Below are 62682 nucleotides of genomic sequence, written 5' to 3' on the forward strand. Positions count from 1 at the left end.
TGTGTCTGTTGCAGACCTTTGGTTCCTCCATTTCCCCCAGTGCCTTCCTGCTGGCAGGAACACGCCTCTGGTAAGGAGGAAACCCACAAATAACCATTTCCATCCCAAACAGACCCCAAGTTCTCCCTTCCCAGCACAGCTCTGTCCTGTTCAGCTCTCACAGGGGCACTGCAGCTCCTGTTTTTTCAGCCCTGCACGTTGCTGGTGATTTTTATTTCTCTCTTGCTGTAAACCATGAGAGTGACTAAATGGGCAAAGCACTAAAGCCTCACAGCTCTGAGTTGTGTTTGGTTTTGTTATTTTAATCCCAGCACATTTATTCCCACTGCATAGTCCAAAGTGATTTTTTTTTCAAATGATTTAACATGTGATTTGGGGATCAGCTGGAATTATCCCCCACAATCAAATGAAAGGAATTGTGAATGCTGAAACACTGTTTACAGGGGTGGTCACCAAAATTTACCATTGCAGAGGCTTTATTGACTGTATCTGTAACCAACTTTACATAATTTTTCTTTATAATCTGAGTGCAGGTGTCCAGAGTGCAATTCTGAAGAGTGAATGTTGGATTTGTAAGTACTGGAAACTCTCTGTCAATAAAAGAGATAAAAGGACCTGAGCAGCCTTGGCTGCCTGTTGTAGGCTCAGAAAGTGTGACCAGTTTGAGGTGGGGAGATGGAGCTGCTGCTCCTTCTGGGGGTGAATTCCTCCTGCCAGGGGTGAGGGATGAGCCCAGGGCCGGCTCAGCAGGATTTGTGTTCACAACTGGTCCCATTTTTACGGGAGGAGGGGATGCCTCAGTCTGCCCCTGCCATCCCTGGCAGGTGAGCTGTGCCGTGTCCCCTGGTGCCACCACCATCCCCTGGGGCTCTGGGGCAGAGCCTGAGCCCCTTCCCCGGCGGGAGGACCCTGCACCCTGGGCACAGTGCAGCCACAGCTGCGCCCAGCCCTTCTCACCCTCCTTCCACACCCTCCCTGCCAAACAGCAGCAGCGTGAGGCACCTGCAGCCTGTGCTGGGGAGCCCCAGGTTCCTGCCCCACAGTCTGGGAAGTCCCCAGCAGCACCTCCTTCCTCCCCCGGGGGGAACTGGGGTGCCCATATCTGCCCCGCGCCCCAGCAGCCGCTGTCCGTGCTGGGGATGGTGCCCACCTTCACCCTCTGCCTGCTGGGCAGCGCTGCCCTGCTGCTCAGCACCCCGCCCGGGGCTCAAGGTAAGGCAGAGCAGCCGCTCTGCTCCCCTGGGACCTTCCTCCCACCGCCCTCCTCTTCCTCACTGCTGCTCCTCTCCTCGCTGAGCCCCGGGCTTTTCCCTGGAGGGAAATGGGAGCCCTGCACTGGTCCTGGGCATCACAGAGCCTGCGAGCTCCTCTGCTGCTGGCAGAGACCCTCATCAGAGCCAGGCTGGCACCCCCAGCCCGGGCTGGCACCCCCGCCCAGCCCCCGGCAGCACAGACCCCCGGGGTGCTGCTGGACCCCTGCACTGCCCTGGGTGTCCCTGGGCTGGGCTGGGGCCTTAGGAGGGGCTTCAGAGCCTGCAGAACGGCCAGGAAAGGCTCCTGACCTCGCTGGGGGGTTGACATGAGATGCTGGACACCCAGATTTTTCAGCTGAGGTTGCAGCTGAGGAGCGCAGGGAGGGTCCCGCAGCCCCAGGGACCCGCCCCAGCTGCAGCCCGCGGTGCATGCCCTGCTCGAGGGCACCAGGCTGCACAGACCCTTCCACACGGCAGGAGCCCTGCGAGCTGTGCGGTTGAACATCTCCCTTCTCTCATTCCCCTTTTCCTTTCCCAGCTGCCTATTGCCCCTTCCCAAGGGTCCAGTACGGGTCGGTGCTCCCTTACCGCCATCACTACAGGACATGGGAAACTGTGACCTTCAACTGCCACCCGGGGTACACCCTGCGGGGTCCCCACGGCAGCACCTGCGGGGCCGGCTCCAGGTGGGACCCTCCCCCGCCAGAGTGCAGAAAGGGTGAGTGAGTGTCCCCTCTTGTGTCCTCTCAGATTCAGCGGAAAGGCAAAGCCGGGATGGGTCTGTCCTGCCTTCCCTTCTCCAAGCACAGACACAGAAACGCTGCGGTGGGCACGGGGATGTCTGTGCCCTGTCGGGGCTCCGGCAGGGATGGGGAGAAGTTAACCCCGTGGGATGGCAGGATCCGAATCGCGGGGGGATTCCTGACACTGCTTCTGGGCAGAGCTGGGCTCGCCTTCATTGTGGGCTGGAAATTATTCACAACCTGCCAGACCGGGATGTCCCTTCAGTCCTGTCCGGACTGTCATCACTGCCAGTAATTTCCTCCAGGTGCAGCTGCACCGGTAGTGAGCTAAAGCCTTGATCCAGCGAATAGAGCAGAACTCAGGGAATCACCCTGACATCACCCGGGCTGTCCCAGCAGCACACAAAGCACAAAGAGCAGAGCCGCAGGATGATTTCCCTCCCTCCGCAGAGGTGACATGTCCCCGGGCACCGAGCATCGCCAACGGGCGGCACAGCGGGCACCCCTCGGCCAGGGTGTCCCGGGGAGTGACCGTGTCCTACAGCTGCCGGGAGGGCTTCCAGCTGCTGGGCAGCGTGTCCATCACCTGCACGGACTCCGGGCTCTGGAGCCGGCCCCTGCCCCGCTGTGAAGGTGTGTGGGTGCCCCGCTCCTGGGCTGGGGAGGCGGGAGGGGGGCTGCGTGTCCTGCGGGGTCCTGGCAGTGAGGAGAGGGGAGGGAGGGCTCTGTGCGTGCAGGACCCGCTCATGCACTGAAGTCTAAAGGACGCTGTCCCTGTCCCACAGCGATCGGCTGCCGGGTACCCGAGGTGCAGAACGGCAAGGTCCACAACCTGCAGAGCACCTACAGAGCTGGGGAGACTCTGCACTTTTCCTGTGATGCTGGTTACGCCACGGAGGGCCCCGGTGAGGCTCGGTGCCAGCCCGGGGGCACCTGGGACCCGCCGGTGCTCGTGTGCCAGAGAGGTGAGTGTGGCTGCTGCCAGGAACAGGGGTGCAGGCAGGAACAGGGGTTCAGGCACGGATTTAACCCATCCGTGCAGCATCACTCTGGCTGCCTTCCCCTTGTTCCCTGCTCTCTCACTGAGTTTAATTTCTCATCTCCCTCTCGCAGTCCGGCCGTGCCCGATGCCTCCGGAGGTCGCCAATGGAAATCACAACGGGCAGAACAAAGCGGTTTTTAGCGCTGGGATGTCTGTGAGGTACACCTGCAATCCCGGCTATTACCTGGTTGGAAATGCCGCTGTGTTCTGCAGAGCATCGGGGAACTGGAGCCAGCCCCGCCCTCGCTGTGAAGGTAAGCCCGGGCTCTGTCCCCGCTGGGGACAACTCCCCGTGTGGCTCTGAGCACAGGGGACACCCTCTCCAAATCCACTGAGACCTTCAGTAGAGACTAAATTCCATTTTAATGAAATATACGGGTTTCTGATACGTAAAGGACAAGCTAAGGCCCAGGAATCCCGAGGCAGCATCCTCCTCCCTGTTCTGCAGCCACAGCCTGGCTCCAGCACAGCCAGGATGTGACAGTGCTGGGACCAGCACGGGCACGGAGGGGACACAGCTTTTAGGGGGAGACCAGCTGCGTTTAAATGGATCATTTCAATACTCTTCGTCCAGAAAAATCAGAGGATAGGCGGGACACCCAAAGGCTGCAGCTGCCAGTACCTGGGGCTCGAGCCCTCTGTCCTCCCAAAGTCAGACGTGCTGCAGGGTGGGGCTGAGCAGGCTCCCCAAAATCACCTCTCCCAAAGTCTCAGGGGGTTTTCCCTCCTCAGAGGTGACATGTCCCCGGGCACCGAGCATCGCCAACGGGCGGCACAGTGGGCACCCCTCGGCCAGGGTGTCCCGGGGAGTGACCGTGACCTACAGCTGCCGGGAGGGCTTCCAGCTGCTGGGCAACGTGTCCATCACCTGCACGGACTCCGGGCTCTGGAGCCGGCCCCTGCCCCGCTGTGAAGGTGTGTGGGTGCCCCGCTCCTGGGCTGGGGAGGCGGGAGGGGGGCTGCGTGTCCTGCGGGGTCCTGGCAGTGAGGAGAGGGGAGGGAGGGCTCTGTGCGTGCAGGACCCGCTCATGCACTGCAGTCTAAAGGACGCTGTCGCTGTCCCACAGCGATCGGCTGCCGGGTACCCGAGGTGCAGAACGGCAAGGTCCACAACCTGCAGAGCACCTACAGAGCTGGGGAGACTCTGCACTTTGCCTGTGATGCTGGTTACACCACGGAGGGCCCCGGTGAGGCTCGGTGCCAGCCCGGGGGCACCTGGGACCCGCCGGTGCTCGTGTGCCAGAGAGGTGAGTGTGGCTGCTGCCAGGAACAGGGGTGCAGGCAGGAACAGGGGTTCGGGCACGGATTTAACCCATCCGTGCAGCATCACTCTGGCTGCCTTCCCCTTGTTCCCTGCTCTCTCACTGAGTTTAATTTCTCATCTCCCTCTCGCAGTCCGGCCGTGCCCGATGCCTCCGGAGGTCGCCAATGGAAATCACAACGGGCAGAACAAAGCGGTTTTTAGCGCTGGGATGTCTGTGAGGTACACCTGCAATCCCGGCTATTACCTGGTTGGAAATGCCGCTGTGTTCTGCAGAGCATCGGGGAACTGGAGCCAGCCCCGCCCTCGCTGTGAAGGTGAGCCCGGGCTCTGTCCCCGCTGGGGACAGCTCCCCGTGTGGCTCTGAGCACAGGGGACACCCTCACCAGTGCAAACAAATCCTCCAAGAGGGTTAGTTCCATGTAAAGTGTCTCGTGGAATCAGTTAATGTCAAGCCTTCCCACGGCTGGGGAGGTTTTGGACATCCCGCCGGTTCTGCTGCTGCAGCACGAGCAGCCTGTGCTTTTGTGTTTGCTCTTGCTCCAACTCCTGCACACCCTCATTCCCAGGGACTGTCTGCATCAACCCAACTGTGGCCAATGGAAGGCAGGTTGGTGGCCACGGAGCTCTGTCTGCACCCGGGCAGTCGGTGACATTTCGGTGCCAGGACGGGTTCAGCCTGCGGGGCAGCGCCAGCGTGTCCTGCCAGGAGGATGGCAGCTGGCAGCCCCCTGCTCCCGAGTGTGACAGAGCCCTGCCTGACCAGAACTCCTCCAGCAGGCCTCCAGGTATGTGACAGAACTGCCTCGGAGCACACTGCTGTTTTATGTCCCCTAATCCTGTTTAAAACATGTTGTCAAACCCTTTGAGGGGAAGTTTTAAGCCTACCCTGGGAATAAGAACCTAATCCTCTGCAAGCCTTTGGGAAAATGTGTTAATTAATGGCTATATTAATCCAAATATACATTTTTCAAGGCAAACCAAATCCCTTTACTCGTAACAGTGCCCTTTTTGTGCCTGCCCCTGATGTTCCTGTCCTGCCTGCTTCTCACCTCTCTTTTCTCTCTCACTAGGTGCTTGTGATCCTCCCACAAGGTTACAGTTTGCTGAGCTAAATGAGGAGCATAGAAATGCCATTGGTTTTTCTGTTGGGAAGACTGTGCAATACACTTGCCGCCCTGGATATGCTAAAGTCCCAGGAATGTCACCTACTATTACATGCCTTGAGAGTGGAGTGTGGTCAGAAGCACTAGAGTTCTGTAAAAGTGAATAGTTCCTTGCTTTGGTGTCCATTGTTGCAGGAGGATCAGGTCTCAGGCTCTGTCCAAGCTGCCAAAACCTTGATGTTATTCTGAATATGTGACTAGTAAAGCCATGTAACTCTTTGTTGTTGGGAATGTGGGCAGGGGACTGGAGGAATAATTGCATATTTTGTACTGGGGTGTAGAGAGACAGGAGCCTCAAATCAGGGTGTTTTCCTTCCCCAGGGAAACAGTGCAGTCACCCTGGGGAGCCTATGAATGGCAAGATTATTTCCCTGACAAACCTCCAGCTTGGGTCTACAGTGGTTTACGGCTGTGAGGAAGGGTAAGTCCTGGTTTGGAGATGGATTAGGTGAGTGTCCCCTTTTTTAATCCCTTTTCATACACTCCCAGTAAATGGATTCTGTACAGAAGCCCCTTTAGGGTTCTGTACCTATAGAGCACATGAGGTGCTCACTATTGTGCCTATACACAAATATTGAGAAAAGGGCCAGGAGAGCAAGGAAGGAGCCTCCCCTTCAGGGCCACAGCTCTGCTGCCAGCAGGGCAGATCCCACATCCCAGTGCTGGGGAGGAGCACTAACTCCATCTGAAATGGCTTGGGGTGAATGACTGATCCTTTTAACTGCAGGCACAGGTTAATTGGAAAAGCCAGCAGACGCTGTGAGGTCTCTGGGGGACGTGTTGCATGGAGTGGGGACGTTCCCCTCTGTCAGCGTAAGTAGCTCATGGCTCTGGGAAATCCTTTCCAGCAGAGACTGCCACATCTTTCCAATCAAAGCTTTCACAGGCAACTGCTCTGCTCTGTGGGCAGGACAATTATCAGGTTTGGAAGTCATAAGAAAGCAGTCTGGGAAAAGGTACAAGATCCCAAAGCTTAGGGGATTCTGGAAAGCAGCACCTCAGCTGGAGCTTTTCCAGCAGGGCTTGAGTGTCCTGCTGCTGACTGACACCACGAGCCCACTGCAGGAGAGGAGGGGAAACATGCCCAGCTTGGGGTTGCTGTGTCAGACCCAGAGAGGACAGTCCCAGGGAGAGACAGAGCACTGAGCCAGGCCAGCAGTGAGCCCCAAATCCCACCCTGGGATTGCTCCCTCCCTGCAAGCCCTGGCGACTGCCCAGGAGCTGCTGTGCTGCTCCTCAGCAATTCCACCTCTGCTGATCAAGTGGTGTGGCTGAGCAGGGGGTTCATATGAAGAATAAAACATTTTCTGGTACATTCTTAAAGCATTTCCCAGATTCTCCAGGTAGGTGTGAAGCACAGCTGACACACAGACTGGGCCTGTTGCAATCCTGGCATCAGGATTTGGCATCAGGTGGTGCAAAATAAGTATTTGATTTATTATTTCTTAAAAAGTAAAAAATGCAAAGGGTGCAGGTATTTCCTCCACAGAGCTTTGAATGCTGCTGTGCTTTCTACCTGCCAGGGAGGTTCCATCCTGCTCACTTCAATCCATCCTTAGAACAAGTGTTTGTGCCCCACAGACCGGGGGATTCCAGGTGTTTGGTGCTGTAGAACTGACACGCCTTGTTCTGCACTCTGCAGGCATCCCCTGCGAGCCGCCCCCGGACATCCCCCACGGGAGACACTCGGGGAGGCTGCAGGACGAGTTCCACTACGGCACCTCGGTGACCTACAGCTGCAGCCCCGGCCTGGCCCTGCTCGGGGAGCCCTCCGTGCACTGCACCACCCGTGACGGCCACAACGGCGTGTGGAGCGAGCCCCTGCCCGCCTGCGGAGGTGCGGCGGGGCTGCCTGAGCCGCACGGACCCCAGAAATCCTCCCAGCACTGCTGCTCCCTGCTGGGAAGCGCCGGGAAAATCCAGCCAGCCGGAATTCTTGCCCTGGCATTTTTAAGGGTTGAGGTGCAGGCAGAGCAGGGGAGGCTGGAGAGCCACCCTGCTGCCCCAGGATCCCCTATCCCCTTGGAGATGTTTGATACTGCAGGGTGCAGGCACAGCATCATCTCTAGGAAAATGATTTTCGGGCTTGTCTTAAAATTGCAGCCCTTGGTGTCTCCACAGCTGCTCTGCTCTGCCTGAGGGCCTGTTTTGATCTCCTGCACCTCTTTTTTTTTTTTTCTTTCCAGCGGCGAATTGTCCTGTCCCACGGATCCAGAACGGGAGGATCGTGGCTCGCAGGTCTGCCTACGCACACGGGGACACGGTGACCTTCGAATGCGACCCAGGCTATGCCATTCGCGGCCACAGAGAGACCCAGTGCCAACCAAACAACACCTGGGAGCCGCCTGTGCCTGTCTGCCAGCAGGGCAAGTGTCCCAGCAGGGCAGTGACCCTCCCCTGCTCTCCCAAACCCCTTTTCTGGCTCTCTGACACCGTGTGTCTCTCCCGGCAGCTGGCTGCAGAGCCCCGGCCAGGCTGGGCTTTGCCGAGCTGAAGGAGCCCTACAGGAACCGGACGGTGTTTCCCGAGGGGAGCAGGGTGGAATACGAGTGCCAGCCCGGCTACACCCCGCTCCCGGGCGTGTCACCGGCCGTCACCTGCCTCGGCAACCAGAGCTGGTCTGCGGCGCTGCACTTCTGTACAAGTGCGTCCTGCAAGGGCTGAACACCCGCAGTTTTTGCTCCCAGTGGTGACAGCCCCGGCAGGGATGGGCTGACACAGGCTGGAATTCCCTTCCAGGGAAGCAGTGTCCCAGCCCAGGGAACCCAGCGAATGGCAGGGCTGTTGTCGTGACAGATCTCCTCTTCGGATCCAGAATCAATTACACTTGTGACAAGGGGTGAGTCCCGCCCTAGTGAGAGGGAAGTGGATTTTCAGCTTTACACAAAATTACACTTGTGTCAAGGGTGAGTCCCGCCCTGGTGAGAGTGAAGTGAATTTTGAGCTTTACACAAAATTACACTTGTGACAAGGGGTGAGTCCTGCCCTGGTGAGAGTGAAGTGGATTTTCAGCTTTACACAACCCAGCTCCCAAGTCAGAACTCTTGGCTGCTACTTGCAAAGGTCATAAAGAAATCCCAAGAAATCTCACTGTTAATTAATTAACCCTTCTGTGTGGTCCAGGTACAAGCTGGTGGGAGGCTCCCACAGAATTTGCGAGGTCTCTGGCACGCGTGTCTCGTGGAGTGGGGATCCTCCTGTCTGCCAGCGTAAGTAGGGCACACAACAGGTTCTTGGAGATGCTTTCCATGATAAAGTGGGGCTTCTTTCAAGCCAAAGGTTTTGTTGTCACTGAATGTGTAAAATATTTCCTTTTTCTTTCATTTTGTTTTGGATATGCTTCTGAAAATAGTTTAAAAGGTCTTTTAATTGTTCTGGTCCAAACTGGGAAGAAGCATTCATGTTTCAAACTGCCTGTTAGTGGGTATTTCTCACAGGCCAGTCTCTCTTTGTGCCACCGATGGTTATGGAAAAGGAGGTGACAATTGTCGCAGACACGGGCAGAAGGAAGTGACTCACAGGAGGGGGTAGATTTTCCTACCTACGTGTGATTTTTTTTCACGCAAAGTTTCTTCCTGGAGAATTTGGGTCACTGTGTGACTGCTGAGGAGGTTTCCTGTCCATCAGTGACCTTGTCCTGCCCTCAGGTATCACCTGCGCTGCCCCTCCGGCCATCCCGCAGGGCACACACAGCGGCGGCTCCAGGGACACTTTCTCCTTCGGGGACGTGGTCACCTACAGCTGCGCCTCGGGGCTGGCCCCGGCTGGAAACACCTCCCTGTCCTGCACCTCCCTGGATGGGGAGCACGGCACCTGGAGCGGGGCAGTGCCGCGGTGCCAAGGTACAGCTCGGGCAGTGCCCACGGCCAGCTCTGTCCCTGGCACAAGGGACGTGGGGCAGCTCACAATCCTCTGATTCTATTTATTTATTTATTTATTTACTTATTGATTTTAAAATCATTATATATTTATTTATATATTTATATTTATTTATATATTTCTATTTCTATTTATATTTAATTTCTATATTAATACTCACTTTTACTTATATTTACTTATATTCACTTATATTGATTTATATTTACTTATATTTATTTTATTTACTTACATTTATTTTTATTTACTTATATTTATTTATTTTTATTTATTTTTATTTATTTTTATTTATTTTTATTTATTTTTATTCATTCTTATTTATTCTTATTTATTTATTCAGAGCGGTTAATGTCAGTGTTCAAAACAACCCGGAGGATTTACAATTTTCTTAATCGGTTTTCTACGCATCAAATGCTTATTTGAGCAGCGTTTTGGTGTAACAGCTTTTTGTTTCTGTTGCTGATGGAGATGTTTTCATTACACCTAAATTTGATGCATTATTTCCGAAAAAGCCCTAAAAAGCAGGATGCTGGTCCATGATGGAGAGCAGAGCTCCTGAGTGACTGCACTGGTGTTTCCTCCCTCCTCTGCTGGCACAAGGTTGATGGTTGGCGGTTTTCTCGCCCTGCCCGTTTCTCACCCGCCCCTCCTGTCCCGGCAGAGGTGACGTGTCCCGCGCCCCCCGGCATCGCCAACGGGCGGCACAGCGCCAGCGCCGGGGCCCGGCACCGCCCGGGCTCGCTGGTTCTCTACTCCTGCGCCGAGGGCTATTCCCTGCTGGGCAACGCCTCCGTCCGCTGCACGGCCAGGGGGACCTGGAGCCGGCCCCAGCCCCGCTGCCAAGGTGTGCTCCTGTCCCCTCTCTGCTGCCCCTGGGCTCTTCCCCCTTCTTGCCTCTTGGTTTAATCTCTGCCACCAAAGCCCCAGGGGAGGCAGAGACCAGAGGTGCCACGGGCAGGTGCAGCCCCGTGTGCCCCTCTGGGTTTCCCTTTCTGTGCCCGCTGGGTACAAACGCCCAGGAACAGCTAATAATGATGTTTTGTGTAAGAGCAAGAGTCAGTAGTGTTGAAATGCCCGTGGCAGTGATCCAAGGCTCAGCAGCAGGTGCTGTCCCTGCCCAGTGCCCCTCCACACCCCCAGCTCCTCACACCCTCCTGCTCCTCCCTTCCAGCAACCGGCTGCACCAGGCCAGAGATCGAGAATGGGAAAGTCAGTGGGCTGGAGACCACCTACATGCTGGAGGACACCATTTTCTTCGAGTGCAACTTTGGTTATGCCTTGAACGGCTCTCAGGAGTCTCGGTGCCAGTTTGGGGGCAAGTGGCACCCTCCAGTCCCCACCTGTGAGAAGTGTAAGTGCAGATGAGGGGCAGGGTGGTAGCAGATTCCTGAACCTCTGTGTGGAGGTAAAGGGGCTGGGAAGGAAAAACGTGCACGTGTTTGTTCTGCCATCCTCATGATCCTCATTCAAAGTTAAGAGGCTGCCTTACCCTCCAGGGGGGTTGTGTTACGAGCTCTTGTCCAGCTGGGACTTTTCCCTCTCCTTGCAGTGCCGCCGTGTCCTTCCCCTCCGGTTATCAGGAACGGCCATCACGACAGCCAGGGTGTGAGCGAGTTCATCCCTGGCATGTCAGTGAAGTACCACTGTGACCCTGGGTACGTCCTCACCGGGAAAACCACGGTTTCCTGCTTGCCCACGGGAGTCTGGAGCATCCCTTACCCGCACTGTGAAGGTGAGCTGGCAATGCTGTTCCCCGCAGAGGGAAGGGAGAGCACTGTGCTCACACAGCTCCCAAAACCAGGGAGGATCCCTCAGCTCTGGCAGCTGCTCCCCAACCCCGAGCTCTGCCGCTTTTCCCTCCCAGCCGTCACCTGCAGCAGCCCCAGCGTCAAGGACGGGGAGGTGGCAGAGGGCCGGAGGGCTGTGTACCACCCTGGGGACAACGTCACCTTCCAGTGCCACCCGGGCTTCGTGCTGAGGGGCAGCCGAGGGGCCGAGTGCCAGCCCGACAGCCGCTGGGTGCCCGCTGTCCCCACCTGCCAGCCAGGTGAGCCGCTGGGAGGGGCTTTGCTGCAGCTCTGGGTGCAGGGCTAGAGCTCTGCTCTCCCTCCTGCCAGCCCGGCTTCTCCCTGCTCGGGGAGCCCTCGCTGCTGTGCACGGCCGGGGGCAGCTGGAGCCGGCCCTACCCACGCTGTGCAGGTGGGGCTGGCTCGGTGCCCATCGGGTGCCAGGCCCAGCACCCATCCCGTGCCAGGCTCAGCATCCATCCCGTGCCAGGCCCAGCACCCATCCTGTGCCAGGCTCAGCACCCACCCCCTGCCAGGCTCAGCATCCATCCCGTGCCAGGCTCAGCATCCATCCCGTGCCAGGCTCAGCACCCATCCCGTGCCAGGCTCAGCATCCATCCCCTGCCAGGCTCAGCACCCATCCCGTGCCAGGCTCAGCATCCATCCCCTGCCAGGCTCAGCATCCATCCCGTGCCAGGCTCAGCACCCATCCCGTGCCAGGCTCAGCATCCATCCCGTGCCAGGCTCAGCACCCACCCCCTGCCAGGCTCAGCATCCATCCCGTGCCAGGCTCAGCACCCATCCCGTGCCAGGCTCAGCACCCACCCCCTGCCAGGCTCAGCATCCATCCCCTGCCAGGCTCAGCATCCATCCCGTGCCAGGCTCAGCATCCATCCCGTGCCAGGCTCAGCACCCATCCCGTGCCAGGCTCAGCCTTCAACCAATACCAGGCTCAGCATTCATCCCGTGCCAGGCTCACCCTGGATCAGGCAAACCTGCCACCCACCTGGGAGAACTCACTGGGCTCACCACTGGGATTAAGCTGCTGGCACTGCCCAAGTTTCCCAAAAGGAGACAGGCTTGGATGTCCTAAATACTGAAATTAAAGATTTCTGTACCCTACAGCCCAGAGCTGAGTGAAGGCAACTTTTTTTTAAGACCACAAAAACGAGGTGCCTGTGTCCTTACATGCTGAGTGTTAATTTGCAGCAGACAAATGTCAGACTACATAGAACACACATTAATAACTTGGGGTTTAACAGTGCCCATCAATGCACCTGTTTCTCTTTAGCTGCATTTCACAGCCAAGGACATTTTCCTCATGCCCATTTTGTTTCTTGGCAGCTGGTTGTGGCACACCAACACCTCTGCTGTTTGCTGAGCTAAGCGAGGAATATGAAAATCAGACTGAGTTTCCTGTTGGGATGACTGTGAACTACACTTGTCGGCCTGGATACGTGGGACAGCCACAGATATCACCAACTATCACATGTCTTGACAATCTAACGTGGTCTGAAGCTCAGGAGTTTTGCAAAAGTAAGTTTTTTGCAGCTGCTTCTAATTTGTTTAAATTGTTGTGTGCTGAAGCTTTGTCATTTCTCCTTTACCATTCCCTCCTCTGGAGGGTTTGGACAGACTCCTGAAAATAGCGATTCTTTTCCTATGACACTGAGTTAAAGAAGCTTAAAACCAGCTCATCTCACCCCCTGCCATGAGCAGGGACACCTTCCCAGGGTGCTCCAAGTGCTGTCCAGCCTGGCCCTGGACACTTCCAGGGATCCAGGGCATCCCCACCCTCACAGGGAGGAATTCCTTCCCAACATCCCATCCATCCCCACCCTCTGGCACTGGGAAGCCACTCCTGTCACTCCATCCCTCGTCCCAAGTCTCTCTCCAGTTCTCTTGGAGCCCCTTTAGGCACCAGAAGGGGCTCTAAAGTCTCCCTGGAGCCTTTTCTTCAGGCTGAACAACCCCAACCTCCCCAGCCTGTCCCGGTGTCATGGCCCTGCCCTTTGCCCAGTTTTGTTTTGTCCTCTCTCTTTAGTGCTGCAATGCCCTTCACCTCCAAATATTGACAAAGGAAACCACGACAGCCAGGACCTGGAGGTTTTTCCCACTGGGATGGTTGTGAACTACAGCTGTGACCCTGGCTACAGCCTCCAGGGACAGGCATCCATCTACTGCACCGACTCTGGCAACTGGAGCCTCCCCCTCCCTCAGTGTGCAGGTACACAGTTCTAGGCTTGGGGTTATGGAGCCTGGGAGTTCCTGCCTGTAGGACTCATCCTCACTCTTCCCAAAATCCTGAATCCTTTACCCTCCCCTTCTTTTTACACATTTTGCACAATGATTTTTAAGCTGTACACACTCAAAACACATTTTAAAACAACTTTTGTGCTGACATTCCCGTTCCTCCCTATTTTTTTTTCCCCTGACAGGTGGCTGTGGTGCACCTCCAAACCTCAGCTTTGCTGAGCTAACCAGGGAATACAAGAACCAGCAGGAATTTGCAGTTGGGGACACCGTGCGCTACAGCTGCCGGCCGGGACACTCGAGGCGTCCTGGAATGCCCCAAACTCTGACTTGCCTCCAGAACCACACGTGGTCTGAAGCCCTAGAGTTCTGTAAAAGTGAATAGCTCCATCCCTTTGGTGTTGATTGTCAGAAATTGTCTCTTTTGTGGGTTTCTCAGAGGAATTTTTGAAGGAAAGATTCTTACATGGCTTTACTAGTCACATGGTCAGGGCCGATTTGGGCCTTTTTGAAATTTCATCTTTATTGGTGTCAGAACTTGGACAGAGCCTTCAGATACCTTCTCATAGTGTGTGACACAGCCTCAAGAGAGGAGTTTAAACTCAGCCTTGTTCTTTCCCAGGGAAGCAATGTAAACAGCCAGACCCCCCCAGGAATGGCAGAGCTGTTCTCACAGATCTCCTTTTTGGGTCGACCGTGAACTATACGTGTGATGAAGGGTGAGTCCCACGCTGCCTTTGCTGACTCTGTGTCTGAGTTTGGTCTTGGGTGAAGGATCAGAGCCCACTCCTCTGCACAGCTGTTCTCCCACAGCAGACCTGAATTGGAATTTTGGTTCCAATTTTGCTGTAGCTGCCTGCTCCAGAAAGGGAGAGTTGTCTCATTTTTCCTCCTGTGCTCAATAGATTAATTTGCAAACCAGTTCCAGTTTCCCTTCTCAGATGTCCTCGAGCAGGAGCTGAGAGGGGGAGCAAGCCTGTGATGCAAGGAGGCTCCAGCCCTCTGGAAATCAGTTGGATCCTGATTTAGCACCTGACCAGTCTAACCCAGAGTTTTTGGGGTCAGTGTTGCTTCTTTTGCTTCTGGGAAGAAGGAACTTGGTGTTCTTCATTCCCACGTGTCAAACCAGCAGAGAGACCTCAGTGATCAGCTGGAATCAGGAAATCTCTGGGGAGGGCAAAATCCAAGCTGAAGGACTTGGTATGAGCTGATAATTCTCTGTACCCCCAGGTACAGACTGGTTGGCCAGCCCCACAGGAGATGTGAGATTTTGGGACGAGATGTTGCCTGGACTGGTCTGCCTCCCATCTGTCAGAGTAAGTAGGTCACCACTAGATCAGGGCCAGAACTGCCATATTAAGTCCTTAAAATTAAAAAGCATTTCTTTTAAATATATAGAATGAAAGGAATAAGACTATTAAAAGCATAATATTCCTCTGGGATAGGGTTTTTTTTACACTTGCATGTTTGGTTTCTTCTAAAAATCTTTCAGTTGTAAATCTTTGATCTGTCACAGCAATGCAGACTGAAGAGCTGTGAGATGCCTGCAGGGACTTGTCACTTTTGTTTCACAACCATAAATAAGAAATCAAGTAAAAAACGTGTTCTTGCAGTAGAAGAGTGGTATTTTGAGTATGATCAAAATGGAATTTTCCAAATCCTGTACTGTTATCCAAAGCACAAGCATGTTTTGCAGGGGTTGATCATTGCAATTATTCTTTTCTTCAGGTGGAATTGCTTTGGGAGGCACGAGGTTGGGATAGTAAAACATTCATGAGAATGACAGTACTGACAGATTTCTACCCCATTTCATATATTTATTAGAACATATTCACACTCTTCTGTTTAAGGGCACAAAACTGTGTTTATATATTTAATACCCTTCTAAAAGAACTAAAACCCCTGAGTTCTTGGAATTATTCTCGCCTGAGTCTCGAAATCCTACCTGTGAAACTCCTCTGAGCACACTGAGCATGGGATGTGCTCACTGCAGCACAGACATGGAACAAACAGGATTTTCTCTTTCAGGGGTGGTGTGCCCAGCCCCACAGATCCAGAATGGGAGGGTGGCTGTCCCCAAGCCCCGCTACACCCACAGGGACTCTGTCACCTTCAAGTGCCGCAGAGGCTTCACCCTGCAAGGCCACCCCAGCTCCCAGTGCCGAGGGGACAGGAGGTGGCACCCACCCCCACCTGTCTGTGAGCAGGGTAAGGAGCAGCTCTGGGCCTTGCTGGGATTGCACATTCCTCCTGATTTCTCCTGCCAGCCCACCAAACTCCAAGCTGGTTTTATTTTTCCTGTTTGCTCCAATTACTTTAAGGAGAACGCAGAATTTTTTCCTTTCATTTATGCCTCTCTTCACACACAGGAGGTGAGCCAGGGCTTGGGTAAAGCTGTAAGTATTGGCATGGTTTGCACTTTCTCACACTGCTTGTTGCAATCCATAATCCACATTCTCTTCATTCCCTGGAAGTGAGGGATTTGGTAGCTGCAGGACACTGACTGTCAGAGAGCAGTGAATTTTTTTCTCGGAAATGTAACACCAGGATGATGGGAAATGAAGGTAAATTTGTGCATTTTATTTGCTCAACCATGTTTCTAAACTCTTAATGCTGCATTTAGATGGAGTGGCAGAACGTTTTCACCACCCTGATACCACAACAAAGCCAGGTAAGTCTCTTACCTGAAGAGGCAAGATTTAATTTAGTAATCACTAACTCCTCCTCCCAACCTGTCCTGCTTTTTTGAGGGAATTTTGCAGAGGGTTGGGCAGGGCTGATGGAGTCAGTGCTGTGGGGAGTGTTCACCCTTCCCCAGCTGCTCAGAAGTTTTCCCTCTTGCCTCTCTGAGCTCTGTTTTGATCTGTGTGGGGGTTGTGTTGTTGGTTGGACGGTCGCTGGACAGACTCAGGAGCTCTTTTCACTATTTTCTGTTCTTCAGGTTTGTAGTTTATTATAGGGTGTGGGTGTAAGAGAGAGGGTAGGGCATGGAGAGTAAGAGAGTAAGAAGTAAGAGATAAGAGCAAGGGGGTAAGAGAGGTTAGAGAGATTTCCTGTTTACAATACAATAAGTATTGTTCTATGATGAATATTCTAATTTCCATTAACCAATTTAATACAATACACTAATTGCCTAATATTTGCATGCAACCTATAGAAACTACTAAATTACCATGTTTTCTGGCTTTCTTATCTGTAACCCTTATCTTCAGACCTTTCCTGCCAGGCTTGGGACAGGATGTCTGTTGGTTCTTTGGTATTTGTGGCATTTGGTATCATCTAAACAAAGGAAGAGGCCTCAAGCCTTCACTTGTATGTTTTCAGCATCTATGTCAAAGTATGCCAGCATCTCTATTTCATCTATTGTTTCAGAACTACTTGCTAGGCACTCATAAGATTTTTCTGTTCCCTCCCCAACATCTCTGCACGTCTCTGTTTTCAGTGCTGCACTGCTCCAAGCCTGCAAATATCACCCACGGCTCTTTCAGTGGCCCAGCAAAAGCAGTTTTTGCTCCGGGAACATCTGTGAACTATATCTGTGAGCCCGGCTTCTCTCTCCTGGGGACAGCATCCATTTATTGCACAGCATCGGGAGCCTGGAGCCATCCCCCTCCCGTCTGCCGAGGTGTGTTCTGCTGCAGACTGCGAAGAACAAAGGACATTTAACAAGTCTTGCCTTAGGGGAAGGTTTGTAGAAGGTGTAAATCTGAGCACAGAATGAGAGATAAGAGCAAGCTCATGTTTTTAGCCTTTTCGATGCCTGCTGGAGTTACAGGGGTCTGGGCTGTTGAGTTCAGGGGAAGAAATTCCAAGGGAACGGTGGAGGCTGCAGAGGGGCAGCGCCTCAGTCACCCCTGGCCACCCTTCAGCATCCTGTTGTTTCTCTCCCTGCCTGTCCAGCTGTGAAGTGTCTGCAGCCTCCAAACATCCCCAATGGGAAGGTGAGAGGCAACACCTCAGCCCCCTTTCCGTCCGGAGCCGCGGTCTCCTACAGCTGCGATCCTGGTTACTCACTGCTCGGGAGCGCTGTCATCAACTGCACGGGGTCAGGAACCTGGAGCCAGCCCCTCCCGCAGTGCGAAGGTGAGTCCGGGATCCCTCGGAATCCCGTGTGTGACTGGATCCAGCCCCACCTGCACTGCAAAGGTGAGTCTGTGACCCCTCGGAATCCCGTGTGTGACTGGATCCAGCCCCTCCCGCAGTGCGAAGGTGAGTCTGTGACCCCTCGGAATCCCATGTGTGACTGGATCCAGCCCCTCCCGCACTGCACAGGTGAGTCTGTGACCCCTCGGAATCCCGTGTGTGACTGGATCCAGCCCCACCTGCACTGCAAAGGTGAGTCCGGGATCCCTCGGAATCCCGTGTGTGACTGGATCCAGCCCCTCTCGCACTGCAAAGGTGAGTCCGGGATCCCTCGGAATCCCATGTGCGGCTGGATCCAGCCCCTCCCGCAGTGCGAAGGTGAGTCTGTGATTCCTCGGAATCCCGTGTGTGACTGGATCCAGCCCCTCCCGCACTGCAAAGGTGAGTCCGGGATCCCTCGGAATCCCATGTGCGGCTGGATCCAGCCCCTCCCGCAGTGCGAAGGTGAGTCTGTGACCCCTCGGAATCCCATGTGCGGCTGAGGCACTGCCCCAGTTCTGCAGCACAAAGAAAGGAATTATCCTATTAATGAGAATTAATTCCTGGCTACACGCAGAAGGAATTCAAGAGCAACATCCTAAATAATCCACAGCTGTGTTTCTCAGATTTTGTGTTTCCTCTTTTTACTCTTTCCAACTTCAGAGATTCGATGTGAATTCCCGGATGTCCAAGGTGTTAAAAAGGCCATTAAAGGAAATAGTTATCGCTCTGGCACTAACATCACTCTTGAATGTGACGATGGTTACATGCTGGAAGGCATCAGTCACACCCAGTGCCAAGAGGATTTCAGCTGGGACCCTCCCGTGCCAGCCTGTAAACTGAGTGAGTGGAATGTAAACAAAGCAAAGAACAAACAGAAGCATGCAAATGCATTTCGAACATGCAAATATCTGCTTGGATTGTTAGGAAAAGGAAGTATACAAGGGTGTGGTTCTGAGAAATGTGGTGCTGTAGGTCTCAGCAGGGAGACACTGGCATGGGGAAGCTGTGGCTGCCCCTGGGTCCCTGAAGTGCCCGAGGCCAGGCTGGACAGGGCTTGGAGCAGCCCTGGGTAGGGGAAGGTGTCCTGTCCATGGCAGGGGTGTCAAACTGGATGAACTTTAAGATCCCTTCAACCCAAGCCATCCTGTGATTCTAAAAGGTTTACTGGTATTGATTAAGGACAGTTGAGAAACGCTGGATTTTGGTAGAACAGTTTGCTGATTTTCCATTTTTTCCCTTCCCTGCAGTGTCCCCCAAGTCCAGGTCAGTCGGCCTAGGTAAGCAGCTTACAGACATTTTTGTCCCCAGCTCAGTGGCACAGCCTCCCTTGGCAGATACACTCTGCTGTGCATTTGGTGTTCTTGGCAACAGCCAGTGAGAATAACCCGTGTTCTTCTCCCTCAGGAGTGGCAGCAGCAGCAGTTCTGCTGCTCCTGGGGGCTGGCGTTGCCTGGAAAATAATTTCCAAGCAGAAGGAAGGGTAAGGCAGCTCTGGCTTTTGTTCCTGCCCCTTGGGGCCAAGTCCCAAGCTTTATACACTGAATACACTTGAAGTATTTGCCCCAGTGTCTTGTAATTTTGTACTTTCAACTTGCAAATGATACAACTTGGAATCCATGGTGTGGTTATGTAATTTTATTTCAAAACTCTCTTTCTTAAAAGAAACCAAACTAAGTGTTCTTTTACAAGGCAACTCATTGTTTTCTTCTTTTTCATATAGCTATTATCATACCTATGAAAACTATAATTACAGAACCCCCCTGACCCCAGCAACTGAACACAAAGGCTCCTGTCTGCCATAGGAGGTATGGCTTTATATTCCTCAGCACAAAATATCAGTTAGAGCTGCAATAACTATACTGTCATTTGTTTATATTGCTGACTGCATTGTCTCCTTGAATGACTATTTTCTTAACACAATCATTCAAGTAAAAACTTCTTTCTATTAATTTTCTGATAGAATATTTTCTTTTGCTGAACAGAAGATGTTTTAAATATATTGGGGTTTTAAAACATTCCATTTTTCTTTCTGATACAACATTCAGCTCTTTCCTTTCCCACAATCTGGATGGTCGGTGTGCACAGCTCAGACTTCCAGACCAGTCCTTGCTTCTGACTTAAAGCTGCTTTTAATTTGTACAGATCATGAAAAAAAAACCTGCCTCACCCACAGCAGAGTCAGAAAAGGACACTGAACTTGGTCTCTGGGGTTTTTTATTGCTTTCACACTTGCTATAATGGTATTTTTACTTACAAGTGGATTTCCTTTCTATGCTGGATCTACTGCAGTCAACAGCGAATTTTTACTGTCAGCAGCACATATAAACACTATCAGTTTTGGTGATTTATCTGAAACAAAGCATTTCCCAGAAACTCCCTCCTCCCTCTCCGGGTGGTGATGGAATCTCCACACATCAGTACAAAAGCAGGAAAGCTCTAATTTCAACAGCAGGACATCACCTCCTCCCCAGGCTGCTGCAGAGTAGGCACCCGCAGCGAGGAAGGGCTGCTCGTGTGGAGACTGGAATTCTGTGGCCAAAAAAAAAGGGACTTTTACTGTAAATCATGAATGCTCTTCTGCTCTCAGTAGTTACTGTAAGGATCTCAGACTGCACACAGTGTGGGTGTTGCCTTGGAGGGAATTCTCTGTGCTGCTCCTGATGAAGAGTATTTCCTTTATCCCCCCAAAAAATGGATAAACAAGTGGACAACCCCAAGCTTTGGCAGGGAGAAACAATGAATAATGCACTGGCCATGACCCCCATTCCCTGTCTCACTGCCCACCACAACATACCTGCACAAGGGTGGGAGGAATCATGTGTTAATTAATGTCTTAATTACAGCCAAATTTACATCTTTATTTCCTTCCAGCAACGCTCATGTGCAGTGTTCCTCTACCAATGCTTAACCTAATAAAAGCTGATGATGACAATTCCGTGTCTTCTTTTAGGTCTACCTAGACTCTGAGTATTTCCTCGTTTTTTTTTTTTTTTTTTGTTTTTTTTTTTTTTTTTAATTATTATTTTTGGGCTGTTCTATTTTAATGCTGCTCCACCACGCATGGGATTTAACTTCCTGCACAGGGGGGTCCATCTGAGCTGGCTGTTATTTTTAATTAATCACTGCCAGTGTTCAAAGTGCAGCAGCTGCACAACTAAATAAACTTTGATTTTTTCCTCTTTCCTTGAGCTGCTCAGGAAAGGGATCCATCTCCTCAGCGCTGTAATGTTCCAAAATTTGGAGTATGTCAAGATTACTCTATATCAGGGTGTTCTTTGGTGGAAGATCTTTGTATACATTCAATCCTAATCTATAAAAAAGGATGAGTGGAGCTAGCAGGAGCATCCCTCAGCCAAGGGCATCTCTGAATGAACGTGCTTTAAGGATTAAATAAATCAAGGTGCATTTGGCAGAACACCCACCCGTGTATTCCTCAGCCGAACACCGATTCTCACCCTGTTAAAATCCACATTTTGGGGTCAAACAGGGCGTTCCCTGAGCATGCGTTGAACTGAGCGGGGATTGCGTCATTACCGTGGAGATCACCACAACACAGCGGCCGTGCCCGGCAAAACCGAGCTAACCCCGCAGTGCCGCGCGTGGCGCCGGCGGTGCGTGGAACAGCGGCACTGCCGGGGTGACCAAGCGCCCGAGCTGTCCGCGGAGTGTCGCTGAGTGTCCCCAAGTGTCCCCAAGCTGTCCCCAGAGCGTCCCCCGCCGCTGAGGGCGGGGCGGACATGGCGGCGCCGCGCTGAGGGCGGGGCGGGCCGCGCATGCGCAGCCGGCCCCGCGCTGCGTCTGCGGTGCCGGCGGGAGGGAGCGGAGCGGCCGCGGCCGCGGCCCCGCTGCGGGGATGGGGCAGCTCCCGGTGCCGCCGCTGCTGCTGTCGGTGTCGGTGCTGCTGCTGTGGCAGCTCGGCGGAGCCCGCGCTCAGGGTGAGCAGCGGCCGCTTGTTCTTCGCTGCGGGCGGGCGGTGCTGGTGGGGAAGGGGCGCTCAGGGCCGCGGCCGGGAGGAGGGATCGGGATGGGGATGGTGCCGGTGCCGGTGCCCTGCTCCCCGCCGTGCTGAGGGCGCCCGGGGCCTGCCCGGAGCCGTGAGGGGGAGGCAGGAAGGAAATGGCTCCAGGGCGGTGCTGGTTCGAATCACGGAGCGCTGGCACTGCTGGGCTTGGGAGGGAGCTCAGGGCCCGTCCCTGGCACGGGCACTGCGCTGACCCAGGACTGGAACCTGTGTCCAGCCTGGCCTGCAGCCGCTTCTGCACTGCGCCTTCTGTCCCTCAGCCCCGCTTTCCTGTTCATTAAGAAAGGACAAGGAGCTCTGAGTGGGGCCGGCTTGCTTGTTTTAAGTCGTGTCTTCAAAAAAAGACAAACAGACCAAAACTAAGATCTGGAAGGAAGTGCATTGTCTGGGTAGAATGACTAAAGAACTTGAGGAAACACTGACTAACGTGCCCTATACACATGTAGAGCTGGGCGCAGCTAAAACCTAAATTAAAAATGGAAAATCCTTAAATATATCCTCAAAACCTCTCGAATTCCTGTGTGTCCCGTGCTGTTACACCTCAGAGTGTCTCTCTGCTCGTTCCCTGCTCTGCCAGGTGAGTGTCCCAGGCCGGAGCGGCTGCAGTACGCAGAGCTCGACGCCAGCTCCAGGGAAATGCAGAATTTTCCCGTCGGGAGCCGAGTCTCCTTCACCTGCCGGCCGGGGTACATGAGAGTGCCGGGGATGTCGCTGACCTGGACGTGTGGAGATGACTTGCAGTGGTCACCCAAAGGCGTCTTCTGTAAAGGTAATTTCTTTTTTGTACCCTTTCTTTAATAGTTTAATTGATTTGCAAGTGGGAATTTGGGGTTTGTTTTGAACAAAGCTGGGAAAACGCCGGTGTGGGTAAGAGCCGTAAGTGCCAAAGAGTTTGTGTTTTTATATAACTACAAAAAAAATATAGATCTTTTTTAATTTTCTTTTTTTCCCTCCCCTTTCCCCAGCAAGAAAATGTACGTACCCAGGAGACTTGGAAAATGGTTATTTTGATCCAACAGATCTTTCATTTGGTTCAAAGCTGACATTTTCTTGTAGGGAAGGGTAAGTGTTTTGCTGAAGTTAATAAATCCTTTTTCTTTTTTTCTTTTAATGTTTACATCAGATTTGACCCAAACTCAAGTTTTCTATTCCAGTTCTGACCTAAAATCTGAATTCTACCTGTAGCAAATGAAATTACAGCTAAGTTTAATTTGATTTCCTGGTTTAATTACACTTTGCATCAACCCTAAGCTTTTTAGTGAGATTCTTCAGAACTGGAGTGTTACCTCTAGTGACTTCTTTTAATGCTCCTGTGGCAGAGGGAGTAAATATATATTCATCATCTTTCATTATTGAATAATTAAGTCAAAAACACCAAGGAGGTTTTTTCTCCTTTTCCTTGAGTATTAGTAATTTTAGGACTTTAATATTAGAGGGTATTTCTGAAAATGGTGAGACTTGCACAGTTCTTTAGTGATCTCTCTTTTGCTTCTGTTTTGCTTTCAAAGTGAGACTGTCAGCAAAATAAACAAGATTCTGTTCTTGTTACAATAAAACCTTGGTGTGTTATGTCCCCATAATGAGAACAGAATTAATTATAAATTATTAATTATAAGAACCAATTTTTTGGTGCTTGTTGGAGAAATGAGAAATTTAAGTTTTACTTCTTCAAACTTTTAACCTGTCTAGATACAGGCTACGGGGTAAGGAAGAAATTTCCTGTATTATCAAAGGTGGAGGTGTTGACTGGAGTGGACTTCTGCCTTACTGTGAAAGTGAGTAAATTACTTTAATTACTGCTGTGTCTCATTTTCCATTCAGAGTGGGATATTTCATTTACAGACAGCTCTGCTACCAAGTTCCCAGTGTTAAAAAAATGGGGAAAACAGCAATGATTTTTTTTTTTCCTTGACTACTTGGGTTGTGCCTGAGGAATGACCACTGAGAAATGCTTTTGTGGTAATTACCTGATATTAAAATATCCTCTTGTTGAAGTGGAGATTCTTAGCGTGACTTTGAGTAGCTGTGTCAGGTTTTCAATGAAATGATTTGAAAATCAAGGCTTGCTCTTTGAACACAGCAAAACCAATCTGACCAATTTTTGGGCTTTCTTTACAGAGATTCCTTGTGAGCCACCTCCCAAAATAGCCAATGGGGTGTATGAGGAGAGAGAGAGCTACGTGTACCAGAGCTCAGTGACCTACAGGTGCCTGGATGTGCCCAGTGGCAGTGATCCCTTCTCCCTCATTGGCCCAAGCACCATTCACTGCACAGCTGATGCACACTCAAATGGAGTTTGGAGTGGGCCACCTCCAGAATGTCGAGGTTATTTGAGTTTTCCTTCTTTATTGCAGTGTCTGGATCTTTTTTTGGAAGCAGGGTGGGGTTAATGGGCTTTGCCTCTAGGAAAGAAGGAGCAAATGCTCTGGTACAAAGTTCCAGTGGAGATCACATCAGCATGGTGGATATTGATGGATTATGACACAGAATATGACTGAAATTTAAGTTAAAACTTGAAAAATACCTGTGTGAGTGTGTTGTTGGTAGAAGTGACAACACCAAAGTGAAGGAACTGGGAAATCACAAATCCTGCAGAAGATTTGTGCCAAGGGCAAGGATGTGGGGGCTGGATTAGGAATTGTGAAAAGCTAAGAAAGAATTAAAAACACAGCCCCTATGGAAGTGCAGGAATCAATGTTTTTACAAAGTTTTTCCAAAACAACTTGTGGAAATTGGCACATAGGGAAAGATGTTGTGTTAACAAATGTTTCCAAGCTTTGGTTTTGTTCATTAACAAATATTTGTGTAACCAATGCTTTGCCTCTTTCAGTGGTCAAATGTGAAGACCCCAGAGTTGAGAATGGGAGAAAAACATCTGGATTTGGATATTCCTACACTTACAAGAACTCAGTTGTGTTTGAGTGTCTTCCAGGCTATTTTCTGGTTGGAGCAGAGGTAATTACCTGTGAAGAAAATAGCATCTGGGTTCCTCCAATACCAACTTGTGAGAAAAGTAAGACTTCCTGTAAAATTCCCTTTTCTCTTGTGTGTTGAAAGAGTTTTAGCTAAAATCATGGTGTTCTAGTGATTTCATGGGGTGAAGGCAGGAGAAAAGGTGTGGAATGCAGGAAAAATACTTGGTACAGAAAATTAGGAGTATACAAGGAGGAAAGCTATAATATCCTTCTGGAGTAGTTGAACTTTGTGTGTGTTTTTTATGCAGCTCTTCAGCTCCTACTTTCTAGAAATTATTCTAGAACTCAGAGAAATAATGAACCAGTGTGGATTTCTGAGTAGCCACATCATAGGATTGCATTGCCTTAATGAATACCTACAGTGATGTTTGAGTTGTCTAGAGGGAATATTTGTACTTAAAATAAGGTTTAAACTTTTGATATGTGCTGAGCTATTTTTCTTACATGAAGGTTTCTTGTATTTGTGGATTGAGTTACTGAGTTATGAAGCAAACTTGATTCTCACTAAACTTGTTTTAAATTCCATTATTAGTTACTGCAGATATTTGTCCTGCCCCAAAGATCCCCAATGGGGTCCTGGTTCCAAGCAAACCTTCCTATGGGAAGGGAGAGTCTGTGCTGCTCAGGTGCAATGCTGGCTGCTCCTTCCCTGGTGGCTCTGCAGAGGTGACAGTGACCTGTCAGGGACAGGGCTCCTGGACTGCTTTACAATCCTGCACCTGTGAGTAAAATTGCTGAAATCAGGAGCACACTGACAAGTTTTAAATACCTGATGTAATAACACATTTTTTTTTTCTTCCCCCATTTTTTTTCCAGGTGAGTCTGAAGGTTCTGGTTCCACACCAGTCATAAGTCATGGGATGGTGACAACTGGACAAAAACCCTCCTACTCTGTGGGGGATTTCATCACCATTGAGTGCTACTCAGGGTACACCTTGCATGGGCAGGCTCAGATCCAGTACATTGGGAACAACCAGTGGGAGCCTGCAGTGCCAACCTGCCAGCTCAGTAAGTGTGGACTGCAAAAATACACCCAGGAAAACAATCCTTTATATTCAGGAGAAATCATTTCATGCAGCTTCCTTCTTTATGTTAATGTAAAAATAGGGTTTGATAAAATTACTTAAAATATTAATGTTCTAAGTTAAATAAATATTTAAATTAGGCTGCTTCAAAGATTGTGTTGATAGAAGTAGTTGAAATAGCTCTATGAATATTTTTATGATAATGTTTGAATAAGATGCACCTGTGTTCCTGTTCTGATCCTGATTTTCTGTTTTTAGGTGGATATGTTATAGCCATCATCTGTTGTAAGTATTTTCTAAAACCTTAAAAAATACAATACAAGCTATATTTTTTTATGTGAAAACCCATTTTTTATTCCAATCACCTGGGATTGCAGCAGGGTGATTTTGGAGTTTTAAAGCTGCATGATTCAAAAAAAGATTGCTTATCTATTACAGCTGAATTTAGTGTGAAATGTGTATTTTCTCACGTGGTGAGGTCACATTTCAAAAGCTGTTTGCATCAACTTGGCTACTTTGATAAAGTTCAGAGTTTGGGTTTGCTGGGGGTGTGAGTAAATAACTCTGCCAGTGAACAGGAGTGTTCAGTCCCTCCTCTCTCCTTGCTTTTGTTATCCAGATTTGTATAAACTTGGAAAAAGTAATTAGTATAAACTTGGGAATAGTAATTAGTATGAACTTGGGAATAGTAATTAGTATAAACTTGGGAAAAGTAATTAGTATAAACTTGGGAAAAGTAATTAGTATAAACTTGGGAAAAGTAATTTGTATAAACTTGGAAAAAGTAACATTAGGGCTTTGTTGTTCCTTTTTAAGTGTTTCTGAGCTGGTGGGGTTCTGCCATCTTGGTGGTCACTGGTTCTGAGCTGAACTGTCTTGCAGAGTGAAGAATCAAATATTTTATTTACATGGCTCATTCCATAAATAATTTGGGGTTTTTTGGGGGTAAAGGTGGGATAGACCTGTAGATGAAAGCAAGGCTATTTCTGCAAAATTTTTTGATGCTTTTTTTGTGAGCTGGAGATGATCTTTATCACTCTAAGGCTTTTTTTTTTTTTTTTTCCATTTTAATTCTTCCTAAAGTGATTGTGATAATTGTGATGCTCCTGGCAGCCTTCTGGATCTACAAGAAATTCTTCTCACAGAATGGGTGAGTAAACTTCCTTTTTCTTAATACTCCAAATTTCCAAATGACTGAGCCAAAGCTGTGCTGATGTTTGAGTTTCCTGAGCTTTGTGTGCCCTTCCTATGTCTGATTTTGTGTGAGCTCCTCCCAGCAGCTGATGGAAATTAAAGCCTAACCATGAATTTGATTTTGGTTTTGGATCTGCTGTTCAGCTAAGCTGCTAACTAACACTTGCACTCATTTCAAGGAAGGAAATCCCTGTTCTTAAGCTGGTGTTTGGCAGTGTCCACTTGCCAAGGAAAGCATTTTGTCCATCTGCTTCAGACATGTCAGTTCATCTCCTGAAGCCAGGGGGAGTCTTGTTGTGTGGGCTTGTGCTGCCAGGATATTTTCAGGTTTTTCTGCTCCTCCTGCAGCCCCAATGTTGGTGTCCCTGTGTTAAAGACTTGCAAAATCAACTGTAAAATATTATAAGCAATTAGTGTTCTGTTTTTAATGGGCTATGTGGGGTGTTTTAAACCTTCAAAACAACTGAGGTTTATGTATGGTTTTTCATGGAGGGGCAGGAGACTGAAATTCCTCTTTGTGCATTGCTTTTTGCTGTGATGTCTGATTTTATCTTCTGGAAAAAAACCTTTTTGTCAGAGAAATATTTTATAAAATGCAAAACACTTTGGCAGTCCAGAGCAGATTAGGTGGTACCCAGGGAATGTCAGGATAAGCATCTCATCAGAACCATGTTGTCTTTTTCCAAAATCTGTTGGGATTTACCTGGAGTAGGTGGAACAAAGGAAGGGATGCTTTAAATGAAGCAAACCAGAGGGAACATTGCATTTGTAATACACAGAGGACTTGTGGGAGGTGGTTTATAACCAGGGAGGTTGTGCCTTAGACTTTTAAACAGGCAGTGCAGTATCACCCCAAGGGCCAGAGTGTGCTGCTGGGCAGCCTGGAGCTTTCAGCCCCTGCTTTTACCCAGTGTTGGATATTCTGCAGCCTGAGGGGTCAGAGAAGAGCTCTGGCAGTTCCATGGAGAGACTTCTCAGGGGGTAGGGATCTAAAGCAGCATCATCAAAAATGAAAGAATGGGACATTGCTGAATATGTGACAGCATGAAAAGCCTTGTTGTGCCCAGTGCTTCCCTTCATCTTCCTCTCTCTGGGAGCATCTGACTCTTCCAGCTCTCTCTTGTCTCAAAAGCCTGATCTAATCTCCTTTTATTAAAGCCTCCATCTCCTGTTCAGTGTTCTGAGTTCCTGGTGCAGCTGAGCCTTTGTGAGCTGTTGTGCTTCCCTGATCCTTGCTGCTTTGTAGCCTCCAAATGAGAGCAAATCTTTCCTTGGCCTCTCTCTCTTGTGTGTTTAAAATGCACTTGGATGGATTCAATTAGACCTTTCTCCCCTTCTGCTGTTCAGCACGTACACAGTTGATGAGAGTTGCAAGGAAATTTGTATTTTAAAAACTAATGTCCCAGCTGAGATGGAAGAGACTGCAGAAATGAATTAATGAAAAGGTATAACTTTCCACTTCATTTGGACTTTTTGCAATGCAGCTTAAGTGTCTTTTTTATTGTGGTTTGCTTGGAATTTCAGGAGTGTGGAATCCATCTAGCTGGGAGCCTTGGCTTCCTCTAGGAAAGAATTTTCTAACCTTTCATTCATTCTGAGAGAACAGGAATATATATATATTCTTATGAATTATATAAATATATATATTTATTTATATACTCATTTATATCCTATGAATTATATATATATATATATAATAAATATATAAGGAATTATCATTTAGCAGTGTCAGTAAGAGCTGCCAGTGGTTGTAAATCACATTTCTTGGTGTTGTGTTTGAAGAATGAGTATTGCCTGCAATACTCAGAAGAATGTCTGCACCCATCCCAGTGGTGAGTTACTTTTCTTAGCTAATTAATAATAATTGGAAGCTGGAAACCACCTTTGGACACTAAAACTTTAAAGGCAACTGTGCATCCCTTCAGAGAAAACCAGATCACATCTGAAGTATTGATTCATCTGCATTTTTGCTTTCTAGAAGAGAATAAATGAAGGGACTAACAAGATCTTTTGAAACCTTCTTATGAAAAGGTGATTTCTTTTTCAAATTCAGAGTTCTGTAGCCCTGAAAAGGGCCAAGATACAATTGCTGGAGTCCTCTCCTGCATTTTAACCTGATGCTCAGTGCAGAGAGATGCATGTGATGAGTGTTGGGCTTCCTCCTGCACTTGTGTAGGGTCTAGTGAGCTCTTCCAAAATCTGCTTTTTCAGCCTAGTTTGAGCAGAGCACTCTGCAGACAGGACAGCTCAGTTTGACTTCCTTGCCAGGACTTTGTTGTTGCTGGAACTACAAATATTTTTTCAGCCAGCATCTTCTTTTTTTTTTTTTTTTTGACTTTTCTCCATTGCACAAATTCTGAGGTGATGGGTTCTCTTATCCAGCTTAATGCAAAGGTCTTTTCATGTGCATAGTCTTGATTTTACTGACTTGTCAAGGACAAGAGAATTTTCAGTATTTTTGGTGAGTTTTTATATGAAGATTAAGCTTGGAGTTTATTCCAAAGTAATGTATAGATTAAGGAATATCATCTTCACTCTGAAGAAAGATGTTTCTAAGATAGGATCTGTTCTCTGGGTTAATTTGGCTTATTTTTGGAGAGAAAAAAGGAGTCAGGAGGTAGAATTGGATTATTCATTGCAATCTTACCTTTACACATGGTAAGGGAAATTCCTGGTGTGTCAGAACAGGGGGAATTCTGGAGGTTTTCTTATGGAATGTGGAATTCCTCAGAGACTTGGAGTAATAGCACTGAGGTTTGGTATGGGTTGGTTTTTTGTTAAAGCAAAACAGGAGTTACTGAAGAACTTGGGACATATAAAAACTTCATTGTGAATTTTAGTTTTTGTATATTTAAGTGTTGTAAAGTTGCTGTTAGTGGACTGCAGAATCAAAATCCACACAAACTAATACTTCATTTTGGTTAGAAAATAGGTACTAAACAGCACACTATAATGAAAAGGAATTTCAGGGTGCACCTGGTGGAGTTATGGGAGTCCTGTAACTGTTCTGGTGTTAGTTTTTGGTAATATCAGTCATCACTTGAAATGATCCCTTTGGATCAAAGGCTCTGCAGCTGCTTGGGACATTCCTGAGAATTCAGTAGCTGAATGAAGCTGAAATCTCCTCAGTCCAGCAGGTGCTTGGTAAAGAGAGGCTGTAATGACCCAGTCTGTGACTTCACTCAGCTTTAATAAAACTAAGGATGTGCTTTGAGTGTAAATGTGAAACTTCTTGCAATGTAAAACCTCTGATCTGCCTTGTTTTTTTGTTTGTAGGAAACGTGACAGCACTCCCAGTTCTGCCGAATATAAGATGTATAAAGCATGAGTGACCTTGTGGGGTGGGAGGGATTTGCAGAGGAATATCAGAGCTGGAAAATGCTTGACTGCCCTTGCAGTGAGTTGCTGTCCATGAGTTCCTTGTGCTGTGTCTTGCTGTGCTGCTGAGCTGCAGGAGGAGGTGTGTGATAGGATCAGAAGTGTTTGTGCACACAGATAACACAGACAGACCCTGCTTTCCTTCTGGGCCCCTCCCTGTCCTTCTGTGCTGGTGGGCTGGGGAAAGGCAATACTGTGGCATGCCAGAGCCTGTGGGAGTGCTGCAGTGTCACTGTCCCAGTGCTGCTGCTGCTGCCTGCTGCCTTCAGTGCCACCTCTTTGCTTACAGATGATGTCCAATATTCTCCCCCTCTGCTCACTCAAACCTGGTTGTCCTTCCCATCCCTTTTTGCACTTGGGATGGTGTAAATGGTTCTGTTGTTCCCTTTGTGCTCTGAAATGTGTGGTTGCTCATTCCCTGGAGAATCTGGTGCCATTTAAGGCAATGTCTTTTGGAAACTATCACAATTAAGATCTTATATACTCTACCTCTTTGTCTGCCAAAGTTGGTTGCTGTATATATAATGAATTAAAGTGTGCCTTGAAATCAGACTTTTATAGCTTTTCCTTTGCTTCTGAGAAGGAAAAAAGCCATATATATTCTGATTCTTTGCTCTAATCCCCCAAAAACTGCAGTGGATTTGTTGGAACTGCAAACTGAAGGATTCTGTAGCAAAGGCATCCCCTGCCTGTTGACAGGAGGTCCCTAATTATAGGAACTGCTGAGAGCTCAGTGGTAGCCATGTCCTGTCATGAGCACAGTGGAAGTTCCTTAGGGTGCTTGATTCTAGTGAGCCTTGATGTCAGTTCTGGAGATCTTCTGTTGCTTTCAAGGATAGAAATGGGTGCTGTGTCTTCCACCTGCCTTGCTTCTTCACTTGAACTCACATACTCTATATTTTAACCTCTGGCTGCAGACTGGGATGTTAAATCAAGCTCTAAAAAGCTGCATTTAGCATCAGCTTGCTGTTTAGAAGCAGAAGCTTTTCCCTGTCACTTTTCAGTGGAAGGAAAGCCAAACCAGTTCAGTTGTGTGAGATGTGGTGGTCTCTTGTTTGCTGCTTCTCCATCAAATGTTTTAGAGTAGATTCTGACTCCTGGAGCTCTCACCATGATGTTTGCCACTAGTTGAGACTCACTGCTACAACCAATTGCTCAGCAAACCCCAGATCTTAACTAGAAGAGGTTTTAGCTTCACAAGTCTCACTATCAGCTCCAGGCAGCTTCTGATTTTCACAGAACACCCAAATAGTCTCACTTCAGATGCCTGAGGCAGCATTGAAACTGCTCTGGCTTGTCTGTGGCTGCTTGGCACTGCTCTCCCTGTCATCAGCAGCTTGTTGGAGTGGCACAGAGCTGTTTGGGGCTTTCTGGGGCTTTTTGGGACAATCCCAGCAGTTGTATTGTTGGAGTTCATAATAGGCTGTGCTTATTAGAAAGGGGCTTTGGCTCTGCAGGAGGATTTGCTGCTCGTGGCCTGGCTGATAGCTCAGTTTGAGAGATGTTTGTAAACACTGGGATGTGTGACTGGGGCTGAGTGTGGTGCTGGTCAGGAGCTCAGCTTGCTTTGTGTGGCATCTGCAATGTGCTGAAATACACTGGAATGTTCTTAACTGGGAAGTGAAATCACTGTACAAAGTGGCCCTTTTTTAATTCTCCTTTCTGGATGTAAAGATTAGCAATGATTTGTAATATTCCAAATAAAAATGTTAAATTATTTAGCAGTAAGTGTTTGTCTTTCATTCATCACTGTGCTGAGCAGCTCTTTTCCCATTGTTATCCAGGTGATTTTTCATGTCCCAAACATCAGGTGGAAGCTGCTGAGATTGACGTTTGCAATTTGTGCACAGAGTTCCTCAGTGTAGGGGATGGGTTTTAGTTTGCTGAGTGCCTTTTGGGGTTTTCTTTTACATTTGCAGAGAATTCCCAGAACCTCCAAAATTTTACAGTGAAAATAATGGTGAAAAGTTGATGGAGAAGAGGAAGTTTATCTTGGGGCTGCTCTGGTGGAACACTTGAGGCAAAGCCCAGAGGGTGTTTTTGGCACTTCTGTCCAGTGTGGGACAAATGCAATCCTTAGGGAATGCAGCTCTGGTGGATTCACTGTGGAGGACAGTGGATTTAGGAATTGTGTGAATTTCACACTTGAAATGTGCTGAACTTCACGTGTGGAGTCAGCTGCCTGATAGAGTGAAGCCTTTCAGAGGGTGGAATAGAAAAAATAACTTCATATGCTGTAGTTCCAGTTTGTGGTTGTGATGCTCAGAGTGAGTTGGTGTGGAAATGATGCCAGACTGCACAGGTTTGCACTCTGGAGTTTGGGCTTGCAGTGAGCATGGATGGGATAAGCAGAGTTGCCAGAGGAAGTCCCTGCCCATGGGTGTGGAATGGGATGATCTTTAATCCCAAACCATTCTGGGATTCTGCTTGTGGTTCTATTAATCTGACTTCAACACTACAAATTAATTTGGCCTAATTGTCATGAGTCCTGTGCTGCTTTTCTAAAACTCAGTGCTGCATGAATTATTTCATTTTGGAGTCTGGAACTGATAATTAAAGAGCTGTGAGCTCTGTGCTGAGGGAAAGGCTGCTTGGAATAAAAATGTGTTGTTGCCATCTGCTGGTAACAGGAGCAGTGGGAGCAACTAAACAGGTCCAGAGCTACCTGGTTTAGGGTTAAATAATGTGAAGTGACAGTGGCTGGTGGGTTCTCAGTGTCACACTTAAAATCTGTATAGAATAAACCCTGCTCATGGCAGGGGTTGGAATTGATTTTAAGGTCCCTTCCAAGCCAAACCATTCTGATTCTCGGAATCTAAATACTTGTGAGGGTGTTGAAAATGGAGCTGGGGGCTGAAATGAAGAGACTTGCAGCACTTAGGTGTTGTCCAGCAGGGAATCAGGTGATCTCTCTACCTGAGACAGAGCCCAGGAACATAGAGCACACAATTTTATTTCAAAGGAAAAAAAAAAAAAATCTGTGTAAAGAACAGGTTAAGGCAAACAAACAGCACATGGAGTAGAGGTGGTCAGAGGTTGGGTGGCTGTGTGGTCACACCCAGGCCCTGGCTTGCTCGAGTTGAAGAAGCTGAGTAATGTTTGAAGAGATGCTTCTCTGTGTCTGGAAGCATCCCATGCTCACTTGGAGGAGATGCTGACTGTCCTCCTTTTGTGCAGGATGTTCAGCCTGTGGGGGAGCTCGAGGTCAGAGAACAGCAGAGCAGTGTTTGGGAGCCAGGTCGTGCTCTGATGGGGTTTGTTTGTGGCTTGGGGGGTGAGGGAAGGAACTTTCCCATTACTGTTGCTTTTCCCCCTACATCATAACCGATTTCAAATGGTGCTAGACAAAAACTGAGACTCTGAACACCAAGAGAAATCGGTCAGCCTGTGTAAGAGACGTTTCCTGGCTCAGAGAAGGATCCTCTTGGAGATGGCAGCTATGCATTCTTTAGAGATGACTGCTCAGTGCTCTGATCAAACCTTCATCCACACAGGGATCAGCTTTTCCATGGCTGGGCATCAGGGAGGGCAAAAAAAAAAAGAGTTCAGCTTCTTTTAGTGCTTGGGATGCAGGGTGGAGAAGTGAAGTATTGCTAGGAGGTACCAGCAGCAAACTGGAAAATGATTCTGGAAAAAGGAGTGGGGTCTGTGTGTGCTGGAAAATAATTCTACTAAAAGGAGTGGGGGCTGTGTGTGTGTGCTGGAAAATGATTCTGGAAAAAGGAGTGGGGTCTGTGTGTGCTAGAGAATGATTTCACAAAAAGGAGTGGGGTCTGTGTGTGCTGGAAAATGATTTACATAAAGGAGTGGGGTCTGTGTGTGTGTGCTAGAGAATGATCCTACAAAAAGGAGTGGGTGCTGTGTGGCATCTTCATGGTGCCCATGGCAGAGGGTTGGAACAGGATGATCTTTAAGGTCCCTTCCAGCCCAAACCAGTCTGGATTCTGGGATTGCTGGAGGCACTTCTGTGTTTGACTGCTGAGGTCAGATTTCTGTATTTGCAGAGCTATGGGATGAGAGTCCTGTGATGGTGGAGTCCCCAGGCAGGGGGTGGAAATCCTTTTGCTCTGAGGCAGTAAATGAAATGCTGATCCTAGTTTTGGGTATCAAACACCCTTTGCCTGTCAGGGTACAAGAGGTACCACGCTGGTTTTCATGCAAGCTGTGGATCACTTTACTCTGGACACCTTGAACTCATATCCATTGTTTATTGAGCAGAAGTACACGAGCACGAGGCTGTGCTGCTGTGGCCCTGGCTTGGGAGGGTGCATACAGTGGTTGGAGAAGTGTCTAAAATCAGATGATGTTACAAAGTGGATGGCTGGCAAAAAAAAAACCTTTGGAAAAGGGGCTGATGTGAGGAGCAGAGGATGCTGTTGAAGTGAGCAGGTGCTTGGTCTCCTCCCACGCTGTAATTCTTGCTCCTAGAACACTGATTTCAAATGGTGCTAGATACAAAGTGGGAAAATCTAAGCCACCATGTGAAACCAGCTTCCAGAGGAAGACACATCTTGTGCATGGCTGCAGGCTGAGGGAGAAAATCCTTCATCTCCACCGTACCTAGAGAAAAATTCATTTATTTAATTTTATTAGACAGCAAGACAGTTACCTTGGCCTTAGCTACTTTATGGATATTTTTTTGTAGCATCTTATGGATGGTTGAGGAGAAATTAAATATGTGGTGAAGAAAAACCCCCAGCCTGGCAGTGAGTGTTGTTCCCTGCCCTAGCCAGATGGAATGCACTCAAATTCTTCCCAGCAAGTGATGACCAAGGTTTTATTTCTTGCTATTGCAGAGCACAATGCTGATGGGGTGAGTGTGGGAAGTTTGTGTGGTACAGAAACACTTTTTTCATTTCACTGCAGATGAAACCAGGTATGAACCTCATTCTGTCCAAGACAGAGACAATTCTGGCTTTCTGTCATTCACTGATCAGACAGTACAGGACAGATCAGGTGCTTTTTGTGACAGGGAAAGGAAATGTGAGTGTCCTGATGGAACTTCCTCCACAGCAGTTCCTGGGCTTTAAATGAGCAAGGACTTGCAGATTTTTGTGAGACAACTTCTGAATTCTGCAGGCAGAATGAAAATAAATTGGGTTGAAAGTACTTAGAGTGTGGGTCAGAACAAAAGGAGAGCATTGATAAATGGAACTGTAAATGGTTCAGGGGAAGTTGTTGAGGAAGGAGAGTGTGGAAATGAGCGGCTGATGGTTCCTGGAACTGCAGCAGGCTGAGCAGTGCACTTAACCTGCAGTGTCCAGAGCTCAGAGCAGAGGGAGTAGAGGGGTGTTGAGAAGCTCAGAGCTGCTCCACACATGCATAATTCAGGAGCTATCAACCCTTGGATAAGTGTCTGACCTGTGCTGGAGCAGAGGCCAATGTGAAATGGAACAAAGCACAACTGGAGGCAGCAGTTTCACTTATTGATGCCCTGGGTTTTTGGCAACTCTGTGTATTCCTGCTGTAACCACGTCCAAAAATCTGCTCCATCCTAATGCACACTCCCAGGCAGCAGGGGCAAAGCTCAGAGACAAGAGCTTGTCCTTCCAAGAAAGAGTGCTGGAGGAAGGGGAAATAACTGCACTAGATTCCTGTGCCTGGATATTTGCTGTTGTTTCTAAATCCATTATCTGGGGCAACAGGGTGAAAGACAAGTGGAAAGCAGGTTCCCTCCCCAGTGCCTGCCTGCTGGCACAGTTATTTATGAGACACCCTCTATTTTCAGGTGAGATTTACTCCTGAAAAGCTGCACCAGGAGCTGCTGCTGAGGAGAGGCAGGTGCAGCACAGACAGAATCACAGCAGCAGCTCTGAGAAACAGGCTCCCAGTGAACTTTGCTTTGCTTTTTCCTTGCCTCAGTAGAAAGCATTACAAAGAAATCTTCATTAGGGTTTTGAAAAATAGTTGGAGGAAATGTCACTTAATTCTGTGCTGCTGAAAATGGGAACTTGTGTCAAAGTATGAGACTTAGAAGGACTGAAAACCTCTGCACATCTTCCCCTCTGCAAAGGAGACCAGCCTTGCCAGAAATACCATGCAGCAGATGAAGACCAATGGCTCATTTATTATTTATAGTTTTGATAAAACCAGGTTTCACTTCAGCATAATTAAGATGCTGCTGCTCCTCCTCCAGGCTACCTGGAGTTTGTCCTGTTGCCTTCACAAGCTCCCCAGAAGGTGTCAGCCCTTCTTGGCAGGGTGCAGGTGCATGTTTTGGGAAGGGTTCATCTGTCTGTGCTCCTTTCCAAGGCTCCCAGTGTGTCTGGGCAGGGGAAAGGAGCAGCTCAGGATTCTGTGATCCACAGCACCCTGCTGGGGATGTGCACAGGGGCAGGAAAACAGGAGCACAGGATGGTTTGGGTTGGAAGGGACCTTAAAGCTCACCCAGTGCCCCCTTTGCCATGGCAAGGACACTTCCCCTGGCCCAGGGTGTCCAGCCTGGCCTTGGACACTGCCAGGGATGGGGCAGCCACAGCTGCTCTGGGAATTCCATCCCAGCCCCTGCACTGTCACCTGTCCTTGGCTTGGTCACAGAGGTCTGGACTTTCAGTAAATAATAGTAGGGAAAGTACAATATCATTCTGTGGTTTTTCAGGTGTTTTAGTGGCAGTGCTGTTCTGTAGCTTCTTTCAGAGGAACAACTCAAAGCTTTTCATGGACTTCACACTGCTTTATACATTCCATAGGACACAAAGGCAAAAAGGGAATCCCTGCCTTCCCTGTGAAAGGGAACTTCCTCTCTACCCTGAGACCTTCAGTGAGCAGGAACAAGGCAAGCCTGGATGTCACAGACCTGATTTTTCACAAACTACACCTTCTATAGAAAGGCAGTTCCAGGGCTTTTACAGAAAGCAAAACACATCTCAGTGTGCATCACGAATTTTTTCCTCCATTTTCACATCACGGGGTGAAACTCGTGGTTCATCAGGCTCTGGTCTCCCCTGGAGAAAATAATCCCTGTTTTACATGCTGAGAATCTGAGCTTGATGCATCATCCTGCCAGTGAAGGAATGAATCAGCCCAAGGCCAGGTGCAGGACAAGGGGTGTGACAGTACAAGTGGTGACCTGTAAGGGGAATGGAAATGAGTGAACTTCTAAGGTTTCAAAAAAAGCCTCCTCAGCGTGGGGAGCCTGCAACTGCATCTCTTTGTTGTGCAAGCTGGTGCTGCGTGGGTCAGCTGTGGACAAATGTGCTCTGACTTGCACTGGGAGCCAGCCCTCAGCCTGGAGCACCTGCTGTTGGGCTGAGGGGAGGCAGAGTAGGGGCTGCACTACTTTGGAAAGTTGATTTTTGTGTTTAGGAGACAGCTCTGGAGATGCCACTGCTGTTATGGGCAGCAAAAGCAGGTACTTCCTTCACCAGTTTACAGCATAAGGGAGATTTTTTTTTTTTCCTTTATTAAGACCACAATAAAAACTCCACATTACAATCCTGAATTGAATGTAGCCTATTCCCTCAGTCCTGCTCTTGCAGCCTTACAGGTGCAGGCCAAATGGAGTTAAAAGTCAGACACTGTGTCTGAAACCCCCCAAGGCAGGCTGACCACTGGGACAGGATGGGGTAAAAGCCTGTGGAGCTTTGTGTCCCTTTTGTGAGCAATGGGACAGTCAGGTCTGCTTGATTTGAGTCACTGACTTCAATTCCTGTGAAGGGGAACGTGCCAGGGCACTCTGCAGTGTCTGTTTTAGCATGGTGGCCATTAGAGGTGTGCTTTGATACTAGTGCTGTGGTTCCCCATCCTGTGATCCCCCCTGCTCAGCTGAAATAGCTTTGGCTTGCCTGGAGCCACCCAGTTTTCCTGCAGCTTTGCTCTCAGAGGGTTCCTGGGCAGACCCCCAGCCTGTCTGGAGGAGCTGCTGAAGCCCTGGATCCTGTGGAAGACTCCAGAGCTCACAGGGAGCAGGGAGGTGAAACTGGGCAAACACAGAGGGGAAGAAAAGCACTGCACTTACATGGCTGAGGTCAGGGAAGGGCAGCAGGAATAAAAACTCATCAAATTTAGTCCTACACAACCTGAGTGAGCAGCACATTGCAAAACTCACTCCACTCAAACAAATGATCCACCTAAGCAGCTGCAACCAGAAAGGCCATTTTCTATTCCTAACTGCTGTACCTAAGCATCACTTTAGAATGTAAAGTACTGATTGCAGGGCTTGAAAGCTCTCACAGGGAGATGATTGTTGTGATTTGTACAGTCAGTTCAGGAACACGGTGTTCCCCCAACACCACTGCTCCAGCTCCTCCAGGTAATGGCAAGAGAAGCCATATTTTTCTTTTGTGTCATTCAAGAGACAAAAGAATGTCCTGTGCCAGGGAGGAACATAAGGAAACAAACCCAGCCAGATGTTCACTGAAGTATAACCTGCCTTCAAACCAGACAAGCCTTTAGTTTAACTCTACCTGCAAAACAGCTAGAGAAGAGCACTGACCAGACACTCCTGGCTGACTCCCCCAAGCCCACGAGCTGCTGGTCTGTCCCTGTTCCCAGGGTTTCCATCATTCCATCCCTGAAATACCAGGAGCCACTGGCAGTGTTTAAGAAGCATTTGAGCTGGATATCCAAATGCAAAGCTAGTGGCTGCTGATGGACTCCTGAGCACTGTGAGTGTTTGTGGGGGGAGCTGAAGAGCTTCACTCAGAAATAGCTCTTCCTTGGAAAGCTGGAGGGCTGAATCACAGTGTGTTGGCTCAGGTTTTAGCAGACGAGCCATCACATCTGCCTCCCTGTAGGCGAGGAGTCGTCACTGGCAGCAGGATTGGCAGCCAGGCTCTGTCCTTTGGAGAGCAGATAACCATGGGGAAGGTGCAGGCTCAGGTGAGCAGGGTCAGGCTGGGGCTTGGTGAGGTGGGCTGGCAGCTCTGGAGCAGGAGGGCTCTGCTTGGCCTGCCCTGCTCCCCCTGTCCCTCTCTGTCCACAGAACATGCCCCCAAGTTGAACTTTGGGGACTAAATAATAATTTTGCTCAGAGGCATTAACCACTCCTCTGCTGCCTGGGAGGCTGAGACAAGCAGAGCCAGCCCTGAGCAAATCCAGGGCTGGTGCTGTCATGAGACAACTGAAAATACAAATGAGATGGGCAAGTAGGAGCACCAGGGAAAAATGGGGAAACCTGGGAGGGGACAAGACAGCTCCTGAGCTGAGATACCTGAAACTGAAAGCACCTGAGAGACACCCCTGGCTTGGCAGGCTCTGGGGAGCCTGCAGAGTCCACCTGAGCTACAGAAATGCAAATTTACACAGAGGTTTTCTTCCTAGAACAGACTGTGAGTCCTTAAATACATGTCACTCCTGGTTCCCAGCAGTCCAGAGGAAGTCATGGGGGAAAAGGGATGAGGGAACTAATAGAAAGTTTTTGGAGCTAGCAAAAAAACAAATTGCTGATATGGATTTTAAAATCTTTCAGAGACATGGAATTTTTGGAGCTACAGTTTTGGACTCAGTACCCCCCTATGCTGCTGTAATGTTAATTTTCAAGCCTCCAGTCCAGGTTCAGGTATGGGCACAGTTGCAAGAGAAGTAGATGGGGAGTTCCTGAACCAACTGGTTGCTGCCATGAGTCAGGGGAATGACCTTGCAGCAGGCGGCTCGCGGTGCCGCTCTCGGAGCCGTGCCAGGATAAACGGCACTGGCATCTCTGAGTGCTGGTGGAACCATTTTGTGACATTCCAGCTTGGCCTTTTCCACTGCTGCCTTTGCACCCAAATTGTCTGGGTGGGTGGGAATGGGATAATTCCCTTTTTTCCTCACAGCCTGGGCTTGGGACTGTCTATATACAGAGATAGAGAGGTTATGGGCAACTCCTCTGTCTAGCTACATGCTTGTCCATTAACATCAGCATTACAGATATTTAACCAAATTAAATCTTACTCTCCCCCCCCAGCCATACCCCTATTAAACTGTAAGAAAACACCATGATAAAGTTTTGACAATCCTACGCAGCAGCACTGAATTTTCTGGATAGGTCTGGGAGAGATTTGTCAGAGGAGAGAGGGTAGAACACTTGGCATTTAGACATTTTAATGAATGTTCCCAAATAAGAAAAGAAAAACATTTGCTTGTAGACTTTAAGCTTCTCACAGCATCAGAAAGCTCCTGACACAGAGCCCAGTGCTGTATTTGTATAACATGGAAATGAACAGCAGCAGTGCTGCAGGCTCCGAGCCTGCTCTGCGAGCAGCAGAATGGCCAGGGGTGCTGGGCTCACCCCAATTCCTTCACTTTTGGGGGGGGTCTGATACCCCTGACCCTTCAGGTGGGCTTTGAACTCTAACACCAGCACGAAATGAATGTTTCTAACCATATTCAAGCTTGTTCCCCCATCAGCTCCACTCCCTAAAGCACTGACGGGAACCAACAGCAAAATTCGTCTGCGTCACAGATGTAACATGACCATCGGCAAAACAAGTGCAGGAGGAGATCATGGCTGGCTGTCCCTCACAGAGCCTTCCCTCACTAGCAGACAAGGAGAGGTAATGCTTTTAAATTTCTATCATGGGCTTGTGAAATGCTGTCCTTCCCTCCCCGAACCCCGCGGTCCCCGAGCGGCCGCAGCGCCCGAGCAAACTGCGTGTGCTTTGTCGGCGTGGGACCGAACGCTGCGTCACGCTGCTGCACCAAGGCCCAGGCAGAGCAAACCCCACTCCCCAGAGCAGGGAAACCCAGAGAGAGGAAAATGAATCAGCTGTCACACACACAAGTGTCAGAGGGAGGGAGAAATCACAGCTTTCCCCAGTCCTTTTGTGGCACTGTGCAGAGAGCGATCACGGAGCAGTTACCCAGGTACAGCTCATGGTGACAGTGCCACCCCTGTGCACACAGTCACTGCTGTCCTACAGAAATATGCCATGTCCCCTTCTTAGCCTTGTTTCCTGCCAGTCCAACAGATTTACCTGCTGACAGTAACCTCAATTCCTGAGTAATGAGATTTACAGCTGAAGTTTAACATTGAAATAACTCCTCTTTTATCCGTCTCCTTACCCTCCCTGCTTTAGGCACAGTTAAACCATCGCTGGGGCCAAAACATGGTGGCAAAAGGATTTAAACCAAATACACTGAACACACTCAGCAGCCAGTGGCACCTCCTTGAAAGCCATGAAACAGCACTAGCTTTACAAAGCAAGGGCTCCTCCACCCCACAGCCATGATGGGGAGAACCACAAAGAGCTGTCCACGCAACCAACGCTCAGGAAAACAGACACAGCCCACCCATCATCCACACAACCCAGCATCACAACAGTGCCTTAGTCCAGCTCCTGGCCGTGCAGAACCCCTCCCCAGCTGTCTGGGGCTGTTCTCCTGTGTGCCAGTGTGTGTGTGTATTTATGCCTGTGTGTCTGGCTGCAGGGACCCCCGTTGTGGCTGCTGTTGCTGTTGTTGCCCTGCTCTGCGGATCTGGCGCTGCGGGAGGCAAGGAGGCTCCGAGGGAGCTACAGCCAGCGAAGGCTCGGTGAGTCAGGAGGGGCTGGGATGACTGCAGTAAGAGGCTGAAATCCCCTATGGAATCTGGCAGAAAAGGAGGGAAGATGGAGATGGCAAAGAGGCAAAGGAAGTGGGGAGTGGCACGTAGAGTCTGTTGGGTTCTTCCCTCCCTGTCCCTGCACCGCACTGCCGGTGCAAATGGCGGCTCTGCGCAAAGGACGCGAAAAATCCGCAGCGCCTGCGGCCTTCGCCACCAATCCACCAAAACCCCTTCAGGGTGCAAATCCAGCCCTTCCCTGTCTCCCAGAGCAGCCTGCAGAGCCAGGCTGCAGCCCAGCCATGGGGACGGTGGTGCCTGAGCCGGTGCTGAGCCCAGCGGTTGTTGCTAAACAACCAACCCTGACGCTGGAGATGGCAGCCAGCGAGTAACAGAGATGAAAGACTCCTGCTAGCACATCCTGAAACTTGGGTCAGCCTCAGAACGGTGAGGGCTATGGAATAATGCTCCCTGGTGTATGAGAAAGCAAAGTTACCACTCCACTGCATAATCAGGAGACTTCCTCAGCCAGAAGGACCAAGCTCAAGGCTGGCTGTGTCCTCAGCACTTCCAGGCAGAGCTGCCATCTTCATTGCTGGTCGCTTTAAGAAGAGAGGTGAAAGAATAGTATAGTAAATGGTTAAGAGGGAAAAGTGTTCTCCCTTTCACTTCCTCATCCTCCCTCTGGAGCTGCTCTCTGCCCTCAGTCTCCCATTTATCCTTAACCAGTCCTTCCCATCCTTCTGTCCTGGCTTTCTAATACTGTTACTCCTTTGCAAACCTTTCAGACCCATGACTGAGGGCAGTCTCCATCTCTGTGTGATGTTACTGAGCCTGTGGCAAACTCACACTTGTGTGAACAAAAGCTGAGTTTGGGCAAGAGTCATTTTCATTTCTTTAACTATTCTCACAACATAATTTCCAGGTGCAATCCCTGCCCCAAGCTGCCACAGTGCTGCCAACACTCCAGCACTTCACAAGGGAGAAGGAAGCAAGGAGAAAAGCCCTGAACCCCAGTACTTTCCCCTGCACCGTGAGCTGCAGCTCTGACACGTCATCATCACGACTGGACGGCGAAATGAGGCCTGGGAGCACCCATGGGTGAAGGGCTGCACCCAGCACACCGAGCAGGGACCAGCTCCTGTCCTGCCTGCTGCCCAGGGACACTGGCACCCCGGGATCCCAGGTGGGCACGGAGCGAGCAGCGGGCAGGGAGTGTGGGAAGGGAGCTGGGAGCAGGCAGGGAACAGCCATAGAGCAGGCTGGGGAATGGGCAGGGAGAAGTTAGGGAATGGGCAGGGAGCAGGGGGAACAGACAGGGAACAGACAACAAGCAGGCAGGGAACAGGGCAGGGGCAGCTGCTGGTACTCAGAGTACTGGGATGAGCATTCAGGTTTGATACCTGCAGGCAGGGAGCAGGCAGGGAATAGGGAACAGGGAGCAGTGGGCAGAGGATGGGTGGCTGTGCTGCACGGCCACTCTGGTTGGCACGAGCAGGCAGGGAGCAGTGGGCAGCAGGGAACATGGGGCAGAGGGCAGCCTGGTGCTGGCTGTGCCACATGGCTGCTTCCCTGACACCCGCGAGCAGGGAGCAGGAATAGGGAGCTGGAAGCTCTGAGCACGCAGCACTGGGCACAGGGCAGCCCTGTGCTCTCATGGCCACTCTGGCTGACACCCGTGGGCAGGGAGCAGGTATGGAATAGGGAGCAGGCACTGGGCACTGCGCAGGAGCCCAGTGCTTGCACAGCCGCTCCTCTGACATGAGCAGGCAGGGAGCAGGCAGGGAATAGATGCAGGGAGGGGCAGTGGGCAGGCAGGCAATAGGAGCAGGGAGCAGGAAGGGAATAGGAGCAAGGAGCAGGCAGTGGGCACTTGGCACTGGGCAGAGGGCAGAGGGCAGCCCCGCTTTCACACCGCTCCACTGACACCCGCGGGCAGGAAGCAGGCAGGGAATGGGAGCAGGCACTGACTGGGCACTGGCAGTGGGCACTGGGCAGTCCATGCTGGCCCTGCTTGCTGCTCTGCTGACACCGGCGGGCAGGGAGCAGGCAGTGAACAGTGAACAGGCAGTGGGCAGGCAGGGAATAGGAGCAGGGAGTAGAACAGGGAATAGAGCAGGCAGTGGGCAGAGAGCAGGCAGTGGGCAGGCAGGGAATAGGCAGGGAATAGAGCAGACAGTGGGCAGTGGCCAGCGGTCAGAGGGCACTCGGCAGTCCTGCTTGCCCCTCCGCTGACACCCGCGGGCAGGGAGCAGGCAGGGAATAGAAGCAGGGAGTAGAAGCAGTGACCAGCAGCGGGCAGTGACCAGCAGCGGGCAGGTACTGACCAGCAGCAGACAGTGACTAGCAGCAGGCAGTGACCAGCAGCAGGCAGTGAGTGACCAGCAGCAGGCAGTGGCCAGCAGCAGGCACTGACCAGCAGCAGTGACCAGCAGCAGCAGTGACCAGCAGCAGACAGTGACCAGCAGCAGGCAGTGGCCGGCAGCAGGCAGTGGCCAGCAGCAGGCACTGACCAGCAGCAGGCAGTGGCCAGCAGCAGGCAGTGACTAGCAGCAGGCAGTGGCCAGCAGCAGGCAGTGGCCAGCAGCAGGCAGTGGCCAGCAGCAGGCAGTGGCCAGCAGCAGGCAGTGGCCAGCAGCAGGCACTGACCAGCAGCAGGCAGTGGCCAGCAGCAGGCAGTGGCCGGCAGCAGGCACTGACCAGCAGCAGGCAGTGGCCAGCAGCAGGCAGTGGTCAGCAGCAGTGACTAGCAGCAGGCAGTGGCCAGCAGCAGGCAGCGGCCAGCAGCAGTAACCAGCAGCAGGCAGCGGCCAGCAGCAGTAACCAGCAGCAGGCAGTGGCCAGCAGCAGTGACCAGCAGCACTGACCAGCAGCAGGCACTGACCAGCAGCAGGCAGTGACTAGCAGCAGGCAGCGGCCAGCAGCAGTAACCAGCAGCAGGCAGCGGCCAGCAGCAGTGGCCAGCAGCAGTGACCAGCAGCAGGCACTGACCAGCAGCACTGACCAGCAGCAGGCAGTGGCCAGCAGCAGTGACCAGCAGCAGGCACTGACCAGCAGCACTGACCAGCAGCAGGAGTGGCCAGCAGCAGTGGCCAGCGGTCAGAGGGCAGCCTGCGCCCCGCTCGCCGCTCGCCGCCCGCGCGGCCAATGGGCTCGGGCGCTCCACCTGCCATCCCCGGCGCGCCCAATGGCGGCGCGGCCCCGGCGCTGCGCCCTCCGCGGCCAATGGGAGCCGCCGCTGGCTCTCGTTAATGATGCAGCAGTCCAGGGAAGACTATCACATGTGAGCTGGCCGCCTGCCAGCATGGAGACACCGAGAGAGCAAGGTAAACAACTTTCCAACGCCAAAATGATGACATTTAATCCCTAAATGCTGGCTTCCCGGCTCGACTCATCTTTAACCCCTTTCAGCTGGTGTGGAAGCGTCTGGAAGGCACCCGTCTACCTGTCCCCAGTGCTTTTAAAAACTGGACGACGTGCCCTGCAATGATCACTGCGTCACCGTTTGCCACTTTGCGAACTACGCAGTGACAAAGCTCCCAGCTCCGAATGCAGGGCGCCTGTTAACCCCTGCACCGAGCCCTGGCTGACATGCCAGCCTCCAGGGACACGGGGGGGATAGAAAACCCAGACAAACCGGGAAAACAGCAATCTTTGCAAAGTTGTCATCTGTCCCCCACCACTACTACCCTCCTCTGCAGCACAGCAATGCCGGCAGGAGTGACATTAGTACAACCTGTGCCGTCGCTCCATTGAGAAAACAGCTCTGACGCAGAACAGAGCAACCCTACCCAGCCAAAATAATAATAAAGGCACTTTGGGATCCGAACTTAGGGACGCCGGGGGAAAGGGACGCCCTGCAAATAATCCGAATACGCGGCTGGAGCTCCGAGCCCCATCCTGATCAAAGGGTACGTACGTGAGGGAGGCGAACCGGACCGAGGAGCCGTGCCCGTGCACCATCTGCGCAGCCCTGCGCTCGCTCTGGAGCGCCGCAGAAGAGAAGGTTCCAGAAATTTCCTTCCCGTTAACCCTTTCGGTGTCTGCCCACTCTCCCTCCCCGCGGGATTAAGCGCGCCGGGTCTCCAGCATCGTCAATGGGCGAAGCCTCCTACGCCAGGCGAGCCCCAGGACGGGCTGCAAGTGGCAGTGGATGGTGGCAGGAGCCCAGTCCGTGCTGTTGGTGCCACTTCTCTTCCTGGAGCCCTCTGTGCCTCTCTTGCTGCCTCTCTCCCCTCTTGCTGCAGCAGGGCTGTTGCTGGTAGACCTATCGACGGAGCTTGCTCTCTCACTCTCTCGCTGAGCTCTGTGACGCAGCTCTAAATTCTCCAGCCTGCTCCTTGTGTTATAAGAGCGGAACTGCAGCTTTCCAGGGAGCCCGTGCCAGCGGTGCCAGGGCCAGGCAGACCGGAGGGAGCGTCGCTCCTGGACTCTGCACCTTTTTTTGGCAATTCTTCTGTTCCTCACCTCTGTTTCTGCGCTTCCTCCCCGGCTCTCAGCCTCGCATCTCCTTCTCTGCTTCTGAGTCATACTTACCAGGTTAACTCTTTTAGGATTGGTAGTCAGCAGTACAAATCTCAAGTGATAGCAGCTGAAACCACAGCCAACTTTTTTGGTGTTTTCTGCTTTAAAAAAAACCAAAGCAAATCTTGCTGGCTCTAAAAAACAAAAACACGTGCACGCACACACACGTTGCAGTAGAGAGTTGGTGCTTTCTGATTAACTGTTTCGGTGACAGGAACCACTGCTTGACTTCCTGAAATAAAATCTTTTAGGCCCACGTCCTGCAAATCCTCAGCAGGCAGATCCCCTGAAGCACAAGGCACCTTAGGAGGAGCTGCTGCTGTGAACAAATGCAGGGCTTCTGGGCATGAGGCTGCTGCTGACCCCACAAGGCCCTGCTCTGCTGGCCACAACACACTGATCTGAGCGTGGTTCTGCTGCTGGGCAGATGGGTGGTGTGAGATAAGGTGCTGAAAGTGCTGGAAAGCCATAGGATCTTCTTAATCTGAGCAGTATTAATAAGTGTTATCACACACACAGATTCAAAACGCTCGGCGTAGGCAGGGGAGCTAATAACTGTGCTCCTGGAGTCACCAGAATCCAATAATCCCCGACAAAGACAGTCCACAGGCAGCTCTGCATTTCAGCACAGCAGGCACCATCCCCAGGCAAGGAGCCTTTTGCAGCTGCACTCTCCCTGCTCGCCTCTGCCCCCCAAATCCCTGGAGTAACTCTGGTGCCTCCGGCCAGCCCCGCACTGGGCAGGGGAGGCAGAGCTCTGGGAGTGTGGAGGAGGATCCGTGCTAGGTGCAGCTCCTGGGGAAGGCAGCACTGTGAGGGATGTGCACACTCAGAGCAGTGAGGAGCAGTCCTTCAGGAAACAGGGAATGCAGACAGATCCCTGCTCCACTCCTCCGTCTGCCATTTTAATTCCGACTTCAGAGCCGGCTGCGAGCGTTGGGTGTTCACTACAACCAGAGCTGAAGTAACCACGGTTTTCTCTCCTCGCAGCGTCTGAAGAGCCTGAGCTATTTTGGGATTTGTCTGTACTACACTGAAAATGACACCTGTTACGCACAGACACAAATGAGAAAAATTACAAGCGCCCGGTTCCTCTGCCAGGATCCTGCAGAAACGGGGGTGAGATCCCGTGGGTCAGGGCTGGGGGAGCAGCACAGGCTCTGCCGTGGGGTGAAGGGGGTGACCCCACTGAACTGAACAGACACCAGTACGAGAAATGTGAAAAGTCTGTCGTAGCTGATGCAAGGGGAAATCAAGCCTCCATGTGACCAGAAGAAGTAGTGCATGATCAACTGAATGCCACAATACATGGTTTCTTATGCAATCGAGCCCATGGGACTCCAGGCCTTACACATCCACTTTGTGGCCAAAGCTGCAGGGATTAACTCCTTCCTTAATGACTGGGAGCGAGCTCAGGCTCCTGGAATGAGTCATCCCCCGAAGCAGGCTGGGCTTTGCTGAGGCTGGAGCTGCCTCTGCTGCTTTCAGTCACCCCCATTCTCTCAGGAGCCCCAGCACCCGGGGCCAGGGCGGATTTTTGGTGTTGCCACTTTTCCCCAGTGCTTTGCACCACGCTGTGCAGGCAGCAGAGGCCACCTGGAGATCCACGGATGTGACAGAGCCACATGAAACTCCAGAGTGAGATGAAATTCAGAAACAGGGCACTTCAGTGGTGCTTTCAGCTCACACCACTTTGGTCAGGCCTGAGGCGCGTTAAGAAGATGAAACCGAGTTTGGTTTATTTCAAATTACTCTTTCTGGTTGCTTTCAGGGGAAATGGGGTGTTTATTTTATGGTTTGTTTTGCTTTGAAAATCATCAGCCCTGGAATGTTTCTGTCTTTACCTGGCTCCAGGTACTTGCTGGTGGCACTCAGGCTCCCAAGAAGAGCTCAGAGCTGTGCTCAGGGGAACAATCAACTGTGTAAGAGATCTTGGGGCAATGGAAAACTTCAGCCCTTGGAACTGAGTGATGAGGCCTAAAAACATAAAGTCATTTTCTGACACTCTTGGGCAGGATTCAGCATTTTCTGGTTAGAACATCTTCAACATTCCACTATAAAAACCTAGGCTGCTTTTCTGGTTTAACTGGAGCCCATTTCCATGTGTTACTACTGGTTTTAGGTTTTTTTGGGTTTTTTTGGGTTTTTTTTTTTTTTTTTAGCTTTTTTTTTTCTTTTCCTTCCAGACTTTAAAAGTGGGAGGCCGAGCTTTGGTTTTGTAAGAACTGCCCATGAGGGTGCAAAGTCCTGGGCTAGAAAGCAAGCTTGGAAAATGGGAATAATCCATGGCTGTGGTCTGGGACGGGGGAGATCAGTGTCACTGTCAGAATGGCAGGGTAGGAATCTCTTCCAAAACTGGGGGTGACCCCATGGCTGATCACAGCTGGGCCCTGAGTGCTTACAGTGCTGATTAATAAAATAAAGAGTTTTTATAGTTCTGAACATTGTAACAAGATTCCAGGACTTGCAACTGGGTTGGTTCAGGCTGGATGTTTGGGGAAAATGCCATTTTTTGGGGAGGGAGGGAGGGGATTTACCCTCCAGGCTGCCCTTGACAGTTCTCTCAGCACCACAAAAGGATCAGGGAGTTATTCCTCAGCTTCCAGAGGAGGTTTGGGCTTGCCCTGCTTCTGTGCCAGGCTGTACCTAAAGGTTCATCCTCAGTTCTCCCGTGCGATTTTCTGCTGCCACTCCCCAAATCTCACCTTCGTGCACATCATTATTGCAACTGGGGGTGATAAAATAACCTGAGGGAGGCCCTTGTGTTTTGAGTGCTGGAGGAAACCCTCGTGGTCCTGCCTGCACTCCCAGCTTCCTGCTGGGGAAGCCTTGGCTCAGGTTTGGGTTTAAATGCCATCGGCCACACCTTCCCCCGGCGCAGGAAGCACGATTGTTAAAAATCAGGGCATGTTCCTGTTTAACTGAAGGGCTGAGATAAATAATCCAAAGGCCTCGTTTATGCCAAGTGAATTCCTGCCCGGGCTGCAGCAAGTCTGGGCAGCTGTAAATCTGTAACCCCTCGACCTCGGCAGCCACGGCAGGGGAGGCTCGGCACATCCCGCGGGAGTGGCCGGGCACGAACGGGAGGAGCGAAGAATCGGGCAAAGGTGGACAGGGCAGTGGAAAAGTTTCCTCACTTTACCAACCCAGAGGCTTAAAAGCTGCTTTAAAATGCAGAACAGTCAGTTTTTAAGTGCTGGTTTGGGGTAGCTCGTGTTGGATTTGTCAGTGATGTTTCATCCTTACAGAGCACAGCCTCAGTGAGGGACAGTCACAGCAAACATTCAGGTCTCGTTTTTTTCCAAAAGGTTTATTGTTTTCCAGACAAGCTTCTTTAGTGAATTCCAGAGAAATGGTCAGTGAGTCCTTTCTTTACCAGTCCAGCAGAATCACAGAATGGTTTGGGTTGGAAGGGACCTTAAAGCTCCAGTGCCACCCCTGCCATGGCAGGGCCACCTCCCACTGTCCCAGGGTGCTCCAAACCCCAATGTCCAGCCTGGCCTTGGGCACTGCCAGGGATCCAGGGGCAGCCACAGCTGCTCTGGGCACCCTGTTCCATTTGGAACACTCTGCTGCTCTCCCTGGGGTCCCAAGCAGCAGGAGGAAGAGCAGCAGGCACATCAAGGGCAATAACCCCCTTTCCAAACAGCTTTAAGGCCGATTCTGTGGCTCTGTTTGGGTGTGCACAGCTGCCAGTCCCACGAGGAGCAGGGTGGGGGGTTCACAGGGCCCCTCGGGACGTGGATCAGGGGAATTGTGTGGGGCAGCTGCTGCTGGGGTCAGAAGCCGGCGCTGCCAGAGCTGCGGGATCGTTCCCGGCGCTGTCGGGGATGTGCTGGCACGGCTGTGCTGGCACCGCGGAGCCACATTTGCATGCAGACTTTGCATTCTCGGTGCGAGCCCAGCACGGCACAGAGCAGCCCTGAAATGGGAGCCCGCAGGTGAAAACCCGGCCCTCCCTCTGAGAACCTGGAATTATTCCGGTGAAGTCTAAGAAACCCAGCTGGAAGAGCCAGGATCCTTTTCAGAGGGGTGGCACCGCATTGGCATCCCAGCTTCTTCAAAGCACCGCGTTGTGGCTGTGTTGGATCGGGGTGTTCGGGATCCTCAGCCCGCAGCAGAATTCCCGGTTGGCACCGAGACCCCCGGGACCCCCGGGAGCGGCTGCGGGGGCAGGTTCGCTCCGCTCCCGATCCCAGGAGCCAGCAGCGCGGGGACAAAAGGAATTATTTCAGCTATTAGCTGCTAAGAATAGAGGCGGCGGGGGTGCTGAGGTGCCTGACAGCGCAGCCGGAGGAGCAGGGATTGCAGCGGGAGCACGGAAATAGCCGCGCTCCGTGAGTCAGCCCGGCCCCGGCGGGGGCACGGGTGGGGTGGGCACGACCCAAACCCGCCCTGCCCCAAAACAACCGGCACAGGTGGGGTGGGCACGACCCAAACCTGCCCTGCCCCAAAAGAACCGGCACAGGTGGGGTGGGCACGACCCAAACCTGTGCTATCCATGCCCCGAACAGAACCGGTCCCAGACAGGACAGGACCCAAACCCGCCCTGCCCCGAACAGACCCGGCTCTGGGCTGGACAAACCTGTGCTATCCATGCCTTGAACGGAACCGGCCCTGGGCTGGGGCACAGGTGGAATGGGCAGGGGCCAAACCCGCCCTTTCCATTCCCCGAACAGAACCGGCCCCAGACAGGACAGGACCCAAACCCGCCCTGCCCGAGCAGAACCGGCCCCGGGCTGGGTTTGCAGGGCACTTTCGGCACCGCCGCCTGGTTTTGCCTGCCGAGCATCTTCCCAATCCCGAAAAAAGGAAGGAGGAAAACCCTGAACCCGCACTCGCTGCCCCGTGCCCCGCTAAAGGTGCCGCTCCCACTCTGGCACGGGGCAGGAGATTTGGGAAAGGGAAACATCCCCGGGCCGGGCAGCTCTTGGTGTCGGTCCAGCTGTGTTCCAGGCTGGTTTCCCAAGTGCTAATCTCGAAGTTCGCTTTGCAAATATCTCATAAAAGGTTAAAGATATGCACGGCAGGTATTTGAATGCGGGGTCAGTAAGTGCTGAGGTGCTCAGAGATGGCTTTGACATCTTGTCCTGCTGCTGTTTAACAAAAATCCTTTTGGTATCACTGCGTGTTTTTATCCAATATAGCTTGGAAGAGGCAATTTTCCTTCTGTGCTGTTTGTGCAGCACAGGGTACAACACATTCCTGATCTATGACGAGGTTTCCAAACTCCGTAGTAAAATGAATAATAATGATAGTAAACGTTGTATAACTTTTTTTTTTTTTTTTTTTTTTTTTTTTTTTAATAGAGCAACGGTTAATTCTGGATTTTCCATTTATTGTTCGTGGGGGATTTTTTAAAATAAAACAAAACAAAGGATAGCAATTTTAAAAAAGAGAAAAAACAATAAATTCAAGGTTTGTAAGAAAAGAAAAATCAGTCCTGGGTGGCACTGCATAAAGAGTCGAGCTGGACAGAATTAAACATCTCAGCTGGAGCGTGGACAGGGCAGCAGACAGCCTGCTAAAAATAGATTAATCCCAATTACAGCCACACTTCTGCTTTCCCCAGGTTCCCGGCTGCAGGAGGCGCTGAATGGAGCGGGGCTCGGTGCCCGGGTGGGCGCAGCGGGGCCGGGGGCGCTCGGTGCCCGTCCTTGCACTGCCCGGGGGCTCGGAGGGCGGCAGTGACAGTGACAGCGGCAGTGACAGCGGCAGTGACAGTGACAGCAGTGTCCCCTCCTGCTGCGGCTCCGGCTCAGCCCCGCCGCCTGTGCCAATCTGCTCTGCCGCTGACCCCGAGCCCTGGCACCTCCTCCTGCCCGGCCCATGCCAAGCTCTGCCAGAAATCCCGGCTGCTTTCATTTCCTCCCGGACAGACCCGCACTCATCAGCAGCCTTGCAAAATGTTCAGTGTGAAATAAACTGGTTTAAACCTCTGTTTACCCATCTCTGGTGAGTTTATTTGTCCCATCCAGTCTAGGAAACGTTGGAGAACAACCCTTTTCCCACCAAAGGGACGGATATTAATTGCCAATTTAAATATTTAGCCAGAAAATGAATCCCTTCAGCTATAATAGCTTAGTTTTGTTTAATCAGAAACCAGGAGAGAATGTTTTTTCGGAGGTTTCTTTTTTGTGGCAGAAAAAACTTCATTATCTTACGTTTACCTGAGAAACAACACCTGCAAGTAGAGGGATGGATTTCATTTAAATGTCCAGCTGAGCCTGATGGGATGTTTTATTTCAGAATCAAAGTGCTGGTGAATGCCAGGACAGCCCTGAGCGAGGCAGGGTCGTGTCCAGGGCTGGCAGGTAGCTCTGAGTGGGGATAAGGGTTTGGATGTGCTGCGGAATTTCTGCTTAGAACTGATGAGAAAAATATTTCAATTTACATTTTTTAGGGTTCATTTACAAATGGCCCTTTACAAATACAGATCCAGGATTTGGCCTTTTTTGTTTGTTTTTAATTAGAGGAGGAAGACTCGGTGCTGCGGGCTGCTGACAGAAATCCCCCTGCACAGCCCTGTTTGGTTCCCCAAACAAGCCCCGGTGGGATTCCCAGTCTCCTGCAGCCCAGCTGATGCCGGAGCAGTTTCTGGCTGTCCCACAGTCCTGCTTGTCCCTCCTGTGTCACCTCCCCGCAGCTGCACCCTGGGTACACAAAAACCTCCCATTAAAAGCTCCGCCAGCCTCGTAATGTAACAAAGCGACATTTTTCCGATTGGGAAATGAACAAACAAAGGGAAAAAAATAAATAAAATTCTGTTTGGGCATTCCCGAGCGGCTCGTTCAGCGCGGCTGGGCTGGCAGGAGCATCCCTGTCCCTGTGCACGAGTGAGCCCCGCGGTGCCTGCGGGTGGGTGGGAGGCAGGGATCCCATCCCGCGGTCCGTGTGTCTGTCCTGCTTTTCCCGGCACGGCAGGGATTGGGAAACGCGCCGTGATTCATCCCAGCCCGGCTCTGCACCCACGGGCGCTGCCAGACGCGCTCGGAGCGGCTCCGGCTGCCGGGGGAACGCCCAGAGCCAGAACCTCGCTGCCAACCAGCTATTCCGCTCCGAGAAAAAAATTTAAAAAAAAAATTAAAAAAAATTCCTGAAGTGCTTTTTATTCTCGAGAATTCTCATATTTGTGATTATCATATTCATCAGCCTGGCTGGCCGGGCTGTGCAGCCTGAGCTCCCTCCCTGCCTCGTCTCAGCCTGGAAACTGGGATTGGAAATTATTTTGGCCGGGGATAAACTGGCCTAAATAATTTGCTTGTACAGCGCTGAGCCACAGTGGCCTCTGGGTCTCAGCTGAGCCTTCTGGAGGCTTCTAAAAATAAAGAGTTCTAAGCTATTATCTTTTAAAATACTCGGGGAAAAAGAGGGGGCAAGATGAGGATCCTTTCACAGCTGTTTTGGCCTCAAACTGCCAAGATTAATTTTTTCAAAAATGTGTTTTCCTGATCAGTTCTCTCCATAGCCTTTCATAAAGCAAGGACCGACAAATTTAGGACAGGTGTTTTGTACTTCCACAGCAAAAATAATTTGAAAACCACCAGTAACTTCTAAAATCCAAGCTACCACTAATAAAATGAAAATTAATCCTAAAGGAGTATTTTTATGCATGAGTTGATTACTCTTCCTGGCCAGGAATTATTTTGCAAACAAAGCTCAATTAGAGAATGAACTTTTCTATACTTTTTTTTCCTGAGAAAAAAAGAATATTGTCATTTTTCAAGCTATTTTGGATTTTTTCTTGCTTAGCCAATTAATCTCATTAGTCCCACCACAGATTTTTTTCCCCCCTTACTAGAATGGGAGAACTTTGAGTGATTCCTTTGTATAATTTGTAAAGTAGAAAACAAAACATTAAACATTACAAACCAAAACAGATAAAAATACTTTCAGCTTTGCTCATATACCTGCCAATTATTTTCCTCTTAAAACCCCCACATAAACCAGCTCGTTCCCAGCCTGTTTTACTCCTTTAAAGGGGGGAAAAAAGCTGAGGATTCTCACTCATCCTGCAGGAAAAGGAGGAGTATTTGTGGAGATAATGCAAAATTATTGGGGCACATCCATGGGAGAACAGTGAGGAGCAGAGGAAGGAGCTCCTGATGTGCAGCAGCTGGGGAAAAAATAAATTCAGAATTCGTAGGTTTGCAGTGATGGGCTAAAACCCCAACCAGGAGTTGTGGAGTCAGTGAGTCAGGGGTCTCTCTGGATTCTTCAGAGAGAAATCAGAGTGCAGGGATTGAATAAGTTCAGGGTGAGTTCTAATGCTTTTGGTAAGTGAAAGGTTTCAAATGCCACAGTAGCAGAGCGAGTTCTAGTGAAGGATCAAGCACACTGATATCTTCAGCAGAGGTTCCAGGCCCACAGTTGTAGGCAGGACTGTGACATAACAGAGCTGACATTTCTTAGAACAAGATAGATTGTATGTGCAGTGTTACACTTAACCTGATGTGCTAAGAAACCAGAATTCTAATAGGTTAATGAGTGGTGGTCTGAGTTTGCATCTTAGCTTTTTGGAAAAATCCTATATAAGAGTTTGTACTGGGGAGAGTTGGTGCTTTTAGTCATTGTGGCTTTTAGGCATTCACTTATTGCCACTGCATTTGCCATTGCTTGTCTGTGCACTGCTGAGACTGATGTGCTTTGTAATAAATAACCTTTTTAACTATCATCTGCTTTGCTTATTTAGGAGATTACCTGATGAGTGGGAGCCACAGAGCTCTGGAGTTTGGTGCCTTGGAGCTCTGGAGGTGTCAGAGCCTCCACAGCCAAGGGGACACTCTGGGAGTTGCTCAGCAGTGCAGGGAGAGCTGCAGGACTGGGAAGGGCCCGAGCTCCTCCCTGGGCACTCCCCGAGGGCAAAGGCAGCTCCTGGCAGGAAGGTTTGTGCAGGGCAGGGCTCACTCCGGGTTTGCATCACTCCTGTTACGTGACAGACTGTGCTGGGCAGGCAGCGTGACGGGCACAGAGCTCCTGGGGAGGCCAGGTAAAATAAACACAGCAGGGACGAGTTCCAGGCCGTGCCCAGACACAGCTCCTGCCCATTTCACTGTGGCCAGCGCTGGGAAATGCATTAAATCAGATTTAAAGGGTGCAAATCTCCATTATTCCCTCTCTCTGGGCTGCATGGAAATGGCAGCAGGCTGGGAATGCTGTGGCATGTGCTCCATTGCAGTTTAAAGGCAAATATTTCTCTCCCAGAACACCAATGTTATTAAAGCAGCACAAAGAACAAAATCTTGCTTCTGTAAATCCCTAAAAGTGCCCAAGGCCAGGTAGGATGAGGCTTGGAGCAGCCTGAGTAGTGGAAGGTGTCCCTGCCCATGGCAGGGGTGGGATGAGATGAGTTTTAAGGTCCCTTCCAACCCAAACCTTTCTCTAAATCCTTTTCACAGACACAAGACAGGGAAATCCATCCCACTGGCATTGGGAAGGGATGCTTGGAATGGTCCAGGGATATTTCCAAGCTGCAGCTGCAGTCACTGCATGACTGGAGAGGATGGCAGAGAGGGAACCACCAAACCAGCTCAGCTCAGAGGGAAGGAAAGGCAGAAGCTGTGGGATGGAGACCACACAGGTTCATTTGGGAAGGACCTACTGCCTCTAATAACCTGACATGAACCCACCCAGCTGCCCATCTCCATGGAAACTCCTTCCTTCCAAGCACTTTTAAAGCAATTTGCTTCCTGTTCCTGCATTCTCTGCTGGTTTTGGAGCAGAGCAGTCCAGCTGAAGGGCTGGGCTGCAGGTGAGCAGCCAGCTGTGCCTTTGGCAGCAGGGGACAGGCAGAGGTACCTTCAGTGTGCAGGGGGCAGGAAAAAACCAGTTTTTGGTGCTCCTTGTGCTCCCTGGGCAGGGCAGAGCTCAGGGAGCCACCCGGGGTGGAGGCACCTCATAAACCCTGACAGAATCATCCTAAAAACAAACATCCATTAAATGGACCATGAACACAGCACAGGATTTGTCTTTAGTGACTGAGAATGGGGATGAGAAGGATTCTGTCAGCTGGGCCCTGTGTGAGAACAAGCAGGGAAAACCCAACCCCTGAAATATTAAAGCTCCAAAATGAAAATTGTGTTTACACAACACCTGGGTCGCTGCTGCTGTGGGACATCTGGACCCAAAAAAGGCCTTTTCCAGTGGGCACTGCTGTGCTGCTCCCTGCCAGAACCCCCAGCCCGTCCCCACTGCTCCCTCCAGAGCAGGATTTGGTACCTGAGAGCAGGAGCTGCTCTGGGGCTGAGCCTGGCACGGAGCTCCTCTCCCTGAGCTCCTCACTGCTGCTCATTTACACCTCACAGGGCTGGGAATCCCTCCTTGGTGCCCTTCCCCAAACTGCCCTTCCCCAAACTGCCCTTCCCAAACTGCCCTTCCCAAACTGCCCATCCCAAACTGACCTTCCCCAAACTGCCCTTCCCAAACTGCCCTTCCCAAACTGCCCTTCCCAAAACTGCCCTTCCCAAACTGCCCTTCCCAAACTGACCTTCCCAAAACTGCCCATCCCAAACTGCCCTTCCCCAAACTGCCCTTCCCAAACTGCCCATCCCAAACTGCCCTTCCCAAAACTGCCCTTCCCAAACTGCCCTTCCCAAACTGACCTTCCCCAAACTGCCCTTCCCAAACTGCCCATCCCAAACTGCCCTTCCCCAAACTGACCTTCCCAAACTGCCCATCCCAAACTGCCCATCCCAAACTGACCTTCCCCAAACTGCCCTTCCCCAAACAACCCATCCCCAAACTGCCCATCCCAAACTGCCCATCCCAAACTGCCCTTCCCCAAACTGCCCATCCCAAACTGCCCTTCCCAAACTGCCCATCCCAAACTGCCCTTCCCAAACTGCCCATCCCAAACTGCCCTTCCCAAACTGCCCATCCCAAACTGCCCTTCCCCAAACTGACCTTCCCCAAACTGCCCTTCCCAAACTGCCCATCCCAAACTGCCCTTCCCAAACTGCCCTTCCCAAACTGCCCATCCCCAAACTGACCTTCCCAAACTGCCCTTCCCATCCTCTTCCATGGAACACAATCCACCTGCAGACCCCGAGCTGGGTTTGGTGCCTTTAACCCCTGCTGAAAAGTGAATTTGGGGCAGAAGCAGGAGTAGGTGGTCCTGTGGGTCCCTTCCAGCTCTGGATATTCCATGGTTCAACGTTTTTGTGTTTTTATTTTTTCTCTTTGACATAAGGAATAAAACTCTCTGCGGCCTCTACAGAAAACAGTGAAATGTCCTTTCTGCTTCAGCCTGGCTAATTACAAATATACCAACACAGCAGACTAAAAATAAGAAAATTTAAATGCAAAATATAAAAAAAGAACTTCATGGAGCTTCCCCCCTGCAGTGTCTTTAAAAAGCCTTCTAAAAAGCCTTTTACCACATGGCTAAACACACCTTTATTTATTACTTTTTGAGAAAAGGGTATAAAAGAACTTAATCCAAACTAAATATTTAAGCAAACAGCAATTAACTAACAATGATGAATGGTAAACAGTCCTAGTCCCACGCTAGACCGGGACTTGAAAGCCCGTTTATCTAAGCTAAAGCTGCTCAAGGGGAAAAGCAAGTTTATTGAGTAAACTTTGTCTCAGCCACCTCGCTATTAAACCAGTCCACACACAGAACCTGCATCGCATATTCTGGAGGAAAAAAAAAAAACCCAAGAAGGTAACAGCCCATGGCATGGAAGTTACAATGTTTTGTGGAGCAATTATCCCTAAAGAGAAAAGCAGGGAAAATACGAAGCTGTAAAGCTGCTTCTTCCACCCCTGAGGCTTTGGGTTAAAATCTGAAATAGTGAGAGACCCCCGAAATTCCACCTGATGGGGACATTTGGCCAGGGGCTGTTATTGCTACTTATCCACGGGGGAAGAGGGAGCCTGGGCAGATCTGCCCAAGATTTTACCCACGTGGATCCTTTTATTTAAATGTAACATACTAATACTAATACTAATACTAATACTAATACTAATACTAATACTAATACTAATACTTAGTGATTGTTATCATTATTTCTTTTATTTAAATGTAACATAATTACATCATCATTATTAGCATAATTAGCATTATCACCATTACCATTACTATTCTTTTTAGTATATCTATTATTTCCTATTTCTTGTTATTCCTATTGATATTATTACAATGATCATCATCATTATCTGCATTATGATGATTTTAAACCATCCTCATCACGCTGGAGAGGGAGGGGCCGTGCCGGGTCCCACTCCAGTCCCTCCCCTCGGGCCGGGGCTGCGCGGGGGGGTCTCGGCCCGAGCGAGGAGCAGGGGGACGAGCGGGAGGGAAGGACGGGAGTGGGGGGCGTGGGGGGTGAGCAGGGGATGGGCACGGGGGATTCAGGAGATGAGAAGGGGATGCGCATGGCGGGATGGGGCGGGGATGAGCACGGGAGGCGCGGGGATGCAGCGGGATGTGCGCGGGATGTGCGTGGAGATGCAGCGGGGATACGGCGGGATGTGAGCGGGATGTGAGCGGGGATGAAGCGGGGATGTGTGCGGGATGTGAGCGGGATGTGAGTGGGGATGAAGCGGGGATGTGTGCGGGATGCAGGCAGGGGATGCGCACGGGAGACGCGGATGTGCGGAGGATGCGACGGGGATGTGCGCAGGATGCAGCGGGGATGTGCACGGGGATGCGGCGGGGATGCAGCGGGATGTGAGCGGGGATGCAGTGGGGATGCAGCGGCGATGTGAGCAGGATGTGCGCAGGGATGCAGCCGGGATGTGCGCAGGATGTGCGCAGGATGCAGCCGGGATGTGCGCAGGGATGCAGCGGGGATGTGCGCAGGATGTGCGCAGGATGCAGTGGGGATGTGCGCAGGATGTGAGCAGGGATGCAGCGCGATGCGAGCGGGGACGCAGCGGGGATGCAGCGGGACGAGCGCGGGGATGCGGCGCGATGTGAGCGGGGATGCGGCGGGGATGCAGCGGGATGTGCGCGGGGATGCGGCGGGACGAGCGCGGAGATCCAGCGCGACGTGCGCGGGATGTGCGCGGGGATGCAGCGCGACGTGCGCGGGATGTGCGCGGGGATGCAGCGCGACGTGCGCGGGATGAGCCCGGAGATCCAGCGCGACGTGCGCGCCATGTGCGCGGGCATCGAGCGGGACGTGCGCGGGATGTGCGCGGGCTGCGCTCGGGCCGTGCCCGGCCCCGCTCCCCCCGCTCCCCGCTCCCGGTACTCGCCTGGCGCAGCATCCCCGGCCCGGCCCCGCTCCCGGGGGAACGCAGCGAGCCGGGGCGGAGCGGGGGCGGCGGAGGCGGCCGAGCCCCCCCGGCCCTCCGGGATCCCTCGCAGCGGCGGCGGCCGCGGGGCCAAGGTCACCCCGCAGTGACTACAATTCCCAGGAGACAGCGAGATGCCGGGAAAAGGCGCGGGGGGAGCGCAGGAGGAGTGAGGGGTCCGCTCCAGACCCCTCCGAGCTGCCTTCCCCCAGCGTTTTCCTCTTCTTCCCCATCGGAGCCGGGATGTCCCATCCCAGGGGATGGCAGCGCAGTCTTTGAGAATCCGGCACGAACAGACGCGGATCTATTTCGGGATATTCCTCAGTTAAAAAAAAAAAAAAAAAAAAAAAAAAAAAAGCAGCATGAGGAGAAATAAATGTCTGACGGTCGGGTTTAAAGTGCTGCGTGTTCCTTGCAGGGCTGCAGCCCCTGCCTGTGGCACTGCACATCTCCGGGACCACCTTCCAGGACCTCGCAGATATCAGTGGGTATTATCCTCACTCCCTCTCAGGAAGTGGTGGGATAATCATTCCCCATTTAACGGCTGGGAAATTTGGCACAGCGCACATTAAGTGATTTGCTGACAGGCACACAAGAAAATTGCGCTAGTCAAGCGTTCTCCCAATTATGCCATCCTTGGAACTGCATAATTTCCCTGCGTGATTCCGAGCACGGCTCAGACTCCCTGGGCAGGGCTGCATCTCCGCAGAGCGTGCAGCTCAAAGCAGCCGGCGGGACCCGCCCGTGTCCCCAGCGCGGGGCACAAACCCAGCTCCGGGGTCCCGCTCACCCCCCGCAGGTGGGCAGGAGCCGCAGGTATAACCTGGGAGGACGCGAGAGCTCTGGGGATGCTCGGGGTGCTGCACAAACCCCGCTCCAAGCTCCCAACGCCGCTTCCCCTCCGCGCCCTGCGCAGCAGAATTCCGCAGCCCAGTGGAAATTCCCCAGCGGTGCCAGCGCTGGGGCCTCCGGGGACCGGCACAACCTCCCTGCAGCCAGCCAGGAGCTGGGGCGCTGCCATGCGAGCGGCATTCCGGCCGCCGGGAGGGATCCTGTGCGCCAGGGAACCGGGGATGGAGCGGGGAAGTGAATTTGGGGGAGCGGGGAATGTTGGGGGGAGCGGGGCCGGCGCTGCCCCAGGGCGCTCCCCCGCTGCCCGCGCGGGTTTCCAGCCTCCCCTGCCCTCATTCCGATGGGCCCTGCCCGCCCAGCCTCCTAATCTGCGCTAAGTGGGACTGCCGATGAACGCTGCGATAAATTTAGAAAGAAATCTTTGTGTGGGTCAGAGGAAAAACACGGCCCGGGGACGCCGAGCTGCGGCGGCGCGCTCTGATTTCCCAGCAGGATTTCTCAGCGCTGAGATTTCTCAGCCACAGCGCTCAGAGGTGGGCCAGACTCTGCTGGAGTTCGTGAGCCAAGGATGCCTCGGTTTAAATGAAGATTTTTAGGTGGTTTAGTGGGAAAGGAGCGGGCGGAGGCAGCAGAGGCTGCGCTGCCCCGGCTCCGAGCGCGACCTGACATTTCAGCTCTTAAAGAGCAAGTTTGCGTTCCCCAGGACTCGTTTATAGGCACGGGCAGGGAAAGCAGTTGTGCTTAATTCCTCTCTCAGGCTCCTGCCTGCACTGCCTGCTCCTTCCCAATCGCTTTTGTTAATCTCTTAAATTGTTTTAAAACAACAACAACAAAATAATGGCATTAGCGGTGCAAAATCCCCCGTGAAATCACCAACGCAGCCCCGCATCCCTCTCTAAAATCAGAACGTTTCAAACTGTTTTATCATTTGTTGGTAAATTATATTATACCATCGTGAGGAGAGGAAAAGAATTTTCTGAATGTATTTCCTTTAATAAGCTATTAAGACCTTGTACTGCTAATTAAACTATTAATTAGACGTCTTATCATTCCTAAACACGTTAGCACATTGCCAAAGCAGCAATGAGCCTCTGGGGCAGGCAGGAGATAAGGAAAGAAGGAAGATGCAAACATGAAAATTTAAAAAATATGAAGGAAAAAAAATCAAAAGAACCAGAAATAGCAAATAAATAACTAAGAGTCAGAAGGGTTATGTATTGCTTAATTTGCAGGAATAAAAAATAAGAAACTTGAGAACGTAGGAGCCCTTGGAGCATCTGTGTCTTACACTGGAGAAAAAGGGACAGGACTTTGCAAACCTTTGATTTTCTGCAGTCAGAGCAGTGCAATCAAAAGTGGAACCCATCTTCCCCAACACCAGAAAATGCCATTAGAAAATTAACAGGAAAACTACTAAAAAATTGTGGGGTTTTCCTTCTGCAGAAAAAAACCACGAATTTCCAATAGGAAGAATTTCTGCATCTGGCTCCACACCGACCCACAAACAGCACCCCAGGCTCACCCAGCCTTGTATTTTTAAGTTAAAAAAAGAAAATTTCCATGCTCACAGCACTTGGGATGTTCTCTGCATGCTGTGAAGGAGTTTCCTCCTGCCTGTGGCTCCTTCAGGAAAGGGAAGGAGTCTGGGGGCAGCTCCTGCTCTCACAGCCTGGCACCTTTGGCACCTCAGTCCTGGCTCTCCTCGATCTCTGCCCATCTCAGGGTTTGTAAAACATTAAAATGTTGTCAGACCCCAATTCCTCAGCGTTTGCCTTCGACAGTCGATCTCAGGGGATGGATAATCTCATTTACATCTGTTACTGCAAATCAAAACAGCAGCAAATTAAATGGATCTGAAGGCCGAGATTAAAGGCTCCAAGCACATGGGAAGTGCCTGTAATGCAAAGAGCTGTAAATATAATTTTCTTTTTCCTTTTTTTTTTTTTTTTTTTTTTTTTTTTTTAATGGAAAAGCCCTACACAGATGCTGCTCTTTTACCTGGAAAGCAAAGACAGACTCATGGAAGTGTTAAGGCTGGAAAAGATCTCTAAGATCAAGTCCAACCACTAATCCAGGTCCACCACCATGGTTAGCAAAGGAGGAAAAAAAACCAAAATGATCTTGATCATTATCCCTTTCCATCATCACAGTTTTCCAGCTCTGGGAAATGCCTCTGTGGCCATCTGATGCTGGCTGAGGTTTAGGCTGGCTCAAAACTGCTGAGCCCAGTCCTGGCTGGGATTCCAGGCATGTCCTGGTCCCACTGATGCTTCTCCAGCTCCTTCTCCTCCAGCCCCTGAGGTGGGACCCAGGATGTCACCAGAGCCCTCCTGTGCCACTGAATTCCCTGGGCCAGACCAAAAATCCTGCGTGGGCTTGAGGGGGATGGAGCAGCAAAAACGGGAGAACCTCACAGGGGTTCAGCACTGAGCAAGCAGATGGGAAGGGATGGATGTGAAACCCACGTTGGAAATGTTGGAAATGTTGGAAATGTGGGAATGTTG

The 62682-nt window shown here is 50.8% G+C and overlaps 2 protein-coding genes and 2 long non-coding RNA genes across 5 annotated transcripts; 3 read left to right on the top strand and 1 right to left on the bottom strand.

Moving 5' to 3' along the window:
• The first annotated feature begins 1139 nt into the window (after positions 1 to 1139).
• On the top strand, positions 1140 to 20438 carry LOC130263545 (complement receptor type 1-like). Its single transcript, XM_056511121.1, has 35 exons — positions 1140 to 1212; positions 1792 to 1971; positions 2447 to 2629; positions 2782 to 2961; positions 3110 to 3292; positions 3771 to 3953; positions 4106 to 4285; positions 4434 to 4616; positions 4869 to 5087; positions 5373 to 5564; positions 5787 to 5886; positions 6193 to 6278; positions 7108 to 7302; positions 7652 to 7831; positions 7918 to 8109; positions 8205 to 8304; positions 8589 to 8674; positions 9113 to 9307; positions 10003 to 10185; positions 10513 to 10692; positions 10891 to 11073; positions 11206 to 11388; positions 12473 to 12664; positions 13173 to 13355; positions 13567 to 13758; positions 14004 to 14100; positions 14612 to 14697; positions 15410 to 15854; positions 16510 to 17006; positions 17282 to 17464; positions 18167 to 18346; positions 18754 to 18783; positions 18911 to 18986; positions 19227 to 19311; positions 19877 to 20438. The coding sequence occupies exons 1-34, from the start codon at positions 1140 to 1142 to the stop codon at positions 19306 to 19308; spliced, it is 5862 nt and encodes a 1953-aa protein (XP_056367096.1). The 3' UTR covers positions 19309 to 19311; positions 19877 to 20438.
• An 826-nt stretch (positions 20439 to 21264) lies between these two features.
• CD46 (CD46 molecule) lies at positions 21265 to 31827 on the top strand. 2 transcript variants are annotated; one of them, XM_056511413.1, is made up of 12 exons: positions 21290 to 21441; positions 22105 to 22296; positions 22493 to 22589; positions 23217 to 23302; positions 23646 to 23852; positions 24358 to 24540; positions 25035 to 25223; positions 25319 to 25510; positions 25786 to 25812; positions 26611 to 26677; positions 28700 to 28752; positions 29998 to 30067. In XM_056511413.1, the coding sequence occupies exons 1-11, from the start codon at positions 21360 to 21362 to the stop codon at positions 28707 to 28709; spliced, it is 1332 nt and encodes a 443-aa protein (XP_056367388.1). In that variant the 5' UTR covers positions 21290 to 21359; the 3' UTR covers positions 28710 to 28752; positions 29998 to 30067. The 2 variants fall into 2 exon arrangements, with proteins under 2 accessions (XP_056367387.1, XP_056367388.1); XM_056511412.1 differs by lacking the exon at positions 28700 to 28752 and having other exon boundaries at positions 21265 to 21441; positions 29998 to 31827.
• Positions 31828 to 34293: 2466 nt separating this feature from the next.
• LOC130263700 (uncharacterized) lies at positions 34294 to 50640 on the bottom strand. The gene is made up of 4 exons (XR_008842373.1): positions 50629 to 50640; positions 45480 to 50574; positions 42057 to 42162; positions 34294 to 37168 (listed from the first exon to the last, which is right to left on the bottom strand). It is a non-coding gene; the product is annotated as an uncharacterized LOC130263700 (long non-coding RNA).
• On the top strand, positions 37176 to 52023 carry LOC130263701 (uncharacterized). Its single transcript, XR_008842374.1, has 4 exons — positions 37176 to 41551; positions 42486 to 42746; positions 47075 to 47203; positions 51657 to 52023. It is a non-coding gene; the product is annotated as an uncharacterized LOC130263701 (long non-coding RNA).
• The last annotated feature ends 10659 nt before the right edge of the window (positions 52024 to 62682 follow it).

The sequence above is a fragment of the Oenanthe melanoleuca genome, chromosome 26 (genome assembly GCF_029582105.1).
Source record: "Oenanthe melanoleuca isolate GR-GAL-2019-014 chromosome 26, OMel1.0, whole genome shotgun sequence".
NCBI lineage: Eukaryota > Metazoa > Chordata > Aves > Passeriformes > Muscicapidae > Oenanthe > Oenanthe melanoleuca.

Bases quoted from the DNA above. Each gene is read 5' to 3' on its own strand.
- CD46 (XM_056511412.1), top strand. From the start codon at position 21,360: ATGGGGCAGCTCCCGGTGCCGCCGCTGCTGCTGTCGGTGTCGGTGCTG. The intron at 22,590-23,216 runs GTAAGTGTTTTG...TAACCTGTCTAG, and splicing joins ACATTTTCTTGTAGGGAAGG to ATACAGGCTACGGGGTAAGG. The intron at 23,303-23,645 runs GTGAGTAAATTA...CTTTCTTTACAG, and splicing joins ACTTCTGCCTTACTGTGAAA to AGATTCCTTGTGAGCCACCT.
- LOC130263545 (XM_056511121.1), top strand. From the start codon at position 1,140: ATGGTGCCCACCTTCACCCTCTGCCTGCTGGGCAGCGCTGCCCTGCTG. The intron at 5,565-5,786 runs GTGAATAGTTCC...TTCCTTCCCCAG, and splicing joins AGCACTAGAGTTCTGTAAAA to GGAAACAGTGCAGTCACCCT. The intron at 9,308-10,002 runs GTACAGCTCGGG...CTGTCCCGGCAG, and splicing joins GGCAGTGCCGCGGTGCCAAG to AGGTGACGTGTCCCGCGCCC.